Source organism: Pinus tabuliformis, chromosome 9 (assembly GCF_031772625.1).
Source record: "Pinus tabuliformis cultivar Carrire ecotype Pingquan chromosome 9, CPIR1, whole genome shotgun sequence".
Taxonomy (NCBI): Eukaryota; Viridiplantae; Streptophyta; class Pinopsida; order Pinales; family Pinaceae; genus Pinus; species Pinus tabuliformis.
The window spans coordinates 600,061,003-600,133,091 of NC_142307.1; positions in this window are offsets into that span (position 1 = coordinate 600,061,003).

Below are 72,089 nucleotides of genomic sequence, written 5' to 3' on the forward strand. Positions count from 1 at the left end.
GTGGCAGCCAATACTGTTAGTAGCACTTTTTCTGCACTCATCACACAAATAGACGATGTTGTTTGGTTGGATGAGAAACATTGGCTTCTGGAAGGGCAGCTAAATCATATGAAGACTCTCTTAATCTAATGTTAGCTATCAATTTCAAGATCGGTAAAAGACGCCCACTCAATCTCTGCAAAATTATATGCTAAGGATGCAAGACATAGTTCGAAGAGAAAGACAGTTGATCGATTCTCTCAAAGGCAGAAACAGTATATCAATTGCCTCCTTTGCAAGCCTGAAATCTCTACAAAAAGCCAAAAGTGGAACATAACTTTTGATGAAGGCAAATCTATTGCTTCAAGACGAACCGGACACTGGACTGGAAGGGTTGGCAATTAGACCTACTGAGATACGACTTGAGAGGTGGCTTATAGAGGCTCCCCATGATCAAATATTTGTTGTATATGGGATGGGTGGTGTTGGAAAAACAACATTGCTAAAAAAGGTCTACAACAACTACAAGGTAAGTGGTGTTTTTTATCATGTGATTTGGGTCACAGTTGCTCACTATTCCATTCTGGAGTTGCAGACACATAGGGCTTCCGCAATCAATTTAGACCTTAGTACCTATTCTTATGATGATGTTGATTCATGGAAGATGGAGTTGTCTACACATCTCAAGATAAATAATTTTTTCCTAATTTTAGATGATTTGTGGAGCACAGTCATCGAAAAAGAATTGGCTGTGGAATTTGGCGAGAAGAAAGGGGGAAAAGTTGTATTCTCTACTCAAAATAGAGGCCTGCTTCCATAAATGAATACAAACTAGTCCATGCAAATACAGCCATTGTCGAGAGAGGAAGCCTGGGAATTGTTTTGCAAAATAGATTTCAAAGGTGGGTATGTGCCTAAGGAGATAGAGCATATTTCCAAATTCGCCGCGGAGGAATGTAAAGGGTTTCCCTTGGCTATAAGTGTCATAGCCTCAACAATGGTTGGCAACAGGGCTGTAAATGAGTGGAACCTTTTTTTAAGGCAAATTCAGACATTGGATTCAAATTTTCCAATTACTCATCCTCGAATTGATCGAGATCTGTATCAATGATTGAGATTGAGCTACTATAGTTTACCCCATGCTCATTTGAAAACTTATTTTCCGGTGCACATTATATTGTGCATGTGGATCGCAGAAAGTATAGTATAGAGCAAATATGTGGACACCTTAATGGATACTGCACATAACTGCGTAAAGTTACTTGCAGATCATTCCTTATTCCAGTTGCAAGCAGTTGGTGGATCTAGCTATGGGGGCTTTACATTTGGATTTCATGATGATGTTGCATGTGACATGGAAATTTATGTGGCATGTGACATGGAAATTTATGTGGGAAAGACGGAGGAAAATTTTGTATCCATGTCAGCTGATCATTTCCCCAACATCGACGCCCTTTTCCCTGACATCGAGACTCGCAATAATTGTAGGAGGCTCTTCCTTTCTTGTTGCAATATTACATCTCTACCAAACAAGGAATTGAGATGTCCAAAATTGGTTAGCCTAGTTCTAACACACAATCTTGAATGGAATTGAGATGTCCAAAATTGGTTAGCCTAGTTCTAACCCAAAATCTTGAATTAAAAGAGATTGTGGAAGCTTGCTTAACCTCGTCTCTCTAAGGTGTTATTGTAGGAGATTCTAATTACAATCACTTTTTAGGTGTCAAAACTGTCTCTCCAAGTGTCCTAGTTCAATTTCACTTAGTCTAGTTTAAGTTGAGTTTAACTTCAGTCATTTATTACCGATGTTTCCTATTTAATTTTATTTCACTGATTCGCAATACTGATAAGACTAGTCCTTTGCTCCACATTTTGTTCTATTCAATTTTTATCATGGTATGAGAGATTAACCTACGTGAGACTCCTTGAGAGCAGTAGAGGAGAAGATATGCTAGTTTGCATAAGACTCCCTGTGAGAGCAGCATCGTGAGTGAAGTGAGAGTAGAAGAGGCGAGCTTGTATAACTCTTTGAGAGAGCAATATAAGTTTGAGGAAACCTGCAAAGAAGCAACAGGAGAATGAAGAAGTCGGCTATGGCTAAGCGAGTGAAGGCAAGGACAACACAGATTGAAGAAATTTAAGCTCAAGTTCATATATTTTTTAGAAATTTTGGGTAGTTGTATTAATGCACCCTACATTCTTGAAGGCCGTATTATCAATGCCCACAGAAGGCACCAGAATCACGTTAGTGTTACTAATGCTTAACGACATTGCAAGAGCACGCCTTAGTTTCATTCACTACACTGTTCTACCTCCAAAGCGGCCTCTGTTAATTACATAGAGCGTTAACAAAAGAGAAAATAATGGAATCCGATTGGGAGCATGAGCCACAAAAACTCATTCAGAGCAGGAGTCGTAAACAGAATCCGATTGGGAGCACGAGTCACAAAGAACACATGAAGTTTGGTTGGAACAATGGTCAAAGGCAAAAAAATATTAATTACGTTGAAAGCATGAGGAATTATTGGGTTTCCTCATTTATTAATACATGAATCTCGCCTTTTCAAAAGGGCTTATTAAAAATGACTTTAATTTCAAAAAATTTTAAAGACCCATGACTCATTCATTATATTAAAATAAAGTTGAGCTCCACTTTGGTGAAGTTTTTGAGAGGCGTTATGTGGTACACAACTAAATATGCTTCGTATAAATTTTAAAGAGATTTTTTACAAAACACATATAATTTAAAAAAAAAAAAAGAGAAGGTGAAGAATTTAAGTGAAAGTAAAAAAAAAAAAAATTGGTGAAATTGAAAATTTATTGCTCAAAGAAGGAATTTTTTAAGAAAAGAAAAAGGTTGAAGTGACAATAGATTAAAGAGAGTTGGATTTGGAGTGTTCACCTATTTGTGAAGACCGTAAAAAGATGCGAAAAACCAAGAGGCTTCTCTTGATTTCAGATACCAAGACAGCCAAGGAGGCTTGGGGTACCCTTGAGAGAAATTTTGGTGTAAGGTGGTGATCCGAACTGAAACAGGAATGCAACAAATTACAGGTATAACCATAAATAAAGAGATGCAGCAGAAATAACACTTCCTTTCATTAATATCAAATAATGAGATAGGTGTACAAATAGAATGGAGAACCAATGCTTAAAGCCTATTAATTATTGAGAAACAATGGAAAACCCTAAATATCCAAAAACCTAAAGCTAGGAGATGAAGTTCCAAAATCGTGGACCCTGTTTGAGTAAATTGGTACATCAATTTCCAATGGGTCATAAATTTTGCATACAATCTCCATTTGGCTATCATAATACCTCATTTCAAAGATTTCGAAGAGAAGGCTGAAAAAAGTGGCCATGCCAATTTGGGAGACTTTCAGTCTCTCCGTTTTCTTTAAAAACGTCATTTAGGGCCTCAAAACAGCTCCGAGAAGTTTGTGACCCGAAAAACTGCCAAAAATAGTAAACTGTGCTACAATTAAGGAAACTGAAAAACTGGAAGAGACAGTGTTGGGGGTCCAAGTGGAATGGGGAAACTTCTGCTGAACTTGGTCCCTAGTGAGCCACTTGCCTTTGTGAAGGAGTTGGCCATCTTTGACAACCCGATATAGTTTTATCTTCTGCTGGGGAGTGCTCTTGATCTGTGTGTCCAGGATCCGATTAGTGGTGGCATGTTCCATCTAGTCTGGGTTTTTCTCTTTTGGTGTGAGCTATTCTACAATGTCGGATGTGTCCAACAATGGTGGGAAGCGTGGTCAAGGGCGATCCACATTTAACACACAGTGCAAGCCAAGGAATGGAGGAATGCTAGGCTCTAAAGCATGGTTTCCCACAACCTGGGTAATGGTGTAAAGACCATATCGGTGTGTTTTAAGTTTCTGATGGGCTCTTGTAAAGCATTTTTTCTGCAAATGTAACCAGACTTTGTCGCCCACCTGAAACTTGTGTGGCACTTGATGTTGATCATGTCACGTCTTGTACTTGTCATTTTCCATAATGGAGTGGCAATATATTGACCCGTTGGGTAGAGGTGCTCCGAGAGTTATATCGAACAAATTCTTAATGTGACAGCGCAACGGTACCCTTGTGGGTGAGGAGAAGATGTCCTTGTATCCTTTCATGATTGTATCCACCTGATTCTACTGCGTGGAGGAACCCTTCCCAAGGGCCATGGATGTGGCTATGATCTTCCCCTTACTTTGAGAACGAACAAGAAAGAAAATAAATTTCCTAGTCTGGGAGATGATCTTATTGCATTTCTTGGCAGAGATCAAAGAGGTGGTGGTAGGAGGGGCTACCTCTTGTATCCTATATAATGTATCACCCAAAGAAATAATCACAGAGCGAGGTCTAGACTCATATATAGTGTGTCACTTCCACAAGTATGGTTGTTCTAATAATACATCACAAACATCGAGAGGTAAAACATCACACAATACCTCATCTATGAAGGGCTTGATGTTGTAGGGAAGGCAACACTGCTCGTTGACTCAGAGATCTCGTCGTTGGTGAAGCCACCCAATGTTGTATGGATGTAGGTGTGGTATTGTGAGTAGGTGCAACCACTTCATGACCTCTGCTAAAATGAGGTTATTTTGGCTGCAAGTGTTGATAATGAATTACAATGGTGAACCATTCACCCACATTTGTGAGTAGAAAAAACATTCCCTGTCCTCTAGATCGTTAGGCTCATTATTTTGGATCTTGGCAGTGGCAACAGTGGCACTGAGCTCCACATCAATAATTTGCTTCCCTTTGTCATTCCTCTTGTTGGGTTCTGACTCAGGGTCGAAACATGCATCTGATTCTGAAGCCTTCAACTCAGCCACCAATGACTACTTGGTCTGACACTCACTTGTATTGTGAGTGGGGATCTAATGGAACTCACACCACTTTCCTGTGTTCTTCTTTGACTTCGAGGTGGTGTTATTTTCTTGCAGCTTCGATGGGTTGTCTTCGGTAACCCCGCCTTGGCTTTGTTCTTTGTTCCTTGGATTCGTAGATCTAAAGTCTCGCTTCTTTCAATTAAACTTCTGCTCAATCTTAATATCTTATCAGTATGTCGTGCCAAGCGAGGAGAAGTCCAAGAACTCGATCTCATCTTGGATGTACTTGTGTAGGAAGCCGCAATATTTGAGTGCCAAATGCCTTTCTGAATCCTTTAAACTCAACTTTGTGCGAAGGGTATGAAAAATATTGGTAAACTCTGGCACGTCTTGGTCACTTCCATGTCGCAACGTGGTCAACTTTACATATTTATCCTCATAGCTTCCGACAGGGTAGTACTGATCCTTGATGGCATCCTCGAATGAATTCCAAGTGGTTGTGACTAAAAATAGTGAGGCCGTACTTTCATCCTTCTCCTAGCAGTAGGTTTCCCACTAGTCCTTGACGTTGGGCGTAGCTTTGAGAAGTGCAAAAGTGATCTTTTCCCGACTGGAAAACTCATGAACAAAAAAATATCCTTCTAGCAGATTTAACCATTTATCTATGACATCCACATCTATCTAACCCTCAAATATGGGAATGTCAAAATTAACTTATATCTTAAAGGGTATGGCGCTTCCAGAGGAGCTGTTGGAAGTAGATGTATCGCCCCTGGGTAGTGTTATGAAACTAGCTCAAGAAAAGATAGAAAAGATAGATCAATGCCTTAGAATTCAGCCTCTTCGAGGGGGCAACCTCCTTTAGAATACATAAATGAACAATTCTTCGATCATACAAATGAAAAGACCTCCTTTCTATATATAGGAGTCTAAGGGGTCATAACATAATCAGAGCCGACATAACAATAATAATGTAAGGGCACAGTAATAACAATAGTGGGCTTCTATGGGGCAGAATAGTAACAATATGGGCACTACATGGGTATATCAATATAATAATTGGGTTGTACTAATAAAAATAAGGGGTACGCTAGTAGTATAGGGGCCTAACATGCCCCTCTCCTTCAAAAAGCGTTGTCCTCAACGCTTGAGTAGTTCTTGATGCTTTTGTATAAAAAAAATTTCCTTGCATGTGGATTCTTCAGCCGTTAAGTTCTTCCACTTGATGAGATACTCTGAAATTGATCAATTTCGTAGCTGTCGAGTTCTTGTTTCTGTGACTGCTCCAGGTTCCAATATGATTTTTCCTTCCTCTTCAATTTCTGGCAATATTGTTTGAATTGGGATCTTTTGCAACTTTTGAATAAGTGGCCATACTTCTTCATCCTTCTTCCATTCATCCCTTGCTTCGTTTATCCAATTTGGTTGGATAATAGAAATAGAACAAAGCAGTGCTTCCACATCCTCATCCTTGAAGAGTCTTCCCAATCGGTAAGGTTGCCATTTTTTAAGTGCATGTAGTATTGCGAACATTTCCTTCTCATAAATAGCTTGCTTGAGATGTAGTAGTAAAAATACCCAATCACCTACATCAAAACATTTTTCACTATGATGTTGATCTACCTTTTGTTTCATTTGATTTTGCACCGAAGTGGCCTTATCCTTTAAAAGTTGGAGAACTCGTTGTTGATGCTCGATGTGATCTTTCACTTCTTGAACATTTTTCTTCTTGATATATCCTTCTATCTTGATAGTTTGAGGAGCGGTAATTTCGACCAATGACTTATAAGATATGGTTGGATTCATTTCTTCTTTCTTGATGTGATCTTTCACTTCTTGCACCTTTTTCTTCTTGATATGTCCTTCTATCTTGAGAATTTGAGGAGTGGTAATTCTTGCCAATGCTTTACAAGATATGGTTTGATTCATTTCTTCTTTCTCTGGCGCGGGGTCCTGGCGATCCTCTTCTTTTGATGTTTCTTGATCATTTTCTTCCTCCTCTTCATATTTTATGTAAAATAATTTCTTCTTAGCACACTTATGACCTTTAGTGCATTTGCTATCACAATTGTAACAAAGCCCTTTTTCTCTTTTTTCTTCCAATTGTTGTGGTGTAACCCTTGTAGGTTGTGGAGGGCTGGGAGAAACAACACTTCCATCGTTATAGTTGTGAGGGGTATGCTTCTTGGTTTCCATAATTTTGCTTTCCACTATGTCACAAAGCCATTTTACTCTTTCCAATTGTTGTGGTGTTGCTCTAAAGAGGGTGTTGCTCTTTGTATCCTCATAATGTGCTACCATTTCCTCCATGAAAATTGACCACGTAACAAGTTGTTTACGAGAACAAAGCCCTTCATACCATAAAAATTGATCTAGTTCTAAATATGAAGATGCAATACATACCTCTTGTAAGAGTCGTACACCATGTAGATCAAAATGTTGCTCCATCTGAAGTATCCAATTTACCGGATCCTTGCCATCAAACTTCCTCATCTTGCCTTTTCTTGATTTTAGGAGCTCGATCGTGAAACGACTGTAACTTTGTACTTTCATATCTTTAAGTTCTAAAATTGTGACCCGTAGCATCCCTTTGTGGCCTCCTTCCAATGCCACCTGTCTGATCCAAATTGGATTCTCCAAGAAAGAGTTATGCACAATCTTCTAAGATGTCTTGATTATAGACCAGTTAAGTAGAGCAAACTTGTACAACGTGCCACGAGTCATTGTTTCAACCTTTCAATCTAAAAAAGATAAAAAAGAAACTACAGTCCATCCTCTTTCTGTACCTTCTTACAAAATTTCAATCCGATGCTCAGAGAGAAAGTTATGAAGATTTTCCCTAGGTCACCTGTTTGGAATGTAATTCAGGAGTCTGCAAAAATACAAACTTCCTCAGATCATATCTCCGTAAATATAGCACGAAAAACTCTGAAATGTGGACCCAAGATTCAGTGTGATTTCTTCTCAAATGGGTTTTGTTTTTAGATTCTGAAACGTCGCAGAAAAAAAGTTATAGTGAAAATTCCATGATGACCTGTTTGGAGCAGCAAAACCCTAGAATCCAAAGCTTTGATACCAAATGTTATGAAACCAGCTCAAGAAAAGATAGAAAAGATAGATCAACGCCTTAGAATTCAGCCTCTTCGAGGGGGAAACCTCCTTTACATTAAATGAATGAACAATTCTTCGATGATACAAATGAAAAGGTCTCCTTTCTATATATAGGAGTCTAAGGGGTCATAACATAATCAGATCCGACATAACAATAATAATGTAAGGGCACAATAATAACAATAGTGGGCTTCTATGGGGCACAATAGTAACAATATGGGCACTACATGGGTACATCAATATAATAAGTGGGTTGTACTAATAACAATAAGGGGTTACACTAGTAGTATAGGGGCCTAACAGGTAGCCACTAAAGGATATGGGAAAAGTTGTCTATCATCGCATTCCATGTTGCTCAAGGGCTTCTTCGAGCAAGATTTTGATAGGATCTCCTGTCCCCTCATGTTTCTTTTCATCCGACGTGGGAGGCCATTGGGATTTGCAAGTTTGATCTTGAAAAGGTTCAACCAGATCAACCTCTAATTCCTTATATCCCGACCTCGTTGGGGACATGCAAAGAAAAGCAGAGAAAGAGAAAACCACTCTGATACCACTGATCCAAACTTAAACATGATTGTAATAAATTATAGATATAACCATAAATACAGAGATACAACAGAAATAATACTTCCTTTCATTAATATCAAATAATGAGATATGCTTACAAACAGAATGGAAATGAGACTAGCTCGGGTGATGGTAGCTTATCTATGAGAAGAGATGTGGAAACTACATGTCTCTAAATTGAGTTATGATAAGGCTCAAAGGCCTATTTATTATTGAGAAATAATGAAAAACCCTAAACATCCAAAAAATAACCCTAGGAGATGAAGCGCCAAAACTCTAGGCCCCGTTTGGGTAAATTGGTAGATCAAATTCCTGGGCTCGTAAATTTGGAATATGATCTCTGTTTGGTTATCATAATACCTTGTTTCGAAGATCTCAAAGAGATGGCCAAAAACAAATGGCCAAGATAATTTGGAATGATTTTGGTCTCTCTTGTTTCCCTAAAAACTTCATTTAGGGCCTCAAAACGACTCTGGAAGTTCGGGACTCAAAAAAATGCCAAAAATAATAAACTGTGCTATAATTAAGGAAACCGAAAAAGTAAAATGATAGTGTTGGGTGTCCAATTGGAATAGGTGGGTGGCCACCAATATCCACTTGGATCATTCGTCCCCCTTAGGAAGCAATGGTCCCCATTGCATTGAGTGCCTCCATGAGATGGGGAAACATTTGCTCAACTTGGTCCCTTGTCAGCCACTTTTCTTTGTGAAGGAGTTGGCCAGCTTTGACAACTCGATATAGTTGGATTTTCTGCTGGAAAGTGCTCTTGATCTGTGTTTCCATGATCCAATCAATAGTGTCATGTTCCATGCAGTCTAGGTTTATCTCTGTTTGTGTGAGGTGTTCTGCAATGTTTGATTTGTCTAGCAGTGGTGGAAAGCATGGTTGAGGGTAGTCCACATTGAACACTCGGTGAAAACCAAGGAATGGAGGAATGTTGTACTCCAAATCATTGTTTCCCACAACCTTGGTAATGGTGTCAGGACCATATTAGAGTGCTCTGAGTTTCTGATTGGCTCTTGGAAGGCATTTTTTCTACAAATGTAACTAGACTTTGTCACCCACCTGAAACTTGTGTGGCACCCGATGTTGATCATGTTGTAGCTTGTACTTGGAATTTTCCACAATGGATTGGCAATATATCGGCCTGTTGGGTAGAGGTGCTCCAAGAGTCAGATCGAACGAATGCTTGACCTAACATTGGAATGGTAACCCTATGGGTGAGGAGAAGATGTCCTCGTATCCTTTCATGACCATATCCACCTATTTCTTCTACGTGGAGGAACCCTTCCCGGGAGCCATAGATGTGGCTATCATCTTCCCCTTACTTTGAGAGTGAACTAGAAAGAAAATAAATTTTCTATTCTGGGATATGATTTTACTGCATTTCTTGGAAGAGATCAAATAGGTGGTGGTAGGTGGGGCTACCTCTGGTATCCTGTATAACGTATCACCTAAAGAAATAATCATAGAGTGATGTCTAGACTCATATACAACATGTTGCTTCCACAAGTATGGTTGTCCTAATAATACATCACAAACATCGAGAGGAGAAACATCACACAATACCTCATCTGTGAAGCGCTTGATGTTGTAGGGAAGGCGGCACTGTTGTTTGACTCGGAGGTCTCGTCCTTGGTGAAGCCACCCGATGTCGTACAACTGTGGGTGTGGTATAGTCAGTAGGCCCAACTGCTTCAAGACCTCTGCTGAAATGAGGTTCTTTTAGCTACCACTATCGACAATAAATTGCATCGGCGGACCCTTCACCCACATTTGTGAGTGGAAAAGACGCTCCCCCTCCTCTAGATCATTGGACTCATTCTTCTGGATCTTAGTGGTGGAAACATTGGCACTGGGCTTTGCATAAATAATTTGCTTCCCTTTGTCATTCCTCTTGTCAAATTTTGAGTCAAGGTCAGAACATGCATCTAATTCTAAAGACTTCAACTCGGCCATGAGCAACTGCTTGGTCTGACACTGACTTGTGTTGTGAGTGGGGCTCTTATGGAACCCACACCACTTTCCTGTGTCCTTCTTTGACTTTGTGGTGGTGTTTTTTTCTTGTAGCTTCGATGAGTTGTCTTCAGCCACCCCGCCTTGGCTTTGTCCTTTGTTCTTCAAATTCGCAAATCCAAAGTCTTGCTTCTTTTGTTTAAACTTTTTCTCGATCTTAATAGCGTATCGGTATGCTGTGACAAGCGAGCAGATGTCTAGGAACTCCATCTTGTCTTGGATGTACCTGTGCAGGCAATTGTGGTATTTGAGTGCGAAATTCCGCTCTGAATCCTTGATACTAAAATTTGTGTGAAGGGTATAAAAATTATTGGTAAACTTCAGCATGTCTTGGTCCCTTCCGTACCTCAGCGTGGTCCACTTTATGCATTTATCCTTATAGCTTCCAACAGGGTAGTACCACTCCTTGATGGCATCTCAGAATGAATTCCAAGTGGGTGCGGCTAAAAACAATGATGTTGTACTTTCATCCTTCTACTCACAGGAGGTTTGCCATCAGTCCCTGACATAGAGGGTAGTTTTGGGAAGTGCAAAAGTGATCTTTTCCCGGTTAGAAAAGTCATGAATAGAAAAATATATTTCTAGCAAATTTAACCATTTATCTACAACATCTGCATCTATTTGACCCTCAAATATGGGAATGTCAAAATTAACTTGTACCTTAAAGGGTGTCGCAGTTCCAGAGTAGCTGCTAGAAGTAGACGAGTCACCCTTGGGTAGTCGCTAAAGGATCTAGGCAAAGTTGTCCATCATCGCGTTCCTTTGTCGCTCGAGGGCTTCTTCGAGCAAGATTTTGATTGGACATCCTTCCATCTCGTATTTCTTTTCATCTACCATGGGAGGCCATCAAGATTTTTGAGGTTGATCATGCAAAGGTTCAACCAGATTGAGCCCTAACTCCTTATATCCTGACCTCATTGGGGACATGCAAAGAAAAACAAAGAAATAAGAGACCGCTCTCATACCACTGGTCCGAACTTAAACATGAACGCAACGAATTACAGATATAACCATAAATACAAATATGCAACAAAAATAACTCTTCGTTTCAATAATATCAAATAATGAGATATGCTTACAAACATAATGGAAATGAGACTATCTCAGGCGATGGTAGCTTATCTTTGAGAAGAGATGTGGCAGCTACATGCCTTTGAACTAAGTTACAATGAGGCTCAAAGGTCTATTTATTATTGAGAAACAATGGAAAACCCTAAACATCCAAAAACCTAACCTTAAGAGATGAAGCACCAAAGCTATGGGCCTCGTTTGGGTAAATTGGTACATCAATTTCCCAGGCTCGTAACTTTGGCATACGATCTCCATTTGGCTATCATAATACCTTGTTTCGAAGATCTCAAAGAGAAGAGAAAAACCAAACCTACAACATGGTTTGGGATGTTTCAGTCTCTCAGTTTTCCATAAAAAAACATTGTTTAGGGTCTCAAAACGACTCTGGAAGTTCATGTCCCAAAAAACTGCCAAAAATAGTAAATTGTGCTACAATTAAGGAAACAAAAAAAATGAAAGAGACAGTGTTGGGGGTACAAGTGGAATAGTTGGGTGGCCACCAATATCCACCTGGATCAGGGGGAGCACTAAAGTTGAAGATGAAAGTGGATCTATAACATAAGATCTACAGTGAGATGAAAAGTTTGTTGAATCCCACTGTGCTCATCCACAAGTGGATGATGTCCGTGAAGAAGTTGCAAAATCAAGAGAGAAAGAGGACATCGATGCTCGTGAACCCCACTGTTTACAACCACAAATCGATGAAATTTTGGTAAATCTAGCAACAAATCTTGTTGTTGAAGATTTGGTAAAACCAACAACAGAGCTTGCTGATGAAAGTTTGGTAATCCAAAAAGAGAGATTGTTGATGAAGATTTGGTAAAACCAGCAATAGAGCTTGTTGATTAAAGTTTGGTGAATCTAGAAACAGAGCTTGTTAATGAAAATGAAATTTCCATTGGAGCAGTCTATGCTATGGTGAATCGAGGAATTAATATTGTTGATGTAAATTTTGATGAAGAATTATTGGCTAAATATGAAAGGTTGCAGATGATGCAACAAAAAAATCATATTGACATGATGCTATTTGGTGAGAAAATCCCACTTAAATCTGAAAATCAAGTGGAAGAGACAGATATAGATGGAGACAAAGATAAATGTAGAGGTAAAGAAGGAATCCCACAAAGAGAAAACAGAGACAAAAGAAGAGGCAGAGAAGAAGGAACATAACCAATGTGGTTATGAAAATATTTTTAATTCTAATGTTGATTTTCAATGTGCAAGTACACATAAGAATTATGAAGAAGAGTTAAATTTCCTTGAAGCATGGCTTGCAAAACCATGTGTAGATGAGGTCTGCATAAAAGCTATAGAAATGAATGTTGAAGACAACATGCATGCTAAAGAAATTATTGAAATTTTCAGGTATTGGAGTCCTAAAGAGATGACATTTTATTATGGTCTTATGTTGCAACAAATTGATGGTGAAAAGCGCACTACAGAAGATAATATGTGGCAACAACGCACATACAAGTTTTGTTCCGAAGAAGTACAGGATATTCTTAGACAACTTGGAAGAATGGAAAACGAGACATCAACAAATGAAGAAACTGAGGTTTGAAGGATGTAATGAAGAGATAAATTTGAAACAATTTATAGGCTACAAGATCTAAAAGAAGAGAATAAGAAAAGTAAATGTACTTGAAGTCATTTTTTTTTAATTGTAAGTCTAGCTGAGACATAGACCGACATACATCTTAATTGAATTTTCATGTGGTTGTAATTAAGGGGGAGTGTTGGAAATTCTAATTCTAACCACCTATTAGGTGTCAAAACCATCCCTCCAAGTGTCCTAGTTCAGTTTCACTTAGTCCAGTTTAAATTCAAGTTTAGCTCCAATGACTGATTACTGATGTTTCCTATGTAATCTTATTTAACTAATTCATAATACTGAGAAGAGTAGTTGTTTGCCCCACGTTTTGTTCTATTCAATTTTTGTCAATTATGGTATTTTTGGAATCATTGGGGCAATTGAAACAACTTGAATTTCTTGGTTTGAACTATACTCAAATTGAATATGTGCATTCAAGCATTGGCAATCTTTCAACCCTTCAATTTCTACATCTCAGTGGATTTAAAAGGTTAAATAATTGCCATGTGAAATGAAAGAACTGAGGAATCTGAAATTTTTGGATCTCAGGGGATGTCTTCATTTAGAATCATTGCCATCTGAAATCGCACAACACAAAGCTTTCAAATATCTAGATCTTAAGGGTTGTAAGTTGCAAGTGATTCCTTTTCAGATCAAGATACTTTCAAATTATACAATAGAAAAAATCTAGTCATTTTTGTGTACGATGAAAATTTCAATATAGCGATCATTATTTTTTTCATAAAAATTTACTATGTGAAATAAATTTTCAAATTAATAAATTTTTTCACTCTAATATTTTAATAGTTTAATTTAATATAAATTATATTTATTTTTTATTGGTAATTTGGATGGTTTTATATTTATTTAATATATGACGATAGCCAAGAAAGGAGGAGAGAGTTGTAATGAAAAGCTTTTCCATTGAGGCTATGAAGATCCAAGAAGTAGCAAGGCTATTAGGTAAACTCTCACAAGAATGTTAGCATAACGTTTTATTGTGTGATACTTGATTCGTAAGTGATGCTATTGTATGTATTGGATCTGTAATTAACAACGGTAGTGAACTTTGCGAAATCATTGTGCAGTGTTTATCCATATCTAATTTCATATATATTCTTACATTTTTATTGGTTCACATCTAATCTTCCATACATAGAATTTTATACTATTATCTACAATATATATTATACCCTTTTACTAAAATTAAATTCATAACATAGCTCAAATCTAGGTCTTATAAGGTATTGTGTTATTATTTATAATTTGATTGTGATATTCATGTATTATCAATATTTTCAATTATAACATGTGATGAATGCTAAAATAAGTTAATTACTTCTATATGAGAAACTGGCTAAAATTAGAGAGTGAGTTTGTTGAGCCTTGAGTCAAGTCAAGTTATGTGATAGACGAACTTAGTGTGGTTGCATGTCAAGTTATTTTAAGTGAGTAAAAAGTTTCATTGTAATAATCAAGTTTTTGTGTGATAAATAGAAGAGTCACTTTTCATTTGTTTTGTGTGTAAAATTTGTATTTACACTCTGCATTTCTAGTGGTATCGGAGCCAAAGATAGATCACAAAATTTGTGGAGCCCGCAAAAACAATAAAAAAAATGAGCAAGTAAAAAAAAATCAATGATTTTTTTAATTTACAAAATTGTTAAATCATTAGTCAGTAACAAACTAATTACATAATTAAATTTTTTTAATCAACACCCTTCTCCCTCTTTAATCACTTGCGTTGAAGAACGGAAACTTAACAATGAGTTTTTGCAATGCAACGCTTCCGACAGGTGTAGTAGTTGGGTTATTTTGACAAGTCGAATAAGGAATATACTATTTATTAAAGTACTTGACTTCAAAAAAATACTCTTCAAGCTCCACAGATCAAAATCGTTGCAAAGCTTCATTGGGGGACATGTTCTTTTAGGGTCACATGGGGACCCGTTTAAAAGTCTTAGTTCCAAACCTTTTATGAAACCACGTGGACCACTGACGTGGGGTTACCCCTGCTTTACCCACAGTATACATGTAGACCTAGGAATAAATCATTTTCCCAGGAATAGATATGACCTACCAAGTCAAAACTTCACTGATAGTGATGGTTAAGGCCCCTTTCTTTAGAACTCATGCAGAAACCTATAGATAGACTAACCAAAGTCTAAACCTTCATTATTGGGAATCTAATCACCCCTTAATCTTCACGTATGACATTATTAAAGCCTTTCCTTCATCCCCTTCCTATTCGGACAAGTTAACCCTTATAAACCTTTATAAATCCTTGTGGCCGCACATATATATAAACCCCCTTTTTAACTTTGGGATATAATTGGAAACCCATTAAAACCCTCTGATCGTTCTCTAATCCATTACACCCCCTTTATAATAGATAACACACAAAAAAGGTAAACCATATTTTTTCCCCCATCCTCAGCATTTTCACAGTTACCAAGAATTGCCTTTATCGCAATCACTCATCACAGTTACCACCGTCTTACCACATATGTGGCTGTATCGCCCCTCCAACTCCGATATGCGACTATCGGAACAATTAAACCACCCTCTTATATTAAAAGACTCGGCACGATACTTTACCGAATATAAAGGATATACATTAAAATTCCACTGTGCATCATATAAGCCGAGCTTCAAAATTTATATAAGCGCAAACATAATATTCATCCGGTCCGTTAATACCAAGCCCTTCCACCTTGTTGCTCCGATCTTCGAAACACCCGATTTTGGATTAGCGATTATCACTATCGGCCATCACACCATCCTTCACCTCCTAACCTTGTGATATGCAATTACATCTCAACCATCCGTTGTATCCTTCGATCCAGCGGTTGGGATTACTTCCGATCAATGAAATTAATAGTTGATCCTCCACCATCCATTTACTCGTGCCAGATCTAATGACTCACAAAGATTTCGGCTGGACAACGTGCACGAGGATTAACCACCCGATCAGCGGTTTCCTCTCTTCTCCTCATTGCCATGTTTTGATCGCTTAATGAGATCAGGGGTTCCATGCTCAAAACCACTTACGGTTTTGAGGCTGCCCCAAATCTGCTTTCATCGTTTAAAAAAAATCATCAATGAAATATTCCTACGTCTCCTCTTTGATTATATCCTAACCATTGATCTTCAAGATCTGACGGTCACTGTTCATCATTTACTCACTTCTTGTTTGTCCCTTTACTTAGTTTTTACACTATTTCTTAGTTTTTTCTGCGGGTTTCAGTTTTCTTCTAGGATCTTCGACATTCCACTCCATTGTTGGAAATAATACTGAGAGGGGGGGTGAATCAGTATTATCAAATTCTTATCTATCTATCTTCCTTATTTATACTTTGAATAATTCTTCAAATATTGATCATTACTTTGTATGTCAGTATCATAAAATAATGAGCAGGAACAAGAAAAGCAAATAGTCACACAAAAGAACACCAGATATAAGGTGGAAACCCAATGTGGGTGAAAACCACCTGCTGCAATATGTCTCTATCTTCTTTCAATTAGAAACTCCTTTTACAATGATTTTGTACTGGTGCAGTCCTTTACCACTACGCAGGCTACAACCTGCAGAGAGCTACAACCCTCTCTCATTCTCCAGCTTCTCTTGGAAGGGAGCTACAACCCCCTTAGCTCTTGTACTAGCCAAGATACTAGTACGTAGGTGCTGGACCACTGAAGGCTACAACCTTCTCTTTCTTCCAGGGACCACGTTTCATAAATTTTCACACTGGATCCATGAACATCAATCAATCATCAAGTATATATGCATCAAACAATCTCCTTTTCCCAATTAGCACTGAATCAATTAAACACTTCTCTGACAGCTGTACCCAGAACACAGTAACAGTAACCACACACCAAATTCTGAACCCAGAATACTGCAGTAATAGACAGAGGCAGCTAGATCATAATTTAAAGATATATGCTACTTCAACAACCTGAAACCTGCGTGCAGATCTATAAAGGATAATTCCTTCTTTCAAATATTCAGACACTAATTAACCCAGATTGTCAGATTTATAGATCAAGCATGAGCCTCATATAACAGATCAAAATCATGCAAAGATACTATTATTCAAGCATAAATATTATGACCCATCAAAATAACTTATCCTTCTTTATGCTCTAAGGTTCCTCCTTCATTCAGATCCAGATCTACACCATAACCCAATCACAAATATTTCAGATCTAGCACTTATTAGATATTCAATTCATTCGATGATGCTTTGCCAAATGATCTCCTTCCTCTTTTATAGTCTTAGGCCTTCCACAATACCACGGTCCAAAACCATAGGATCAAAAAACTGTTGGACTAATACCATGAACCAACCATGAAAGTGCGTGAGATCAATACTTTTGGATGCAATACCACGAGCCAAAACCATAGGATCAAAAACTATAGGACTAATACCATGAACCAACCATGAAAGTGCATGAGATCAACACTTTCGGATGCAATACCATGGACAAAAACCATAGGATCAAAAACTGTCAGACTAATACCATGAGCCAACCATGAAAGTGCGTGAAATTTTCTCTTCATGAAAGGAACTTTTCTCTGCATGAAAGTGCGTAAACATTTTCTCTACATGAAATAAACTTTTCTCTGCATAAAAGTGCGTGAACTTTTCTCTACATGAAATAAAATTTTCTCTGCATAAAAGTGCGTGAACTTTTCTCTCCATGAAATAAACTTTTCTCTGCATAAAAGTGTGTGAACTTTTCTCTACATGAAATAAACTTTTCTCTGCATAAAAGTGCGTGAACTTTGCTGCACTATAATTTATCATCTGAGATGAGTGGGTTGCCATCAAGTACAACATATGTATCATAATGCCAACAATCTCCCCCTTTGGACTTGATGGCAACAACAACCAATCACTCTCCCCCTTTGACATCAAGGGAAAAGGGTTATGCTCCCCCTAAGAACATGCTCCCCCTGACTACAAACCAGATCTGCAAAGAAGAACCATAATCCATCAAACACCATAAATGACCATGAAAGAGATAGAGACATATTGCAGCAATATTCAGACCAGCATCCATGATCTCCTTCTGTACTTCCACCATAATGCCAACAATGCATGATATGCTCCCCCTGAACCTGTGCCATTCGATCTTTGACCAATCCGCAACCCAGCACATGTACGCATATACTTCAGATGAACCTTGCGTACAACCAACAATCATAAGAGATTCAACAACAAGATGATGCATCAACAACCCCCAGCTTTTTCCTGAGGTATTCAAAGGTCTCCCTAGGCAATGGTTTGGTGATTATATCAGCAACCTGTTCTTTAGAAGGAACATACTCCAACTTGACCTTTTGTTCAAGCACTTGTTCCCGTAGAAAGTGATACTTGATTGGTATGTGCTTGGTTTTTGAATGCATGACTGGGTTCTTTGAAATGCTGATTGCACTTGTATTATCACATAAGATGGAGATGGGTGGTGTACAAGTGATTTGAAAATCCTGCAAGGTCTGCATCATCCAAAGGAGTTGAGTGCAGCAAGATGCAGCAGCAACATATTCTGCTTCAGCTGTAGACAAGGAAATCAAACTCTGTTTCTTACTGAACCAAGATACTAATCTGGAACCCCTAAAGAATTAACCACCACTTGTGCTCTTCCTGTCATCCACACTTCCGGCCCAATCTGCATCAGTATAAGCATGAAGTGTGAGATCTGTATCTCTAGGATACCATAAGCCATAATTTTGAGTCCCTTGAAGATATTTGAAGATTCTCTTTACTGCCTGAAGATGAGTTTCCTTTGGATTTGCCTGAAATCTTCCAACTATTCCCACTGCATGCATGATGTCTGGTTGGGTACTTGTCAAATAAAGTAGACTTCCAATCATAGATCTATAGGTTGGTTGATGTACTACTGCTGATTCATCATTTGCACTGAGGCTACATCCTGTGACCATGGGTGTACATACTGGTTTTGCATCTTCCATGCCATATTTCTTCAAAATATGGTTGAGATACTTAGTTTGAGACAAGAAGATCCCTCCTTCCTTTTGTTGGATTTGCATGCCAAGAAAATATGTCAATTCTCCAAGCAAGGACATTTCAAATTCTTTTTGCATCACCAAGGTAAAGCTTTGACTCATAGATTCTTCATTGCTGCCAAAGATAATGTCATCTACATACACAACAAGTATCAACAATTTGTCATTTTCAATTTTTATATAAAGATTGCTATCTGCTGATCCTTTTGAAAAACCTTGTTGATGAAGATATTTGTCCAAACGATAGTACCAAGCCCTTGGAGCTTGTTTAACACCATAGAGAGCCTTTTTCAATCTGCATACAAGATTTGTATCATTTCCAAGAATGAAACCATCTGGCTTCTCAATGTATACTTCTTCTTCTAAGTCTCCATTCAGAAAGGCTGATTTCACGTCCATTTGAAATACTTTGAACTTTTGAAAGCTTGAGAGAGCAAGGAACATTCGAATGGCCTCAAGTCTTGCAACAGGAGCAGAAGTTTCTTCAAAATCTATTCCTTCTTGCTGCGCATACCCTTTACAAACAAGTCTGGCCTTGCTTCTAATTACTTCCCCATTTTCATTCAACTTATTTTTGAAGACCCATTTTGTCCCTATAACATTCTTATCCTTTGGTCTAGGAACCAACTCCCAAGTGTTGTTCTTTTCGATCTGCTCAAGTTCTTCATCCATTGCTTTGACCCAACATTCATCTTTGCATGCCTCTTTTACATTTTGTGGTTCAGTGGATGAGAGTAATGCCAAATAGCTTGAAGCTTCTGCAATTGTTCTTCTTGTTTGTACACCTGCTTCTTTTTGCCCCAAAATCTGAGATTCTGGATGATTCTTCTGAACGTACCTGGATGGAGTCTTCTCTTCTACCCTTATCTGTTCCTCTGGTGCTTCTTGAGGTTCTTCTTCTTCATCATTCTGTCTTTGAGGGTAGTCTTCATCTTCTTCGATATTTTCATGATTTACTTGCCTAGGAATGTATCCTTTTTCATCAGCCACTACATCAATGTTGTCAACAATTCTTCCAAGTCTTTTATTGTAGCACTTATATGCTTTGCTCTGTGGAGAATAACCAAGAAGAATGCCTTCATCTGCTCTAGGTTCAAGTTTGCCAAGTTGCTCATCAGTATTCTTAATATAGCATTTGCTCCCAAAGATTTTGAAGTGTTTTACCGAAGGAGTCTCACCATACTAGAGTTCATGAGGAGTTTGAGTGTTGTTCACTCGGACATTTGTTTTATTGAGAATAACAACCGCAGCATATGCAGCTTCACCCCAGAAAGTTGCGGGAGTTTCAGATTCATCAAGCATAGCACGGGCTATTTGTTGGACTGTTCTGTTCATCCTTTCCACCACTCCATTTTGCTGAGGAGTTCTAGTTGTAGAGAATTCCCTTCTTATCCCATGTTCTTCACAGAAATCGAAAAATTCATTTGAGGTAAAATCCCCACCTCTGTCGGACCTGAGGCACTTAATTTTGTAACCTGATTCATTTTCCACCAAGGATTTGGAGGATTTGAATTTTTCGAATGCTTCGTCTTTGTGCTTCAAAAGTCCTAACCAAACAAACCTGGAGAAATCATCAATGAATAATATCAAGTATTCTTCTCCTCGAGGTGACCTCGTCCTGAAAGGACCACATACATCTGTATGGACTAGTTCAAGAGGCCTGCTGGCTGATCCTTCCTTCTCCGGGAAGTTGGTTCTGGTTTGCTTACCAAACTGACATGATTTGCATATAGTGTTGTCTGGAATTTTGATATCTGGAAGACCACGAACTACCTGATATTTGCATGCCTTCCTTATTTGTGAAAAGCCTAGATGCCCCAACCTCCGGTGCCATAACCAATGTTCATCATCCTTGCTCAAATAGCATTGTTGTTGTCCTTCTTCAAATATGTATAGATTATTTGGAGTTCTTCTACCTTTGATCATTGTTTTCCCTGTATCAAGATCACGAACGCTACATCCATTTGATCAAAATATTACCTCGGTTCCTTGATCGCACATTTGACTGACACTCAGAAGGTTATGCTTCAAGCCATCGACATACAAAACATTTCCAGCTTTGACCTTTTCTTTTAACTGAGCTGTGCCTTTTCCTTTTATAGCTGCTGGAGTATCATTTCCAAAAGAAACTTTCTTTCCCTTTTCTAAAGCAAAATATGATTCAAGCTTTTCTTTATCACCTGTCATATGCTTCGAACATCCACTGTCGATGTACCATAGATTTTCCTGTCCCTTTGCATAAAAGGCTATCCCACATCTTTCTGTTTGTGGTTCCTTTATTCTCCATGTTCTAGTGCTTGAGGCTTGTTCCTTTGTCTGCTGAAACCTGCTCCTGCATTCAGAATCTTCATGACCAAAGTTATTGCAAATAGAACATTCAACTTCATTTGCAAGAGCCGAAAAGTTTTTATATGTCCTTTTTGTAATCCCGATCATACTTCTTTGTTTTTGAGCTTCTCTAGTCATGATTGTTTTATATGCAACACATTTAGCTGCTTTGTGACCAAAGTTATGGCAAGAGAAACATTTCCCATTGAAGAAACTTCTACAATTATCAAATCTACCGGCCAAATGATTGTAATTTCTATTGTCATCCATTCTTGAAGCAAATTGAGAAGATTTTACCTGTGGCTGGTTGTAGCTTTTGTTCATCCTTAAGACAGATTGCCCCTGGTTTACCTGATAGTCTTTGTTCGTTCTTGATGTAATTCGTCCCTGCTTTACCTGGTGATCTCCATTGTGCTTTTGCTCATTCCTTCTTGCTGCATCAAGATAACTCTTTGAGGTGGATGCTTGAGATGTTTCTCCATTATACCCCAGACCTGTCTTGTTTAGCGGAGAACACTGTACATTGATGATCTCATCCAGAGTTTCAGATCCTTTGACAAACTTAAGATTAATAGCCTTTGTTTTCTCAATTTCTTTTCTAAGGCCAACAATTTCACCTTCTAACTTTTCAAGATATTTTTCTTTTTCATCAATTTGAAATTGTAGAGTATCAATGATCATATTCTTTTCTTCTATACATGTCTTAAGTCTAGAAATATCTTCATAAAAACTATCCACATCTATAGCATCCATGTAATCATCATCTTCAAATGCCATTAAAAGTTTATAGTCATTACCTCGTTCATCTTCATCACTATTTGATAGACCATCACTGTCTTCATGAGTGTAGTAGCTTTTCTTATTTGCATTTTGATTCTTGTTCCATCTGGCTGGTTCCTTTCCTTTGTCAATCTTATCCTTATGAGGACATTTGGCAGCATAATGACCTACTCTTCCACAAGCAAAACATTTAAAAGGTAGCTTACCTCTGAACCTTCCAGTACCCCGTTGAAGATTTCTGACAAAATTTGATTCTTCTTCTTCTTCTGGCACGTGACTTGATTCATAGTAGTCTCCTTTTCCTGAAGCCTTAAAAGCAGCTTCTCTCCTATCTGATGGAACTCCTTTTCTCATTTCATAAGAAGTTAGAATTCCGAGTAGCTGAGACACAGTAAGAGTTCGTAGATTTTCCTTTTCTTCTATTGCAGACACTTTAGATTCAAACTTGGGGGACAATGATCTTAGGACTTTTTCAACCACAACAGCCTCTTTAATTTCTTCACCCAAGTTTTTCATACAATTAACAATCTCGTCTACCCAAAGGAAATAGTTAGGCACACTTTCATCATTATACATTCTGAGATTCTCATACTGAATCCTGAGGGTTTGAAGTTTTGCACATTTTACCTGTTCATCTCCTTCGTAGCTCCAAACAATCTTGTCCCATATTTCTTTTGCGGATTTATATTGCATAACCTTCACAAATTTAGATTGAGATAGACATCCTAGAAGAGTATTAACCACCTTTGCATTTGTTTCATATTTCTTCTTCTCAGCTGAATCTGTAGGAGTAGCTGATGGAAAAGTATACCCTGTTTCTATAATGTCCCATACTTCTGTACCCAAAGATTGAAGATAGGTAGTAACTCTTACCTTCCAATATACAAAGTTTGTTCCATCAAAAATCGGTGGCCTGATTGATGCTTTCCTCTCGTAGTTGCTCATGATGTTAGATCTTCCTTCAAGCGATCAAGCTTCTTCAGAAGGACCTGCTCTGATACCAATTGTTGGAAATAATACTGAGAGGGGCGGGGGGTGAATCAGTATTATCAAATTCTTATCAATCTATCTTCCTTATTTATACTTTGAATAATTCTTCAAATATTGATCATTACTTTGTATGTCAGTATCATAAAATAATGAGCAGGAACAAGAAAAGCAAATAGTCACACAAAAGATCACCAGATATAAGGTGGAAACCCAATGTGGGTGAAAAACACCTGCTGCAATATGTCTCTATCTTCTTTCAATTAGAAACTCCTTTACAATGATTTTGTACTGGTGCAGTCCTTTACCAGTACGCAGGCTACAACCTGCAGAGAGCTACAACCCTCTCTCGTTCTCCAGCTTCTCCTGGAAGGGAGCTACAACCCCCTTAGCTCTTGTACTAGACAAGATACTAGTACGTAGGTGCTGGCCTACTGAAGGCTACAACCTTCTCTTTCTTCCAGGGACCATGTTTCATAAATTTTCAGACTGGATCCATGAACATCAATCAATCATCAAGTATATCTGCATCAAACAATCTCCTTTTCCCAATTAGCACTGAATCAAGTAAACACTTCTTTGACAGCTGTACCCAGAACACAATAACAATAATCACACACCAAATTCTGAACCCAGAATACTGCAGCAATAGACAGAGGCAGCTAGATCATAATTTAAATATATACGCTACTTCAACAACCTGAAACCTGTGTGCAGATCTATAAAGGATAATTCCTTCTTCCAAATATTCAGACACTAATTAACCCAGATTGTCAGATTTATAGATCAAGCATGTGCCTCATATAACAGATCAAAATCATGCAAAGATACTATTATTCAAGCATAAATATTATGACCCATCAAAATAACTTATCCTTCTTTATGCGCTAAGGTTACTCCTTCATTCAGATCCAGATCTGCACCATAACCCAATCACAAATATTTCAGATCTAGCACTTATTAGATATTCAATTCATTCGATGATGCTTTGCCAAATGATCTCCTTCCTCTTTTATAGTCTTAGACCTTCCACAATACCACGGTCCAAAACCATAGGATCAAAAAACTGTTGGACTAATACCATGAACCAACCATGAAAGTGCGTGAGATCGATACTTTTGGATGCAATACCACGAGCCAAAACCATAGGATCAAAAACTATAGGACTAATACCATGAACCAACCATGAAAGTGCGTGAGATCAACACTTTTGGATGCAATACCACGGACCAAAACCATAGGATCAAAAAATGTCAGACTAATACCATGAGCCAACCATGAAAGTGCGTGAAATTTTCTCTTCATGAAAGGAACTTTTCTCTGCATGAAAGTGTGTGAACTTTTTCTCTACATGAAATAAACTTTTCTCTGCATAAAAGTGCGTGAACTTTTCTCTCCATGAAATAAACTTTTCTCTGCATAAAAGTGCGTGAACTTTTCTCTACATGAAATAAACTTTTCTCTGCATAAAAGTGCGTGAACTTTGCTGCACTATAATTTATCATCTGAGATGAGTGGGTTGCCATCAAGTACAACATATGTATCATAATGCCAACATCCATGACTCCTCCTGAACTAAGCTCTGCAAGTTTCTTTAGTTCCTGTTCCTTCAAAACATTAATTGGCTCTTCAAATGGATTCAATGATCCATTCCCTTGCACTGTACTTTTTCTCCTCTGTATGTTCGCTTCGACCCCGCTTGCATACATATATTATGTATAATCTTTGATAGACACATAATTTATCAATCAAAACTCAAATCACGCATCTACGCACTCAGAATCGAATTCTCTGTGTATAAATACCTAAACAAATTATTACATATTGAGACTATATCTCTCCTCCGCCTGATCTTCTAATTAATTGCCTCTGTTCATCATCAGCCCATAGGCTTATAAACACAACTAAATATCTCACACTCTCTCTCTCTGTCTCTGTCTCTAACCCGTGATCATGCCTTTTAGGCTTACATCTATACAAAGGATTTCTAAAACAAATTTCTAGTTTTAGATCCATAAACTCAACAAAATCCTAAAATCTCTTTCTCATCCCTAAGGATTCTCTCAATCCAAAAATCATGAACGAATTCCCAATCCAAGGGTTGCAATCAATTATCAAATCCCTCAATTTTATCAACTATCCTAAATCGCTCATATTCTTCTACATTCGAGAATATGTACAATTATGCCTCACCATATTCAATTAAATCATATTCTAGTTTCTCTCATTAAAATCACTCAAAACCCTTAATAATTACATTAGTTCAATACTTAGGAAACCAATTTCCTTGAAACATAAGACCCCCTATGTCTACTAAAATACAATGATAATGTTGATTTGAATGCTCTTGCATCAGACTCCCCAAGTAAGAAAATTTATGACCACCTGGTCAAAGTCTGGATAATGGTTTCCTCCTGGATCCCAGACTTCATTTTTTAACCTTTCTTTGCTTTTCAATTGTTCTATTGCTGCTGTTGTCTACTGCTATTCTCCTGGTCTCCATACCTTATGCTACAATGCTCCACTTGCCCTGCTTTCATAATCTGCTGCTGTCTTCCTTTCGCTGTTACTCCTCTCTTTTCTTGCTACTGTCTTTCTCCGAAACACCTTCATCATTAACCTTCTTATTAGTTCAATTTCTTTGTCTAGTATATTCTCAGTCTACTGACTATTTTCATCACTTGATTTCTAAACTCTCATTATTTCTTATTCTTCACTTATTTTGATCGCCTCCTTTTCGCCTTTACCCTCTTCTTTACTATTATTTTGTACCTTTCCTACTGCTACTATATTGTCTTTTAGAACAATTTCCCGCTTCTGTTTCTTGCACCTGCTAACTTCTTATTGATTATTATTTATGACAACTTATTTGTCATCCTTCATCAACAATCTATCCTCAACATTTATCCTCTGCTCTTCTAACTTTCTTTTTTGAATGTCTAATTCTCTATATAACTTAATGATTTTACTTGGACTGAACTTTGGAAACTTTACACAATCTCCCACGTCTTCATTTGCTATTGATCCATCATCACATGGACCTTATTCCTCTAATAAACCTTTCTTAACATCCTTTAGTAGATGTTCTTCGTCTTCTTCTTCCATTTGGCTGTCCACCTCTTCTTCCATTGGCAACACCATAGTATGCTGCTCTAGTCTCTCCTCTTCTCTTAGCAAATCAGTATGCCGATTCAAACTCAAAGAACTCTTGAGACGATCAGCTAGTCTCTCCTTCTCATCATCTATTTCAATGATGTCTTTTAACACTTGTCCATTGTAGTAAACTGTTTCTTTTTCAGTCTCCTTGTCATATTCTGCTTCAAAACATTTATCTTCTGGAAGGTATTCTTTCATGTTTTTGACAACTTTAAAAGACTGCCTATCTTCTTTCAAACTTGCAATCATACACAACTCATTAGTTTTAAAATCACAAGACCTTATTATCTCATTTGATGCTTCAGTCATCATGTCTTCCAGCTGTTTTGAATCATTCATATGATCCAACTCCTCAGGCTCTCCATCACTTTCAAAAAGTAATGGTCCACGTTCTGGTTCACATATCGAAACTTTAACATCTTCTTCAGCATCTCCCTTTTTCTGTAGGTCCACTCTTTTGATTTTCTTTGTCTCCAATTTAACATCTAAAATATGTACAAGTTCCCTGAGCTCCTTTATTAACTGCATATTCACTTGTTTTTTCCTTTGCTCTTGTAGCCTCTGCCACTTTACTTTCTTTCTCATGACATAACCATATTTCTGGTCCATCTAATTTTTCTACAATATTTCAATTAATACTTCAAGCTGAACTGCTATCTTAGCCTTCTCCCTCTCATATTCTTCTTTACTTAACTACCTATGTATACCATTTTCCTTGGCATCTCTCTTCTTTTGTCCTTGGCTGTGGTTTCCTTCAGAACCTCCGTTATGACTGTCACTAGTAATCATCCCCTTGATCTCTATGAGTTCCTCACTCACTCACTATGAGCTACACTAAAGCCTCTACAACAGAAAGTGTTATGAAACCAGCTCAAGAAAAGATAGAAAAGATAGATCAACGCCTTAGAATTCAGCCTCTTCGAGGGGGAAACCTCCTTTACATTACATAAATGAAAAATTCTTGGATGATTCAAATGACAAAACCTCCTTTCTATATATAGGAGTCTAAGGAGTCACAATATAATCCAGCCAACCTAACAATAATAATATAAGGCCACAAAAATAACAATATGGGGGCAACGGGGGCACAACAACATAAATAAGGGGTATAACTACAATAGTAATGGGGTAATCACTAGTATTATAGGGACCCAACATGCCCCTCTCCTTCAAAAAAGTGTTGTCCTCAACGCTTGAGTAGTTCTGGATATTTCTGCATAAAATTCTCATCCTCCCATGTGGAATCTTCAGCGGATAAGTTCTTCCACTTGATAAGATACTCTGAAATTGATCGATTTCGTAGCTGTCGAGTTCTTGTTTCTATAACTGCTTCCGGTTCCAATATAATTTTTCCTTCCTCGTCAAGTTTTGGCAATATTGTTTGAACTGGGAGCTTGTCGCCTATAACCTTCTTTAAACATGAAACATGGAAAACTGGGTGCAATCGAGAAGCTGCAGGAAGCTCCAATTTGTATGCCATAGTACCAATCTTTTGCAACACCTTGTACGGACCATAATACTTTGGTGATAATTTATTATCCTTCTTAGCTTGCTTGAGGGACATTTTCTTATATGGTTGTAGCCGTAGGAATACCCAATCACCTACATCAAAACTTCTTTCACTGCAATGTTGATCTGCCTGTTGTTTCATTCTATTTTGTGCCAACACGAGGTTATCCTTTAAGAGTTGGAGGACTTGTTGTTGATGTTCGATGTGATGTTCCACTGCCTGAACCTTAGAATTTTCTCTTAAATATGATGTGATGGATGGTGGTTGATACCCATAAAGTGCCATAAATGGGGTCATTTTTGTTGTTGTATGAAAGGAAGTGTTATACCACCATTCAGCCAGAGGCAACCATTTGACCCATTGTGTCTGTTTATCAGATACAAAGCAACGAAGATATCCTTCCAAACATTTGTTTACTATCTCAGTTTGCCCATCAGATTGAGGATGATAAGATGAGCTATGAGCTAACTGAGTACCAAGACAAGAAAATAATTATGTCCAAAAATTTCCAGTGAAAATGGGATCTCTGTCACTTACAATAATCTTTGGGTTTCCATGTAGCTTTTGAATTGTTTCCATAAATGCAGTAGAAACTGTACTGGCTTTAAATGGATGTGATAATGCACAAAAGTGTGCATACTTGGTAAGTCTATCAACTACCACCATGATGACACTCTTTCCCTCAGACTTGGGTAAACCTGTGATAAAATCCATTGAAACCTCCTCCCAACGTTGGCTTGGAATGGATAAAGGTTGTAATAGACCCAGTGTCTTAATTGTTTCAACTTTATTTTGTTGGCAAACCAAACATTCTGCCACAAACTTTTGAATATCTGATTTAAGGCCATCCCAAAAAAATTCCTTCTTAACCCTGTGGTAAGTTTTTAAAAATCCTGAGTGCCCTCCTAAGGGAGAAGTGTGCAATTCCATAAGAATCTTTTGTTTTAGCTGGGAATTCTTACAGAGGTATAAGCGATCTTTGTACCATAACGAATCATTTTTTCAGCTAAATGTATCAGACGTACTGGAATCTTGTTGTAGCTTTCGAATAAGTGCCCACACTTCTTCGTCATTCTTCCATTCCTCCCTTGCTTCATTTATCCAATCTGGTTGGATGATAGAAATAGCGCACAACAATGCTTCCACATCCTCATCCTTTCTTGAGAGTGCATCTGCCACCACATTTTGCTCCCCTTTTTTGTAGATGATTTCAAAGTCATAACCCAACATCTTTGTGACCCACTTTTGTTGCTCTTCAGAGGATAATCTTTGTTCTAAAAAGTATTTAAGGCTATCATGATCCGTTTTTACCTTGAAGTGTCTTCCCATTAGGTAGGGTCGCCATTTCTTAAGTGCATGGAGTATTGCCAACATTTCCTTCTCATAAATAGCTTTTCTTAAAAACTTTCCCTTGATTGGACGACTTTCAAAAGCAATGGGTCTTTCATCTTGCATTAGAACAGCACCAATTCCATTTCCTGAAGCATCACATTCCACAATAAAGGTTTTTGTGAAGTCAGGTGTAGCTAAGACTGATGCTTGGCACATTGCCTCTTTAAGATGTTCAAAGGCCTTTGTTGCTTCCGGAGTCCATGAAAATGCATCTTTCTTCAATAATGTTGTTAGAGGTGCTGCTATTCTCCCATAATTCTTAACAAACTTGCGATAATACCCTGTCAACCCAAGAAATCTGCGCAAATGCTTTATGGATGTGGGGATTTTCCATTCCTTAATGGCTTTAATTTTTCTAGGGTCTACCTTAACTCCTTCATGAGATACAATATGACCCAAATATTCCACCTCTTGGACTCCAAAAAACATTTGGATCTTTTGGCATATAATTTTTTCTCCTCCAATAGTTGTAGCACCCTGTCAACATGTTCAACATGATCCTTCCAAGACTTGCTGTAGATTAGTATATCATCAAAAAATACTAACACAAATTTTCTAAGGAATGGTTTGAAAATTGAATTCATCAAACCTTGAAATGTTGAAGGTGCATTGGTAAGGCCAAAAGGCATGACCAAAAATTCATAATGACCCTCATGAGTTCTAAATGTCGTTTTCGGAATGTCTTCAATCTTCATTCTGATTTGATGATATCCTGAACGAAGATCCAACTTGGTGAAGTAAATTGATCCATGCAATTCATCCAGTAATTCATCAATGACAGGAATGGGGAACTTATCTTTAATAGTGAGCTTGTTGAGCTCCCTATAATCTAGACACATGCGCCATGATCCATCCTTCTTGTGCACCAATACTACTGGAGCAGAGAAAGAACTTTGACTCGGTTGAATTATACCAGCCTCTAGCATTTCTGCAACCATACGTTCAATTTCACTTTTTTGGACATAGGGATATCTGTACGGCCTGATGTTTGGAGGAACACTTCCTGGAATCAGATGAATAGCATGATCATGATCACGCATAGGTGGGAGACCTTTGGGAGTCTCAAATACCTTGGAATGATTGTCCAGGACTTTTTGGAGATCTGGAGAAATAGATGATTCTAATGTGGAAACATCTAGCGAACATAATTGTGCAATTACACCCTTTGCTCCTTTTTTAGAAGCTTTGTCATACCATTAGAGCTGATTATCTTTCCTGGTTTCCCTGCAATACCCCTTAATTCAACTTCCTTTCCTTCCGTAGAAAATTTGATGAAAATTTCTTGAAAATTAAAAGCTATTGTACCCAAGGATTGTAGCCATTGGACTCCTAGTACAACATCAGCACCTCCCATTGGAATGGAAAGCATTGGGCTAGTCAATACATATTCTCCCATGGATAGCTTGATATTATGGCACTTTCCAGAGAAATTTATTGTTCCTCCATTTGCAATCATCACTTGACACTCTGGTGCTGGATATAGGAAGCAATTCAATTCTTTTGCTACCCTACAATGAATAAAATTGTGGGTGCTTCCTGAATCAATCAACACTATTACCTTTTTCTTCTTGATTTGTCCTTCTATCTTGATGGTTTGAGGAGTGGTAATTCCCGCCAATGCATTACAAGATATGGTCGGATTTATTTGTTCTTCATCTAGGCTTTGTTCCTGGAGCATATCCTGTTCTTTTGACCTTTCTTGCTCCTTTTCTTCTTCCTCTTCACAATCTATGTAGAATAATTTCTTCTCAGCACACTTATGACCTTTAGTGTATTTGCTATCACAACTATAACAAAGCCCTTTTTCTCTTTTTTCTTCCAATTTTTGTGGTGTCAACCTTATAGGTTGTGGAAGACTAGGGGCAAATGCACTTTCGTCTTTATTTTTGTGAGTGGTATGCTTCCTGGTTGCCATAATTTTGCTTTCCATTTTTCTTGCTAACCTGAATGCCTTCTCTAATGAATCAGGTTCCCAAAGTCGAACATCATGTTGGATATTATCCTTTAAATACCCTATGAACACATCAATCCTATGCTCCTCTGGAATATCTTTTACCCTTATGTTCAATTTTTGGAACTCCTCAATGTGCTCCATTATTGAACCCTTTTGTTTGAGACTTATCAATTGGCTAAAAAAAGTGTTGCTTTTTGTATCCTCATAATGTGCTATCAATTCTTCCATTAAAATTGCCCAAGTGATAATTTTTTTACGAGATCAAAGCCATTGATACCATACAAACTGATTTGGTTCCAAATATAAAGTTGCCATACGTACCTTTTGTGTGTTTTGCACATTATTGAGATCGAAGAACTACTCCATCTGTAATATCCATGTGGTGGGATCCTTGCCATCAAACTTCCTCATATCGATTTTTGGAATATGGTGGGTCTTCGATCCAACATTAGAGTCTATGGAATAATGATTAACATTTCTTTTGTTCACATCATGAGTTTCCTTTACAACCTTTTCACCATTAGTAAGTATTTCTTGTAGAAAATTTGTCAAATCTGTCTTCAAATCTGTCATGTCTGTCTTCAAATTTGTCCTCAAATATGCCTTCAGATCATCCATCTTAGCTTCCATGCCCTTTATCTTATATTCCACGCCATTTATCTTAGCATCTGTTAGCTTTTGTGAGCGTTACATTTGTTGCACTTGTTCTTGTAATTTTGATATATCATGTAGCATTTCTTCCTCTTCTTCATGAGTCATGCTATAGCTTTCAGGTTCCTTACTAGGTGTTCGCATTTTTTTTCCTCAGGGCATCATTTACCGATAATAATGCTTTACTATGCCCTTTGAATTCCTTCAAACCAAGCTTATGCAAAAAAAAAAAAAAAAAAAAAAAAACTACACACCTTTTTTTTTCTTTGTAGAAGCCTGATATTGAATCTGATGTATCTCTGTAATTTCGAATCATCCAATTTTGTGATTGTGACCTGTAGTAGCCTTCTATGTCCTCTTTCCAATGCCACTAGTCTGATCCAAATTGGATTCTCCAAGAAAGATTTATGCACAATCTCCCGCAGTGACCTGATTATAGACTAGTTCAGTAGAGCGAACTTGTATGAAGTGCCACGTGTCACTGTTTCAACCTTTGACTCTGAAAAATATATAAAAGAAAACTACAGTCCGTCCTCTTTCTGTACCTTCTTATGAAATTTCAATCCGATGCTCAGAAAGAAAGTTATGACAATTTTCCCCAGGTCACCTGTTTTGAGTGTAATTTAGGAGTTTGCAAAAAGACCAACTTCCTCAGATCCTATCTCCGAAAATATCACGCGAAAAGCTCTGAAATTCAGTCCCAAGGTTCAGCGTGATTTCGTCTCAAATGGGTTTTTTCTGCGACTTTTGAAACGTCACAGAAAAAAAGTTATAGCGAACATTCTATGATGACTTGTTTGGAGCATCGAAACCCTAGAATCCAAAGCTCTGATACCAAATGTTATGAAACCAACTCAAGAAAAGATAGAAAAGATAGATCAACGCCTTAGAATTCAGCCTCTTCGAGGGGGAAACCTCCTTTACATTACATAAATGAACAATTCTTGGATGATTCAAATGACAAAACCTCCTTTCTATATATAGGAGTCTAAGGAGTCACAATATAATCCAGCCGACCTAACAATAATAATATAAAGCCACAAAAATAACAATAGAGGGATTCTATGGGCACATTAATAACAATATGGGGGAAATGGAGGCACAACAATATAAATAAGGGGTATAACTACAATAGTAATGGGGTAATCACTAGTATTATAGGGACCCAACAGGAAGTCTAACCTGCTGCCACTTACCTCACCAAGCTCTCCTCACTCAGTCTTTTGGTAAGCAATTGGTTCTCTATCTCTGGAACCTCCTTTGAGCAATTCTTTTTGCTCCTTCTAGGCTTCAACTCATCTACATTTTCAAATAACACAACTGTCCCCTTTATCCAATCTCTGTTGGAATTCCTCAAGGTTCTACCACATTGTGCTTTCACTTAGAAACTCTGACCAACTTCATTTATCTCTTAGCAATTTTACCCATATCGTCTGTGGAATTAACTTTTGTGAGTTACAACATACTTTTACAAGATACTTTCTCATCAATGCAAATACTACAACTTTTCAATATTCAAATCCAACTAAAATAAAACCATATCATCTTACCTTCAAGATCTCTGTTTGATCTTGTCTCCCCATTCACGTGCACCTTTGAATGGACTGTCCTTTTTACTAGCTTTCAGTTGTATCTTCAAACTCTATTACTTCAAGAACTTACAAAGTCCCTCTTACAGTTTAATTACTATAATCCTGCTCTAAATATAATTCATTCAATATCTGCTAACCATTAGACAAATTTGCATGCCTTCACCTACCTCCAAGATCTCACCATTCCTACAAATCTGTTTCAGTGGAACTTTATGCTTCCACTGCACAAGTTCTCAACATTCACCTACTTTCAATCAGATTTAGAATCTGATTCTTTTTTTCAGTCTTCCCGCTTTATCTTGGCAAGCGTAACTATTGGCAACAATTTCTCCTTTGCTGAGTTTTCTTCCACTCAGAAATCCTTACCAGTTTCTTCATTACTTCTTCTTAAGACTTGATCTCCTTTTGCTGATATACTTCATTAGCTGCACTACCAATCTTCAAAACATCTCTATAGATTCTTTAGGTTTCTTCATCTCTTCTTAATTCTTAATCACCCGCCTCTAAGAACTTAATTGTTCTTCTCCAATCCCAATTTCAAACATTTCACAATTCGAATTATACAGATTCATTGGCCATGAATCACTTGCTCTACATTCTTAAAATCTAAACATTCTATCAAAACGCAAGAATATCAATATTAGTATTCCTCTTATCAATCTCCCAGCTTTACTCTGGTTGCTTCACTGTCAGATTAGAATCTAATCTCCCTTGTCTGCATACACAACTTTCCACATATCTATGTTTTGAATTCCTTCAAAAAACTTTCACACATAATTTCTTTGTTTAGCTCTGATACCAAAATAACACAGGGTTACCCCTGCTTTACCCACAGTATGCATGTAGACCTAGGCATAAATCGTTTTCCCAGGAATAGATATGACCTACTAGGTCAAAACTTTACTAATAGTGATGGTCAGGGCTCCTTTCTTTAGAACTCATGCGGAAACATATAAATAGACTAACCAAAGTCATCTAATCACCCGTTAATCTTCATGTATGAATTTATAAATGCCTTTCCTTCATCCCCTTCCTATCGGGACTGGTTAACCCTTATAAACCTTTATAAATCCTTGTGGCCACACATTTATACAAACCCCCTTTTTAACTTTGGGATATAATTGGAAACCCATTAAAAAACTTTTATCGTGCTTTAATCCATTATACCCCTTTATAATAGATAACACACACACAATGTAAACCATACCTTTTCCCCGATCCTCGACATTTGCACAGTTATCAAGAATTTCCTTTATCGCAATCGCTCATCGCAGTTACCATGGTCTTACCACATATGTGGTCGTATCGCCCCTCCAACTCCGATATGCGACTATCAGAACAATTAAATCACCCCCTTATATTAAAAGACTTAGCACAATACTTTATCGAATACAAAGGATATACATTAAAACTCCACTGTGCACCATATAAGCCGGACTTCAAAATTTATATAACCGCAACCATAATATTCGTTGGGTCCGTTAATACCAAGCCCTTCTGCCCTGTTGATCCGTTCTCTGAAACACCCGACTTTCGATTAGCGATTATTGCTATCAGCCATTGCACCACCCTTCACCTCCTAACCTTGCGACAAGAGATTACATCTCAACCGTCCGTTGTATCCTCCGATCCAATGTTTAGGATTACTTTCGATCAATGAAATTAATTGCTAATCCTTGCCGTCCATTTACTTACGCCAAATCTAACGGCTCACAAAGATTTTGGTCGGGCAACATGCATGAGGGTTAATCGCCTGATAAGAGGTTTCCTCTCTCCTCCTCGCTACCATGTGTCGATTGCTTAATGGGATCGGGGGTTCCATGCTCAATACCACTTACGGTTTTGAGGCTACCCAAAATTTGCTTTCACTGTTTATAAAGAACCATTGATGCAATATTCCTTTGTCTCCTCGATGATTGGATCTCGACCATTGATTTTCAAGATCCAACGGTCGCTGTTCATCATTTCTTCACTTCTCATTTCTCCCTTTACTTAGCTTTTACACTATTTCTTAGTGTTTAATGTGGGTTTTGGTGTTCTTCTGGAATCTTCGACATTCCACTTCGTGACTCCTCCTGAACTTAGCTCTGCGAGTTTCTTTAGTTCATGTTCCTCCAAAACATTAATTGGCTTTTCGAATGGATTCAATGATCCATTCCCTTCCACTATACTTTTTCTCCTCTGTACATTTCCTTCGACCCCGCTTGCATACATATATTATGCAGAATCTTTGATAAACACATAATTTATCAATCAACACTTGAATCACACATCTACACACTCAGAATCGAATTCTTTGTGTATAAATACCTAAAAAAATTATTACATATTGAGAATTTGTCTCTCCTTGGCCTAATCTTCTAAGTAATAGCCTCTATTCATCATCTTCCTGTAGGCCTACAAACACAACTAAATATCTCTCTCTCTATCTCTCTCTCTCTCTCTCTCTCTCTCTCTCTCTCTCTCTCTAACCTCTGATCATGCCTTTTAGGCTTACATTTATACAAAGGATTTCTAAAACCAATTTTTGGTTTTAGATCCATAAAATCCTCAACAAAATCCTAAAATCTCTTTCTCATCCCTAAGGATTCTCTCAATCCACAAAATCATGAACTAATTCTTAATCTGAGGCTTACAATAAATTCTCAAATCCCTCACTTTTCTCAACTATCCTAAATCACTCATATTCTCCTACATTCGAGAATATTTAGAATTATGCCTCACCATATTCAATTAAATCATATTCTAGTTTCTCTCATTAAAATCACTCAAAACTTTTAATAATTCCATTAATTCAATATTTAGGAAATTGATTTCCTTGAAACACAAGACCCCTTATGTCTACTAAAATACAATGATAATGTTGAGCTGAATGCTCCTACATCAACCACCTTTTCCTTTTAAGTTATATCAAAACACTCTCATATCCTCACGTCGATTTTTCAAAGGATTGGTATAAATAGATTTCTTGAAAAAATGGATATATAATATAAAAAGTATTTTTAAAAGGGCTTATATGAAGTTTTCTTATATATAATTTTTTTAATAAAAAAATAATTATATTAAAAAAATAAATTAAGGGTTTTAGTTTGGTGTGGCTTTTTATAAAGAAACTTTTATAAGGGTTTTTATAAAATTAGAGTTTTTTCAAGTTTTTAAAAGGATATTTTTGAAGAAAGATGGCTTTCTCAAATTTCGAGCCCTAGTTCCCATTATTTACAGGGAAGGATTATGATGTGTGGGCCACTAAGATGGCGACCACATTGTACGCTCATGATGTTTGGGATTATGTCTAGTTTTGGTTTTGAGAACCTATGGATGAATAAAAGAAACAAGTTGTCACTAATGCAGTGGGATCTATGGAAGAAAGACAAGAAGAAGAATGCACAAGCATTGTAGTTTATTTAGTAAGGAGTGGACTGAGCAGTATTCGAGAAGATTATGATCACATCTTCAGAAAATGAAGCATGGGATACCTTGGCCACAAGCTATAAAGTTATGGCCAAAGTCAATATTGTTAAGTTGCATAATACTAGGAGAGATTTTGAAAGTCTCTAGATGAAGGAGACAGAGGACATCGATTCTTTCATGAATCAGGTCATGACTTTCGTAAGCTAGTTAAAACTTTATGGTGAGGAAATTAAAGATTAAACAGTGCTTGACAAGGTCCTCAGATCTTTGTCTACCAAATTTGTTGTTGTGGAAGCAACAACATAAGAAGCCAAGGATTTGACATCACTGATAGTTGATGAGTTGATGGGATCAATTCTATCACATGAGGCAATGACAGACAGAAATAAGAATTCCACTTTAGAGACCACTTTCAAAAGTTAGGTTTCTATTTCAAGAGATAGAGGTTGAGGAAGAAGTAGTTTGAGAGGCAGAAGATGAGGCGAAAGACATGATGGTCAAAAAGATGGTCAAGAAAAGCATGAACATGAAAGTGGAAGCAACTGGAAAAGCTTCAACAATAATGAAATAGTTGACAAATCAAAGGTGAAATGCTATTATTGCAATAAATTTAGTCACTATTCTCGTGATTGCAGGAAGAGGTTAGTTGATCAAGGGAGTCAGAGAGCTAATGCCACTATAGAGAGTACTAACTCCATGTTCCTATCTTGCCATACCATGCATGAACCTTCTGATAATGTGTGGCTATTAGATAGTGGTTGGAGTAACCACATGATAAACAACAAGAATTTGGTTGCAAATTTGGATCAATCTGTGAAGAAAGAGGTAAAGTTGGGGATTGACAAAGTTGTGGATGTAGATGGCAAAGGAGTGGTCAACATTTTGACCAAGCAGGGGGAGCTGAAAACAATCTCAAAGGTATATTATGTCTCTGGTCTCAAACGTAATTTGATAAGTGTTGGGCAATTAACACACAGGGGATACCGAGTTATCTTTCAAGGACAAGAATGTGTTATATATGACAAGCCTGAAAGTAAGCATTGGATAACAAAGTTGCATATGACGAGACACAAACTCTTTCCTCTAGTTATGAATTACAATGATCAAGTTAGTTCTTTTACGATCGCAAGTTCTAGTAAGTATTGATTATGGCACTTTTGATTTGGATACTTGCACTTTTCTGGTTTAAGATTGTTGCAAAATAAATAGATGGTCAGAGGATTACCTCTCATCAAAGAACCTGCTAGTACTTGTGAGTGTTGCAACTTGGGAAATAAAACACAGTGAAAGTTTTCAAAAGGGAGTTGCATACAGAGAAAATAAACCTCTTAAGCTAGTGCATACAGACTTGTGTGGACCAATGATGACACAATCGATTGGTGGAAGTTGTTACTTCCCCACTTTCATTGATGATTATAGAAGAAAGACTTGGGTTTACTTCTTGAAGCAGAACTCTAAAACTTTTGCAAAGTTCAAATAATTCAAAGCCTTAGCAAAGAACCAAAGTGAACAATTGATTAAGGTATTGAGTTCAGATCGTGGTGGACAATATGATTCAAAGGAATTCCATGATTACTGCAAACAACATGGAATCAGAAAATAATTTACAACTAGATACATACCACAACATAATGGTGTAGTAGAGAGAAAGAAAAAAACCATTATGAATATGCAAGGAGCATGTTGAAAGGAATAAACTTGTCTAGTGATTATTAAGTAGAAGCAGTTTCATGTGTTGTTTATATGATAAACATAATACCAGGAGATGCATGATCATGTATGTCTTGTAGAATATCTTATCTCATAGTGTTTGGATATGTAGCTTATGCACATGTGCCTAAGGAACAAAGAACCAAATTAGATGATAAAAGTGAAAAAATAATATTTACAGGTTATAGTGAGCAATCAAAATCTTACAGATTGTATAACCTTGTCACGAAGAATACCATAATTAGTAGAGGTATTCTGTTCAAAGAACAAGAGTCATGGAATGGTAGTATAGACAAAACAATTGATGCACAAGTTCCACTGATGGAAGTAGACAATGAAGCAAAAAAGTAGTAACAAGAATCACAGGTGAAGGCACGAAACATAGACAAACCAATAAGGACTCCAAGATTTTCTGAGCGGCATGGATATTCAAGTATATCAACAGATCGAGATTCTCCAAACAATTAATCAGGTGATGAGTCAAGGAATGGTAAGAGAAAGATGATAAGTTTGAAAGATATTTATGATGATTTGGATGTTAGTTTAAATTTTTCATTGTTGTCATTCCAACCATATTCGATTGAAGAAGCAATCAGAGATGAAAATAGGGTGCAAGCCACAGATGAGGAAATTGAAGCTATTGAAGAGAATGATACATGGGATTTGGTTGCTCTACCAAAGGAAAAAAATCTCATTAGTGTGAAATGGGTGTACAAGAAAACGTTGAAAGAGAAAGGTGAAATTTATAGATTTAAAACAATTATAAGAGCAATTATGGCCACAATAGCTCAAAACAGGTGGAAAGCATATCAAATGGATGTGAAATCAGCCTTCTTGAATGGAATTCTAGAAGAAGAAATTTATGTGTAGCAGCCCCCAGGATATGAAGTTGAAGGTAAAGAAGATAAAGTTTACAGGTTGAAGAAAGCACTCTATGGACTGAAGCAAGCGCTTAGAGCTTGGTATAGAAAATTGATATCTACATGAGTAAGAGTGGATTTTGCATACGAAACATTGAGCCTACCTTGTACACAAAGGTAAATTAGTATGGAAATATTTTTATTGTTTGCTTATATGTTGATGACATGATTTATAGAAGTGACTTTTAATTCGATGAATTTAAAGTAGCCATGATGAAATAATTTGAGATGACAGATCTTGGTCTCATGAAATATTTTATTGGAATAGAAGTTTAGCAATCTAAAAATGGAATTTTTATTTGTCAAAATAAATATGCCAAAGATTTGTTGAAAAGGTTTAGGATAGATAATTGCAAAATTGTCCCTACACCAAGTGCAACATGGGGAAAGTTAAGCAAGGATGATGAAGGATTAGATGTCAATCCAACTATATTGAAAATATTGCTCGGCAAACTCATGTATCTCACATCTACAAGACCAAATATTATGCAAGGAGTGAGTTTGATTTCTAGATTTATGGAGACTCCAAAAGACACACATTGGAGAGAAGGAAAAATAATTATGTGATACATAACAGGAACTAGAGATTGTGGCATAATGTATCCAAGTACAGAGAGGAAGGATTTTATTAGATACACAAATAGTGATTTCACAGGTAGTTTGGATGATAGAAAGAGCACTTCTGGTTATGTGTTCCATCTTGGTTTAGGCGTGATAGCATGGGGGACTAAGAAGGAGCCTATTGTGACACTTTCGTCAGCATAAGTTGAATATGTAGCATCAACATCAACAACATATTGAGCAGTATGGTTAAGAAGAGTATTTGATGGATTCAAGTAGAAACAACAAGGATCAACAACAATATATTGTGAAAACACCTTAGTGATTGCATTATCCAAGAATAGTGTGTTTCATCAGAAGAGTAAGAATATTGATACTAGATATCACTCTATTAGATAACTTGTGATCAATGGAGAAGTTCGCTCGAAACCTTGTAAATCTAGTGATAAACTGGATGATATATTTAATAAGTCATTAGCAAAGAATGTGTTTGAGTTTCATAGAATAAACTTGGGCGTTGTAACCCTAGCTAAGACATAGACCAATAGGCGTTTTTGAGTTGTCATGATTCATGTTAGTTTAGTAGTCATAATTGAGGGGGAGCATTAAAATAAGCTAATTATTTCCGCATGAGGAGTTGGATAAAATTAGAGATTCAGTTAACTAAGTGTTGAGTAAAGTTAATTTAAGTGATATACAAAATTAGTGTGTGGTTGCATGTCAAGTTATTTTAGGCGAGTTTCTAGTCGAAAAGGATTAAATACCCTTCATCAGGTTCATTGTAATAATCAAGTTTTTGGTTAATCAATAGAATAGCCGCAACTTTTGTGTTTTGTGTGTGATTTTTGTGTTTAATCTCCTCTGCCTTTCCAAAATTGCATTTAAGCTCTTCAATTTGATGTTGAAGGATGATGATTTGGGTTTTAGTCATTGAGATCAAATCCATCATGCACGGTATAAATGCTACTAGAGTGAATATAGACCTTCTTTTCATAGTCTTCATTATGGTCCTCTACTATACATATTATCTCTACCTTGAATCCTTGCATGCTAGTGACCGATTCAAGTCTAACACATTTTACTTATTGGTGGAAAGAGTTGCAAAACATAATAAAATGTTTGGAAAGAATAAGACAACATCACAACACACTAGAAAACATGTGTGAATTTCTCAAAAAGATAAGAATCAATCACATGATCCTCCTAAAGAAAATGGAAATAAAAGATGGTGGGGAAAAAGAATTCTAGAGATAGGGGTAAAACAAAATCAAGGAGAAAAGCGTGATCTTCATTGTATTTGTTGCAACATAAATGGACATGATACAAAAGACATGTGGAATCCTTTAGGGGAAAATTAAAGGGAAACAAAAAAGAAACAAGGAAAAGGTAAAACACTAATCAAACAAAATGTAAAGCACCTAGATTTACTTATGACATACTTTTTCATTGCAATGTCGAAATAATTGAAGATTTGTATCATACTTCATTTGATTCTTGGATAGATGAGTGGCTTCTTGACATAGGTGTAACACGTCACAACCTTCCAAAGACACTTTTTTTCATAATTTAGTGACAATATAGATGGTGTTGTGTATTTTGTGAAGTCTTAAACCTTTAGGATTAACACCATCATGCTTAACTTTCATAGGTTCTTATATTTTATTCTACATGATGTGCTTTATCTTCCAAAGTTGCGAAGGAACTTGTTGTCCCTTATAAAAATTTAACAACAAAGCCACTCAATTCATATATTTGATGGAAATTTTCAAATAAAAAAGGTTTTTGACAACATGGAGTGGAGGATGAAACATTGTTGAAGTTGAAAGTGACATCTACTCATGCACAAAGTTCTGCATATCACTCTCATCAAAATGAATGTACATTGTCATATAATCTTCTATGGCATGATATATTTGAATATATTACATATGACAAACTTTGTTTCTTGAAAAATAATAGTGTTTATATTTTAACTACTATTCTTAGGAAACCAAAGTAATGTAATGTTTCTATCCTTGGAAAGCATACCAAACAACCCTTCAATGAGTCCACTTCTAAAGCACATAGAAAAATTGAACTAATACATTCTAATTTATGTGGCCCCATCCCTATTCCATTTTTTAATGGAAATAAATAGTATCATGTATTTTGTTGATGATTATACCAAGATGTCTTGAGTGTACTTATTGAAATATAAATCTCAATATTTTTGAAACTTTTAAAAATTTCCATGTATTGATTCAAAATGAAGGACAATCACATATTTTATCTCATCACTCTAATAATTAAGGAGAATATACATATAATGAATTTGAAAACTATGTTTCGCAACATGGGAATCAAAATCAAACCATAATATCATACAATTCTCAACACAATGGTGTAGCTAAAATAATGAACAAGACTCTCTTAAATATAGTTTTTTCCATGATGTTTTTCAAAAAAGAAAAGTTGATGTTTTTGTATGATGTCGTTCTATGTAAAATACTTATGAAAAAAGTTTTCCATCTCAAGCTCTTAGAAATAATACTCCATGAGGAATGTGGTATGGCCACATTCCTTCAGTGAGACATCTCAGTGTCATTGATTTCACTTATTATGCGTTGATTTTTGAGGAGAAAAGATGTAGGATTTAACCCCATAAAATTAATCATTGCAAAAATAATCTTAAAACGATAAACATATACAATGAAAAACACAAGCATTTTACCCTAGAAATCGAAACTAGGAAGAATATAAATATTTTTTAGTATATTCATCTTTATAGTATTACAATACTATATATATATATATATATATATATAGACACACACACACACACACACACACATATCGTGGAATCCATAAACAGGCAATCAGTTTACCATGGGTTATATGATAGCCATAGTTAATTAAAAAAACTACAAAGTCATGGGCTAAACCTCCATGCACCACAAAATTGTTTAATGTAAAAATTGTGTGCCAAAAACTAAAAAAAATAGAAGCAAAAAACCACCTAAAACAATCAGGCACATTGCCTCTAAACACCCGCACAAGGTGACTTTTCCACTATTTCCCTTGGAACAACATACAAAACATGCAAGTAGTCATGTAAGGAACATAACACATACCCAACATTCTCTCACTTATTGTTTTCTTTGCACATATGGGGCCACGAGAGTACATGATCAATAATCCATGTCAATAATTACCATTGTTTCTCTACAGAAAGAGAACTTCTCTATGATCACATATTTTGTTAATGAACATGCAACATTCTTCAAAGTGTCCATATTTTCCAGTAGCACCTTCTTGTCTTCAATCATATCTTCCATAAAGTGATATTTAATATCAATATTTTTTGTCTTCGTTGATAATTTGGCCTCTTCAACAGGGAAAATACATTATGAATATCACAATCTATCCTTTCTACCCTCTTTATTGATGTCTAATGCTCCTTCCCTACCTTTGATATATACCTACTTAATACTCCCATTGCATGTGCAATATCTAATCTAGTATAGACCATAACATATATCAAACTTCCAATTGCACTAACATATGAAACACAAGACATGTTCTCTTCCTTGTAGTATGTCTTGGGACAGTAATTTGCAAGTAACTTTAAACCTACATAAATAGATACCTTTATCAGCTTACATTCCTTTGTATTAAACCTTTGCAATATTGTCTCAACATACTTTGATTTAAGAAAGGTTTCTTGTTGGATCAACCTCTTTTAATTTCCATTCCTAAAATTAAATTTGCAGCACCAAGATCCTTCATCTCAAATTTAGAGGAAAACTGAGTAAATTCACTTCCTTGATGGATTCTTTGTCATTCCCATTCAACAACATATCATCCACATACAAGACCAAATCAATAAAATGAACACCAACTAATTTTAAATATATGCAATGATATGCTTTGCTCCTTGTGAAGCCAAGTCCCAATATATAAGTGTCAAATTTGTGATATCGCATTGTTAGCGATTCCTTTAACCTATAAAGGGAATTTTTCATCCTGCATATGAACTCTTTCTTTTTCTTCACCACAAGGCGTTCTTACTACTTCATGTATATTTTTTATTATATATCCCCATGAAGGAATGTTGTCTTCACATCCATATTTTCTACTTCAAAATCAAAAGCAACAACAACAAATAAAATCAATATAATGGAATTTAACATGGAAATAGGAGAAAAAATGTCATTCAAGTCAATTCCCTTTACTTTGGATTAACCATTTTCCATTTACCAAGATTTTTATTTCTCCACCTTTCATTCCTCATTAAAATTCTTCTTAAATGCCCATTTGCTAGCAATTGGCTTTCTTCTAACTGGAAACTCCACTAGATCTCAAACCTCATTTTGCCTAATGTTGTCATTTCTTCAACCATGACATTTTTCTGGACTTTTCCATCCTCCAAATACACCACCTTCCTAATATTTCTAGGATCATCATTAGTAATAATAAAAATAAATTTTGACCAAAAACAAGGTGGAGTATACCTTTCTATATTCCTTATTTCCTAAATTTATCTCCTCAATAGTGGAGTATGCGGTTCTTATTCTTTCGATTCTTGTTCTTTTGTAGAGTTTGATTCATCATCCTTAAATTCAAACTCGCTCTTCTTTGATTATTTCTCCCTTGGTAAGTCTTATTATTTGAAAATATATTTTATTTTTCTAAATGCCACATCTCTATTATACATAACCATCATATATTTTGGATTCCCAAGATTATAACCTTTCAAACCATCTTTATATCCAATAAAGATATGGTTTTGAGCTTCTTATCTAGCTTTCTCTTATTCTCGTTTAGAATGTGTACATAAGCATCATATAGAAATACCCTAATATGTTTAAGAGAGGGTTTTTTACTAGTCCATACCTCATATGGAGTCTTGTCATCCAATTCTCATGAGGGTGATCTATTTACTAGGTAACACACAATGTATTTTGCCTCTTTCCCAAAATTCCTAACCTGAATCGCTACCACTAAACATGCTCCTTGCTTTCTCCATCAATGGTATATTCAACTTTTCTACGACTCCATTCCACTAAGGTGTGTATGGATTAGTATTCTACCTTTCTATACCACACTTCTTACAAAATTATTCGAATTCATTCCCACATAATTGACCACCATTATGTATCCTCTAAACCTTTATTTTCTTCTTTTTTTGATTTTCCACAAGAGCCTTAAATTCTTTGAATTTGACAAAAACTACAAATTTATTCTAGAGAATATACATCCATGTACTCCTCAAGAAGTCATCTATAAATGAGACATAGTACACAAATTTACCTAGTGATGGAACCAACATGAGTCCAAACACATAACTATTCACCCACTATAATATTCCTAACACTATAGGAAAATATTTCCTAATTCTACTTCCCATATAAACAATGTTTGTAGAAATCAAAATCTAGAGACCAATTATACATACCTTCTACCATACCATTAGTATGTAGTATTCAAACACCCTTTTATTTGATATTAACCAATATTTGATGCCATTGCATAGTCTTTTCTATGGACACCGTTGGATTTTCTCCTTATTTTGGTCCAATTTTAGGAACATCAAGTTGTTGCACCCATCACTAATGGTTATTCCTAGTAGCTTATATAGAGTCCCAATCGAAACTCCTCTTAGCAATACTATAGCTCTTGAACCATCTTATAGGTATCATTTTCAAACATTGTCTTCACAACTAGATTGATCAAATTTATTATAGAAATCAATTTTTTGTCCAATATTGGGATGTGAAAAACATTAGGGTGTGTTCTAGTCCTTCCACCCATGAGCTTCAACTTGAATTTTCCATGTCCTATGATTTTGTCTATCGAGTCATCCCCTAGGAAATTATTACCAACAATATATCTTTCATACTAAAAAAACCACTTCTTGGGAAGAATCGTATGAAAGGGTGCCCCTAAATTGATTAATCATGCCTCATGATCTACATGTGCACTTAAATAATCCAAGTACACATCCCTCCTTCATATAAGGAGGCTTTCTACTTATGTAGAAGGAGTATCATTAAATCCCTTTCCTTTCTTCATGATTTTAGATTTACAATATTTCTTGTAACTCCATTCTTTTCCACATCTCCAACGTACCTTTACAATTTTTTATCGATATTTAGATATCCCATTTTAGGAATTATTTTTATTTCTATTATGGGAACATCGTCTTATAAACAAGGAATTTTTGTTTTCTTATTTTCCATATTTTTCTATACCATCTCATTTAATAAGAAGGATGATATTGTGATTCCAAAACTTAAAGTAGTTACATGTTTATGTTTGTATATAAAATAGCTCCTTCTACATAGGCCTAAGTACCTATCATGTAGAAATCACCCAAAATATCCTTACGACACTTGCAAAAGTACTGAGCAAGTTTCTATTATAACTTAGCTTAAGTCTAACTTAAATAAAACACATAATTAATTATATTGGTTATTGAACAAAATAAAATTAGAAGAATTAAAGTATTTTCTTTAGTGATCATATTTTAATCTCAATCATTAATCTCAAAAAAAGTGAGATCTATTGTTGGCTATCCATACCCTGGGAGATTAGGTTAAGGGATTTAACTAAATGAAAAGCTAAAAAAGCAAGATTAAGGAGAGGAGGACACATCCTATAGTGGAATAATCCATTAAGAAACATTTTTTGTCAAGTGAGGAGTGAGATACTTTAGTTTCCCAATTCTGAGGAAGGTGCATGAGTACAATATTGAAAATCTAGATCAACCACGTAGATCAAGGATAGATCTAGGACCCAATCATCTATATCATATCCATGGTATGTTTTATTTGTATATTCCTTAATTGGTCCATTATCTTAAAACACAAACCTAAGTAGGTTCATATTATTCATTTAATGAAGAACTATGTGTCACATGTGATTGAGATTAGTTGAAAATTGTGCTTCCTCTGAATAATCGTGTTAAGAACATAATTGTGTTTTTGTTTAATTGATCTATAATAATTTTCTAGGAAGAAATTATTATGTTTTAGGTTTAGAAATTAACATGGTATCAGAGCTAAAGCTCTAAGAAGTTGATCTCAGGGTGCCAAGTTTGTACAATCATAGTGGGATTCAAGTTTGGATCATACAAGGTGCATATTTAAAAAAAAATTAGGCCATATGAAGGTCTCATCGTTTATGGTGGCCAAGGAAAATTATTTTGCAAGAAAAAGATCATGTTGTAAAATGGTTAAGAAAAAAAATGAAATGAAATTTTAAAAATTGAGATAGTTGAGTGGGCCATGAATAGGCCCATCCAAGGTTTTTCAATGGCCTGAGGTTGCCACTAGGGCTAATTGGCTTACACAGTTTGTCTGTGAATGGTGGTCCAAGGTTATGTAGTAGGAAAAATTGAGGAAAATAATGCACAAGTAATTTGTGTATCATGGGATCACACAAATAATGATAAGTATATAATAAAAGGACTATGAGGATAGACAAAGAATGAAGGGATTCAGGACTAGATGGTGAGAGCATGCATAACGGGAGGTGTTAGCAATAATTGCGGGGTGTAGGAGACATGTCTGATCGACATCCTGTGGGGCTAAGGATAGATATTAGCTACAAATAATATATTGAGTATGTTGTCAAGAGAAGATAATAGGTCATTTTGTCTTACATTATAGGAAAATACCATTGAAATGTTTTCAACATGAAAAGGGAGCATTGGGGTCTAGTGTAGGTGATGTTGCAGACTAGAGATTGCTATAGAGCTAGTGAAGCCATGTGGGGAGTTGAGCATTAGGGCACATGACAGATGCAACCTCAATTTCTCTACCTTGGAAGGCTAGCGTTACCATGGTTCTCAAGGAAAATTATCTCTAAGAGATTATTGAGAATGTGATCTTGGGATTGGAAGATGAAAAGGAGAAAGTTTTCCTATCTAAGAGGGAGATATGGGCACAGAAAGGTACTACAGGATACAATGAAGGACCATTTGATGCCTCACTTCTCTAAGAATAAGTCATCCAAGGAGATATTCAATGCTTTGGTGGTTGTATAGTAGTGAAAGATTGTTAATGAGAAAATGATGTTGAGGGACAAGCTCTGGTCTATGTAAATGAGTAGATATGACATAGTGAAAAGTTACTTGATGAAAATCAGAAATATTTATGATCAGATTGCAAGAATGGAGGAACAGGTGAATGATGTAGAGTTAGTGAATGTGGCAGTGAATGGTTTCCCAGTGATGTTGATCCATTCATCTAAGGAATTTGTGATATAGAGAACTAACACTCATTTTTTAGGATATGGGATGACTTAATCTAGGAGGAAATGAGAGAGGAGCCAAAGGCCAAGGCCAACAACTAGTATTACATGTCATTTTTTGACATCCAATCAAATGGCCTTGAAACCAGATCAATCAACATCCATTGACACTTTGTATTCATCCCCTGTAAATTCAAGAGCATCCTCTCTCCAAAAGTTAAAAGAATTCTAGATTAAAAAACTCAAAACCAAAAATTCTAGCCCCATCACACATAACCTTCATGCAAACTGCATTGTTGAAACTTGAACATAGAGAAATTGCACTAAACAATGCATGTTTCTGTCACTACAAGTGCGATGGCCCCTAGAATTTTGTAAAATAAAAAATAATTTTGAATCTTCTCTTTATGGAAGCTTCCCAAGCGGTTTTAACCATTTACTGTTGGATTAGATCTCGAACTCCTACTGTTGAGGTCTTATCTCTTATCCATATAAATATCCTCCCTCTAATGTGGATCTAAGTCCTAAAATGGTAAATCCCAAACCACTTCTTTTACCCTATAAATCCATTGCTTCCCATAGAGTATGGGTTGGACTTTAGAGATTCTTTGTTATTCCATCATGTTGTTGCTTTGTTCCTAGGGATCCATTATCCATACATGCACTTTAGTTGTGATTAAAGGATTGATTTGTGGCAAAGCGAGGACAATATAGTTGGGAGACATCTAGAAGGTCAAGATCTGAAAGGTTTGTATCTTCTCCTACATTCATTAATACAAAAGATTATTTTTTTCCTATACTTATGTCTCATTTAATGCGTATGTATAAAAATGCCTTCTTGACTCAATGTTTAGAGATGTTATTATATGTTATTTTTATATTTTGTTCTCTTGCTTGTTTTAGTTGTTTCGCAGGTTCCACCTTTAGCATTTGGAGTTGGAGTTGGAGTTTACAAGCAAGGAGAAGAGGAGAGATTGTGTTGGATTCCTGGTAAGTCTTTCTTCCATACTCTAAAATTCTGAGGAAATCATATTCCTTTTTTCTATATTTTTTCCACTAGATATAGGGATTTTTCTTCTATCTGTGGAGGGATCCATAAAAAACTTGGTGAATCCATTGGGGTACGTGATGTTTCGTTAGTGGTTTCCTTTTCCTAGTATTTTAGGACCCTTGAAAATGAATCAATTTGACTTGTCCAGATAGTCATTAGTCTTAGGAAAGTATAATTATGAGCTTAGTAAGGTTTATTTTTTATTTTTTGAGAAAATTCAACCCCAACACACTTTCTATTTTGAGGTAGAGTGACTCAACACACTAGTATCTCTCTGTAAGTGTGATGAATCACACTAGTTGTCATATATAGCCATGGGGGCTTCACTCAATGAACCTAAGACCTATCACGCGTGTTCATGGCATATTAAAAAATACCCTTAATTTGACTACATATTGGAAAATACCACTAAAAATCACATTTTTTAACCACCTACCAATACAAACCCAATACACCTTCCCAAATTAAAAAACTCCTACTTCCACTAGATATTATAGGTATCCACTATTTCATTAAATTTTTTTATACCCCTTTATATTTTTTCATTAACTTTAAGGTCCATTTTTTATACCTACCAATATAAAAATCCTTTAACCCCTATATATCCCCTAATATATCATGCCATATTTTGCTCAATATATATCCCCCAATATGAACCCACGTGGTATGGTATTGCTCCCCGAATGACACCCCCATGTATGTAGCCTTCATTAGTTCTTGTAGAATGAAATTTTTTTCATTTTCATGCCTTGCTCTAAATTATGTTTTGATTTCAATGAATTTTCTTGAGTCTTTGAATTGGTCAATGTATTTGTAAAGCCAACAATATGTTTAAATTTGAGTGTGAGTGCCTTTTGATGAGAGTTTTCTTGTTTTTGTTTCTTCTTGTCAATTAGGGTTTTTGATCACTTGGCTTGATTTTTGATTTGATAAAATAATTTCATATTAAAGTTTTATTTTGTGTGAATGATTTTGATTTAATAATCTAGTCAAATTTTATTTTTCATTGCATTTGAAAATTGAAAAGGAAAAGAAAGGAAAATTTTTCATTTTATTCATACTTTAGGGCTTTGAATTAAATTGGAGTAGTACATTTGAAGATCTTAATTAGGAATTTCATGTTTGTTGCATCATTGTTTATTGCATCATTGATTGAAAATCCTTCCTTCCCTTAGATGTATCTTCATTGAATAGAAAGAGTTATTTTAATCATGTTAGTTGCATCATAGGAGTTTAGGGGAATTTGTTTTGTGAGCCTTGAAATTGAATCTTAAATCAAGATCAACTTTAAAATTTGTTCAATTAACTTAAGCAGAATTTGGAACATTAATTATACACATAGTGGTCTAGGCTAGAAGACATGTTTCGACTTGTTAAACTAGTAGCTACCATTACTTGTTAGCATTACATCACGGTGATGGTTGGTTTTCCACATACATTGAAGTATATAGGGACATTCTTCCACGTAGATTCGGGTGTATATGATTATTCTCCACATATATTTGAGTATATTGGAACGCCCCCATCATACGACTATGCATTAGACAACAGTAATACAGACTGTGCTTCCACATACCTCCAAGTATATTTTCGAAGTCCCCACTAGGTTACAATCTTGCCATAGGTAACCGAGTCAATCACCTTGTTAATTTTGAGACAACAAACACAATATTCTGGGAGATTGCCTGCACGTACCAGAAACAATATATTGTAGTTAACAGTGACTTGGTAAACCCTTTTTCCTAATTACCCATTTTTATTTTATTTCTGTTTTCAATTTTTAAAATTTACTAATCCATTGTGGAAGAACACCTTGAACACCCCCTTCGTTTACGTAGAATGCAGATATTTCCTCCTATACCTCCATAAGCAACACTTGGTCATTGTAAGAACAATAAAACATAACCTATTGAACCTGGTACATCAGAAGTTAGCACTTGTGGAACCACATTTGAATTTAATCAACCAAAATAATCACTTCCCATTAGTACTGAACTTGAAGTTATCTCTTTGGAAACAGGTGGGTTCGAAGCAGCTGAAACTAGAACTATTGAAACATTAGAACCTGAAGTCATAGAACTTGAATTTGTAGATTCAGACACTTTACAACCTAAGGAACGACATAATAATTGAATCGAATGCTACAAGAACTTATTATTCCTTTTCTCTACCTTTATCTCAACCACAATCTGTGTTTTTGTGTCCTAACGGAGAACAAGTTCCACTTGGTATTTTGAACATAGAAGACATTACTGAAGAGGGTTATCCTAGCCCTCAAACTCCTATTTCAATACTATTATAATAGGATTTTTCTCCTTTGTACCAATTTGCCTCTAATACTCAAATACAAGCTCCTTTACATCAAACTCCTCGTTTTAATTGACCTTTGAACTTTCCTCGACAAATTCCTTTGAGAACTATAACCATGCCTGAGTTAGCAATGATCTCCCAACCTGCGTATGCTATCATGAGTGTATTGACTGAAGTTACAACATCCTCTATGTTTACAACATCACTAGAAACTCACTTGTATGGTGGTCCATTAGTTCCATTTAGCTACAATTCATTATCCGAAACTTTTTCTATGCTTAGACTACTCCTTGCACTTTTCATTTACAATATTAATTTGGAACAACATCTGGCCCCTCCTTAACAAGTACCTCACAAATTTTTCAACCTATTTTCCCCAACCTCCTTTGGAGCAGCAATATGGTGCATTTCTAAGTGGATTAGGGAACCTACAAAAACCTACTCCATCATATTTTGGGTACCCTCCTCCTGGGGTGAATTTTCCTCCATTCACTCCTTATCCTTTAGTAGGGGAAAACTCGTTGCTAGAATTTTCCCATATATTGATCAAATTCTACAAGTTGGTGCTCTGCTTTATTAGAGTCCTCCTCCTATGGGTGTTCCATTTTCAAGAATGGTTGCTACTCCTCCGAATCCTACCTTACCTGTTCAATCTAGTTTGGAATTAACTAAAATATTGACCTCTCAGCCTGCTCTAACTATGCCTTAGGTTCCTACTTTTCATTCTGTTCAATCCATACATCAACCTACCCATGTTAAACTTCAAATGAATCAACTTGTTCAACTTGTATCCCAACTAAAAACTAGTGAAAAGGTACAGAGGATTTCTCAAATCCTATCTATCTAGCCTATTCAAGGTGTATTACAAACTCCATTTAACCCACTTGGCCAAAATATTCCATAGATGCATGTTTACCAACTTGTTCAAAGCATGCCACAGGTGACAACTAATCAGCCTAGTATTGGAATGACGCAACTTCCATCTGAGCAACCATTCCAAGGTATCCAACAAATTCTCGTTGCCTAAACAACTGTACCACAAATACCTTATCAAAGAAAACATATCTAAAGTCAGTTTTCCCCATTTTACCAAGGTTTCATGGAACTTGGAAACCTGATCTCTATCATCCTGTTTATAAAACTCCTCCTTATCTGGGTGGAATGCAAGTTCTCATAGCTCAACCAATTCCATCGTATCCAGGATACCCTCCACTTCCAGTTAACCTTTATCTATAAGGTCAACCTCATCCATCAGACTTTAATAGGAAATTATCATTCATTGAAATTCTAGAGTTTCCAGATCTCTCCCAACGAATGACTGATCTGATTTTCCATTCTCCTTAGTGGAAGTCTATTCCATCCAAATTGTTGAGTGACGTTATAAATTTTAATGGAAATTTTGGAGAAGATTCGTCAAATTATGTCATGAACTATCATTTGTGGTGTTCGTTGAACTCCTTAAATGATGACTCCATTCATTTATGACTTTTCGAGCGAACTCTCATTGACTTGGTAGCTAAGTAGTATGTTAAATTACCCATAGCTTCATTTAACAACTTTAGTGCATTGGAAACCATGTTGCTAACCCATTTCCAATTATCCATCCATTATGAAACTAGTATTGAGCTTTCGACCTCTTTAAATAAAGTTGACTTGACTCATATATTTAATTATAGATATGAGTGGAGGCGTCAATGTTGTCTGGTCAAAAATTATATTTCTGATTAGTTGTTAGCATAATGGTTCATTAAATCCCTATTGTTTACTATAACTAAGGACGTTGCCAAAGGCGGAGTTGTTATTGAAGAGCAAGTCATTTCTCATGCTCAATGTTTGGATTTGATTTATACCCAATCTAGCACACTCTATGACAAGTTACTTTATTCTCAGTGAACTTCACATAATATTCCATCTGATCCCTCAAAGGAATCACATGCTACTAATGGTGTGATTGGTTCTTTTGGTCAACAATCAATGCTCAAATCTCTAATCAAACTAATTCGAAATCTGCTCCAATTGTGATAAATCAAAGCCCTTTTAATCCTTCTCTTGTGAGTTCTTCTGAGGTTAACATCATTTAATATATGAAAGGAAAATATTAGCAACCTGGAAGTAAGAAAAATGGTAAAGGTAAGAACAAACAGGAAAACCCTCCATAGGTTAAGAATAAGAATTAGTGTCCTGACGAGAACTATAATCCTTGTTACCCTTGTCTTATTAGTAATGATAATCATTTTAATAATTATTGTCCACATTGAGGATAAATCAATTGATTTTTGAAAGTTACATCCACTACACTTGCCATGTTGACAAACCCCTTCCCAAACCAGGAGGTAAAAATGGTTGCACAAAATCCATCTTCCTCTTCTCAAAACACTATTTTTATATGTTAGAAAGATGTCTTAATGGCCACTAGAAACAAATATTATGGTAATCTGAATCCTTCAACTGGAAAGGCTATTGATCAACCTTGCAATTCTACTCCACCCACATCTAGTCCTCTCCAACTTGAGAAACCTTCTCTTGATATTACCATTAGACCTCCCAAAGGAGTGATTCGTAAATAATCATTTAACTCCCATGTGAGGGATGCAAAAAATTATAATATAGTTGAATATTTAGCTCAAGATCCTTCAGTTACATCTACTCTCAAAGTATTGTAGAATTGTCTCTCTTAGAAGAAGTTTCTATTAGAAGTCATTGGAGGCATATATTCCTGAGGTTCGGGTCTCGTTATGTTCAATCATGAGAATTATATAACTAAACTTTGAATCAAACTTGCATTTATGATTAAGGTTGTTGTTAGAGGCAAAAACATCTTCCACACCATTGTGGGTGAAGGTGCCTCTACTTGCATCATGTCAATGTGATGTTGGAAAGATTTAGGTTCCCCTTCTCTTCCTCAGTCACTGACGACACTCAAAGCCTTTGATGGAAGAAGATTTAAGCCTTATGAAATTATCAATTCCTTTCCAATAGAATTAGCTAGTAAACCAATCTCGATAGAATTTGAGGTAATCGATGAAAAATTATATTACAACCTCTTAATGGGGCATACCTAGATTTATGCTATGGCAATTGTAGTCTCATCGTATTTTCAGATTATTTCCTTCCCCCATCAGGGGGGCATCATGGCCATTGATAAACTTGCTTTTTTTGTTGTTGATTCTTAGACTACTAGAAACAACCTCTTTTGGGAAAGATCCCACTACCTTCTAAAAATGTTGGAGTAGGTTTATTAAAAGACTCATCCTTAATGGGAACTTTCACAATTCCTCCTCTCGAAATTCCCTCTATGGTTGCTTCGATCAACATGATTTCATCCAGTAATATTCCATATGATCCCTAGATAGTACCTAAGGGTTCCAACATTAAATATTTTGGAAACCATATTCTACTCAGCCTCGTTGAGTCATATTATGAGGCTATTCACCTAGCCTGTTCGGAAAATTTTGAAAGAGATAACTTAGGAAACTAGGTTGATTATTCCTCTTAAGATTCAAGATTAGTTTTTCAATCTAATCCTTTCGATGACACCTTTCCCACTAATAAAAGTGCCATGGATATCATGATGTCAGATTAGAAACCTTTCCCTCGAGATGAGATTAAGATTTACAAGAACCTTTTTCAAGAATTTTGTGACGTGTTTTCTTGGAAATATAAAGATATGGCAAACATTGATCCAAATATTGTGGTGCATGAAATTAAAACATATCTGGATTCCAAGCCAGTTAGACAACATTTTCGTTTGGTTCACCCTAAGAAATTTATTGCGGTTAAGGCAGAAGTTGAAAAGATCTTATGGGTTGGTTTCATTTATCCTATTGCTTTAACTGATTAGGTCTCGAACATTGTTCCTGTGTTAAATAGATAGGATATGATCTGAGTATGTGTTGATTATTGAGATATTAATAGAGCTTGTCACAAGGACAAATACTCAACCCCTTTCATCGACCAAATTGTTGATGATTGCAGCGGGAGAGAAATTTTCCCATTTATGGATGGCTTCTCTAGCTACAATCAAATCAAAATAATCCCATTTGGCCAGCATAAGACTGCATTCAATTTTCCATGGGGTATGTTTTCTTATCGCAAAATTCCTTTCGGCCAGAATAATTAAGGAGCAACTTTCGAACAAGCAATGAATTATTCTTTTCATGATATTAAGAATATCATGCAACAATGCCTAAATGATTTTACTGCCCACTCTAAGAGTTGTCAAGACCATCCATTGCATCTTAGAGAAATGTTCTTACGATGTCGACACCATAATATATGATTAAGCCCACATTAATGTGTCTTTTGTGTTCAATCTGGTCGACTTCTAGGGTTCATTGTGTCCAAATAAGGAATCCAAATTGATCCCTTGAAAGTCCAGGCAATCCTCGATTTTCCAGCTCCTATTTCTCTTGTTTAGTTACAATGCCTACAAGGGAAGTCTAACTTTCTATGAAGTTTCATTCATAATTATGTAGAACTTTCGAAATGATTTACTCATTTATTAAAAAGAGGGGGTTCCCTTTCATTGGGGTGATACACTCAAAAGGATTTTGATGCCTTGGAAGGTGTATTATCCCAAGCATCATTACTATATCCCCCTAATTATTATTCATGTATCTTGTTACGATTGTTACCACTATTGCTATGGTATTGGTACAAGAAGATGATTCAGGATATGAAGACCCTATCTACTTCTTACACGTCATTTTGTCACATTAGGAAAATGACCATCAGTTTAGATCTTTCACTATCCATCAAAGTGTTCCAAAGCATCCCCCAAGACAAGAACCAAAAATATCCCAAAGAGAATGAAATTCCTAGATCCAAAGGCTCAAAAACCTATTTTTGGTTTCCTGGGTAGTTCCCTAGTTCACTTTTGTGTGTACGCAAAAAATTCCATTTGAAACTAGGCATAAGTACGCTCTATCTGAGACTATGGCCTGTGCACATGAATCAACACAAGTAAAAATAAAGAGTAGAGTCTATAATAATTGTTACCCAAATATTTCCAAACTAACAAGCTTCAAATGGATACCTATTCAACCTTGATCCCTCTCATCATGGAGCTACTTTTCTCTCTTTGTGGAACCCCTATCCCACCATTTGTGGAACTCATCCTTTAGGAATTTTATCCCAAACCTCCTCCTCTTGTCCTATAAAGAAAACACAAGCCAAAGGATTGAAAAATACTATTGAAGGTAGGATTTTTATATAGAAATAAGGCTAGGAGGATATTCATACAAGGAGAGGGTTGGAGATTGTGAGAAGATCCTTGTAGCATAAAGGATTTGGGGTTGTAAGTTTGTTCTCCATTTTATTAAGATAAAAAGAATTGTTATTTACTAATTATGTCTTCTCTGATATCATTTGTGGGATTCCTTGATCACTCACATAGGTTATGATTGGTTATCTATTCAGTTTATGATATGCGTTGAGTTAAATAGTTCATTTATCTCTTGTGCTATATACAGATGCTTTGATCCTTTTTGTGTTTTTGTCTATGTAGATATCCTTCAAAACATCATGGAGAAGCTATGGAAAGTGTTGTAATGGTCTCTAAAGAATCAAGGAGAATCTAATTGTCAAAGGCACTAAAATGGATTTCGAAAGGCATTTCAATAAACGGTGAGTGATCTCTCTCATATTGTTTGTTTTACTCAATCCTAAGTTAAGGAAAGGTAGTGGTTATTTCTTGTTTGTTACTAGATTTATTTGAGGTCTAGGTATACCTGTCTTGTCTGTAACAGGTATTAGTCCACCTAACACTACTACTTAAGCTGTAATTTGACTGATATTGAAGCTAAGTATTCCCATGTTGAAAAGTTAGCTTTGGCAGTTCTCTAAGCTGTTAAGAGGTTTAGCCACTATATTATGCTTCACAAGACTATTGTATTTTCTAATTGCAACCCTATGGCCAATATCCTATTAGTTAATTGCTAGGGGGGAAATACTCAAATTGGATTGTTATCCTCCAAGAGTTTGATTTGGAATTCTTCAAATCAAAGTCTAAGAAATCTCTAGACTTTTCCAAACTAATTTGCAACCTTCCCTAATATCTTGTATTAGAATCAACAACTGGAGATTTTATCCCCGATGAAACATTGTTTCTTATTGACTCTTTTGATCCTTGGTATGTATATATCATCATTTATCTCCAAATCAAAAATTTCCAACCTGAAACCGCTCATTCTGATCAGCGTTGCATTAAATACAAAGCTCGTGATTATATCATAATTGGAGACACCCTTTATTAGCATGGTATTGATATGATATTCTAATGGTTCCTCACTCAAGGGGAGGCTAAGAAAGATTTGAATGATTGTCATGCTCGAGCATGCAACAAACATATGTATGGTATGCTACTGCGCAATGTTTTTTACTTGCTAGTTAATTTTGGTTGACTATTTTCAAAGATTGCATTCTAACATTTCCAAAACTGTCATGCATACTAGATCCATACTCAAGAATCCCATGCTCCACCTACTCTTTTGCACCTATTCATCATTGTTGTACCCTTCGATAAATGGGGTATGGCCTTTATGACTCGTAACCCTCGTTTGGCTGGGGGGAATGGTTACATAATTTTTGCAGTAGATTATCCTACTAAATGGGATGAAGTGATGCCTACATATGAAAATAGTGGAAAAATTGCTTCATTGTTCCTCTTTAATCACATTATCACAAGATTTGGTGTGCCACACGCTATTGCTACAAACCATGGTAAACATTTTCATAGTTACATGATGTCTGAACTGACTGCCAAGTTGGGTTTACGACATGATAGATCAACACCCTACTACCCATAGGCCAACGGTCAAGTAGAAGCCATTAATAAGGCTTTGAAAAAAATGATTCAATGCATGGTAGGGATTCATAAAATGAATTGGATTGCTATTCCTTTTTTAGCTTTGTGGGCATACCACACCTCCTTCTGAATTGCGACTGGATTAAAATCATTTTATCTAGTGTATGGTTTGGGATCTATTCTTCCAATTGAATGTGAAATTTCATTGTTAAAACTTGTCTTCAAAATTATTGTCGCTACCTCTGTCGAAGAAGAAATTTGTTTGCACCTATCTTGTCTAGATGAGACTCGACATGATTCCACAATGGCCAATGAAGATTACAAAAAATGTATCAAAGCATAATATGACCAAAATGTTAAACCTCATGCCTTCTTGGAGGGTGATATGGTCCTTTTGTATGATTAGGAGGTAGTTAAATTAGGAGCTGGGAAGCTCAAACCAATGTGGTTGGATCTTGTTGAAGGAGCAAAGTGTCTACCTTAACATTGGGGAAAACCACCCAGACAAGACCTTAGAGAAAATCCTTTTTTGTTTAGGTTGGTGGGTCAGACTAGAGCTTATGGGACCAGTTTCCCTTAAAATAAATTATAAAAATGGATGGAGTATATAAGTATGATGCTATGATATAGTTAAAACTGAAAAAAAAAAAAAAAAAAAGAGCACTTAAATTAAATATCTATCCCGGGAAAGCTTATCTGTATATGCGATTAAAAAAATATCTCTTAAGAAATATTGCAATATAGATTGTTTTGTTATTATGAGGTTAAAGCAGATATTGATAACTAATTTAACTAAATATTTAATTAAATTAGTTGATAAATTCATCACACATATAAGATTTTGTTGTTTATACATATAATATATGATTTCAATCACACATATCAGCAGTGAAGAATGTATGATAGCTTACAACACATATGATAAACGTATAGTCCGAACAAAAGCCTCCTTTCCGAAATTCAAAACGCCTTCTCCTTACAAATGGAGGGGATTTACAGTCTCAAAATGAAATAAAATTATAGCAAAGTAGAGTAAAAGCATGAGGCAATTTTAATAAACAATGCTTAAAATGAATGAATGAGGCATTTTTAGAATTCATTATAACAACTTGAATAGGCCTGTGAAGAGGACTGTCCTCCCATTTGTTGTTGAAGTTCTTAAAAATCCGTCATGGGATTCAATTCAAGTGGAGTCTTCGGTTGAATCCACATATGACTAATAAATATGGCATCCCTTAACGCTGGAAACATGTGGGTTGTGGTGTTGGATAGGCATTTGAGCATTAACCACTAGCTATGAGGCTTGACTAAGAACTGCCAATGAAATTCTAAGTCAATTTTAGATATTTGATCTATTATTTCATCCCAATTTTTGGATGATTACAACTATGTTTTACTGAGAAGTTTCATATCTAGAAGAGCTCCCTCAGGGTAGTTTGAAATGAGATTCGCCTTAAACAAGTTATCATTAATGGTGTCAAAGAGGTTATTAGATATATCCTTTACATTGAACATTGTTGCGTCTACATGCTTAAGGCGAATCTCCCATCCTATGAAAAATATTTCCTTGTGTGGCTCTTCTATCCAAGGGAGATCAACTAATCTCCCATCAAAACTATCTTGCCATGTTATGAAACCTGCAATATTTTCTTCAATATAATAAAAACACGTTTTGAGGTGTGATAATTGGTCCACAAGGTAACTGGTTGTGTGACACTAATAATAAATAATTACCAAATTTTGACAAAATACAATTTTTTGTTGAGCAAGGAGAGTATTTAACTCTTGCTTCTTTTTTTAACTTTCTTAATTCAGGAGTAAATTTAAGTTGTTCAATCTTGTTCTATAATTCATAAATATGAGTTTATCGAGCCTGCAAATTAGAGTCATGTTGGAATTTAAGGGAATTAAAACTATTATTGAGCTCAATAAGTTGTCCCTGCCATTGATCAGTGATATTTTGTTTCTTGATCTCGAGACTTTGTTCTAACTGCACAATTATGTCTTCCTTTTCCTTAAATAAATGTAATACTTCCATGGCTTTGTCCATCGTTGTGGAAGCATAATCTGTCATGAATTGATTGAGTCTTCCTAGTTCCTCTAGCAGAGTGGACAAAGAACCCTACCATACTACTTAGAAAGAAGTGTTTCCAGGAACTAAATCCCGAGACTGCTCAATTTTCCTTTTCTTCCTTTACCTTTTAACAATGGCCTTATGTTTAGGATTGTACAATATATCAAGGGGAGGAATATCTTCGACCGTTAATACAACCTCAGAGGCTGGGAAGATTGGTATAACCTCATTTTCTTCAGTTTCCAAAGGCTTATCAAAGGCCTTTATTGTAATTAGAGTTTGTTCTAAAATTTCAGAAGTATTTGGGACCTTCTGTTGTGAGTGAGTCTTCAAAAATTGGGATTCCTTTTCCTTCATAACCTTCCTATCCTGTTCCCATATCTTCTAAATCTTGGAACTTGTAAAAATACCTTCAGTCTGAGAAGAAGAAGAAGAAGTCGTTTTCTCTTTTGGTTGAGACGTATCAGTAACCTGTGTGGAGTGAACAACTATAACCTCATCTTGACCCGTGCTTTCTTGAGGAAGCTTTAAATAACCTATAGGTAAATGGGATGCTCGTGTTGCCTGGTATTGAGTGAATTGAGTAAATTCCTATGGACTCAACTAACCATTGAATAGGTGGAAGATTTTTCAAATAAGTCATCAAACTTGTCTGGTTCATGAAAGAACTACCTGATGCTTTACTGTGCAGTAACCTTCTTAATAGTTTGATGGGGGTTATACTATCTATCAGCGATAGTAGGAAAGTTGAACTTTAAGATAGAATTAATCTAAATGGCTGCATGTTTGAAATTCTCAAAAGTATACATACTGCAGTGAAGAGGAAAAACATGTAACAATTTCTTATTGTACTCTTTTAAGACTCTTGAAATGCCATTGCCTATGATCTTGTATGTTATCTCTCGAGCCAGGAGTTTGTATGGGACATATAGAGGTAAGAAATGGGGATTAGAAAGACTTCCAAAGACCAAAATGTAAGTAAATAACTCCTCACCAATGTAGTTTCCAACTGGGAGCAAGTCGGTTTTAGCTTTTGGGGAAATCATAAGAGTTTCCTTGTTAAAGATAATTTGATAAATAGGACGCATAACTCTATGCAAGGTTTTATAAAAGTGAGGATGATACTTGGAGTCCCAAAGGATATCATGATATATATGGATAGGGGTTGGGTCCTCTAAGGTCCATTTCCATCCCATACAGATGAAATCCATAATGAAGCATAGGGAATCCATTACATAGGAACTCATGTAGAAAGGGGAAATTATGTTTTCTGAAACTCTACGCTTACTTCTAAAATTTAGAATATGAGTGGCTAGGTTATCAGATAATATATTTTCCCAATCCAATACATATCCTTCTGAGGCAACATTAATCAGTGGTGTCCATTGATTGAAGAAATTTTGTGTGTCGGACTAAGAAAAGAGTCTACATATCATGGCGTCTATTTGACAATAAGGATCAGTGAGAGAGTTAACTGAATACATACTCTTTTCCTCATGCTCATTCTTGTTGGGATATCTTCTCCATTCCCTAATGTCTTCTGATACATGATCAATGTTTCTTATGAATTTATCCACAAATAGTTTGTTATATTTGCACTGAGGCAGTGGAAAATGGTACAATGCACTAAAATCACTTTCGTTGAATGAGATGATAAATGTGTTCTTCTATGCCATGAAATTCCTTTCTGAAATTATTATGTTTTCAATGACCCATCGAACCATGTCTGTATAAGTATTTTGGGTCAGGCTGCAAATCTATGCAAGAATGAATTCACCACATCACTGTAAGTGGTATTAGAGACTGGTGTTGAATCCTTGGCTGTGATGGTTCCTTCATTCTCAAATATTTTATAGATATATTCCCAAGAGGAAATTCCAACGTCTAGAGAACAGACTGTGTTAGAAAACAATCCTAGCATATTGGTGTTTCTAGTTGGGCGATCGGTCAATTGTTGTTGAGCAAAAAGATTCTTCTTTCCTCTGGCTGCTTTAGACATTTCTTCAGATTCGTGCTTGTCAAGACTAGCCTATAATGAAAAACACAAAACTAAGAGATAACTTCTTCACCTGAAAGACTTAGCGCAAATAAAAACTTTCACATAACAATTTTTGTCTTAAAGGGAGACTTATGATAGAATAAAACTATAATGAATGAGACTGATTATAATCTCAAAAGCCGTAAGTTCACCACTTTCATATATTAAATGTCAAAACGCGAATTCACGTGGGTTTTCAAACATCGGCGTATTGGAAGAAATATATCAGAGAAATCAATTGGCTGCACATTATAAAATTATGATATAGGAAACTCCTGATAAATCATATTTAAAGAAATAACATATTTAAGAAGAGGTGGGAAGTGATATCAAAAATTCTATATTGGTGATAGTATATCGGGGATTTAAAGAGAAAGTACTGGATATGAAATTCATGATATGGGTTGTAGACGGGAATATCAGAGGTTTCATGATATCAGAGGGGACTAGTATCAGATATATGAGATATCAGGGCTGGGAAGTATCAGAAATATTGAGTATTGTGGATAGTGGATATTAGAGGAGACATGTATCAGAGGTTTTGATATATTGGGAGTTTTGAGCATGGCACACTTTAAAAGTTATGATATTTGGGAAGGGACGATATGCCAAGTGGCAGTTATGGGGCTAGCGTCTCTTAAAGTATTTAATTAAAAAAGAAGCACACAACTTATCTTTGCCTTTTAGAAAAAGCCTCTTTAATAAATAAATTAACTGTCGGGAAATTCTTTATCGAAGAATGTCTTTATTGTAACTTCCTAAAAAGAAAGTTACAATATTATAAGAATTCGATATAAATCTTCTAATAATACATCAATTTTATAATAAAAGGGCCTATCGGGATTTTCATTTATCATAACATTATTAAGGTTCGGCCTCCAATACTTGGGTTCCGATAAGACAAATGTTAAATTCCTTAGATATTTTATAACAAATTAAAGAATGCCCTATCTTTATTGAACACTAAAGAGTTTGATTAATATGAAATAAGGGTCCCCATTAATTATTATATAACTAAAATAAAAAAGAATGTGGGGTGCGGGGCGGCGGGTTGTTGAGTACTACAATAGGTCCATATATAGTTAGATGTGTACTTGAAAAAGGTTCCTATGAGCTTGTATACTTTGAAAAAATTCCCTTGGCCCAAGCTTGCAATGGGTTGTACCTCAAAAGATACTATGCTTAGAGTTTTTCTACATAGTCATTGTGTACATACTGTATAGGTTTGTTGTTGTGTTTGTAGTGTGTTTTCTTCAGATTTTTATACTGCCTCTACTTATCTTGGATTAATTTTGATTTACATATATCAATGTTCCCTCAAGCATGTGTTAGTTATGTTGATGGTGCTAGTCATAGTACCGAGAAACTTTCTTCCGTAGCGTGGTAAATCTATGCCCCTAATGACGAGTTAGTTAGTTTGAAAGGAATTTTCATTAGTTGCTTGACTACTTATATCTTGAGTATAACACAATGATCAAAATTTTGTTTGATGCCTTTTCATCTAGTATTTTTCATTTTGTCATCAAAATTGATTCACAACTCATGGTGTTACATATAAGTAATGTTTATTCAGTAAGAAGTCCAACTATGTTACACATGCTTTTGAGAGTTCGCCATTTAGAGAGACATTTGGGCTACATTTCATATCAACATGTCCCTAGAAGTATAAATACATTAATAGATGCATTAGATAATCATGTTTTAGACAAACATTTGCAACACTTGTAAATATACAATCATCATCACATATTGTACAAAATAGTAGAATAAAGTAGAAAACATCCATAGATTAGAAAATTGCATATAGTGTTTGAGTTTTACAAAAATTGTGTGTGAGAAATATATAGTTCATGGCCTACAATATCCAAATACATGTAAAATACAAAATGTGGCTCTAAATCCCTAGGTGAATAATCCTAGTGGTGATCACAGTAACACACAACTACACGGGAAACCTTGTGGAATAGTTGGTTGATCCAAGTTAGCACTCGTATAGTGCATCTCTATAAATAGATTGGGATATAATCAGCCATAGTATATGGAACAAGGAGGGTCAAGCTCTCCACATGATGCTTAAACTCAGCTAATGTATCTTCCAAGTTTGGATCTCCTAACTCCTCCATCTCTACCACATCGACTCTAGCATGTCCCAGCTATGGCTACGCTCATCGATGGAGTTGCGACATTCCCACAAGTCTCATTTTTCCAATATCCGCATGTAAAATAGACAATTAGTCTCAGATACATTAAAATAAAAATAAAAAAATTGTAAAACTTAAAACCCATAAATATCCAAAATGACATTGCTTTTACCTGCATTTCTCCATTGCTCGTCTTTAGGTAAAATGAACTTTGTGTCTCCACGAAAATCAACTCCAACATAAGAGTAGTCCTCAATCATAATCAACTGCTCTCACGTCGATCTAAAGAAATTAGGAGTGAATGTCATCATAGGCCCTCTTCTGTGTTGAGCCATCAATTCTACCCACTACCTCATGCAAGGCTCTTTAGGCTTAGGTGACTCATAGGATATCCATGAAGATCATAGTAATGGTACCCTCCGTAAATAAAATGACACTATGATAGAACCATAGCCAAAGTTATTCAATCATTTGGTATTTTATCTATTGAGTTGTTCCTTCAGATTGACCAAGACCCCTTCACACGAGTTGAATACTGTAGGTGCCAAAAATTATAAGGCATACTACATTTGGGTCTCAATAGCTAAATGTAGTTCAACACTACTAACCAACCGAGTAATGGTAAATAATATTGTGTTGAGCAGAAGTTTAATAACATAATTTATCTCAATTTTCCCATCCTTAATTTCTTCAGACCAAGGTTGACAATGAATGGATATGTAATCCCTCATTGTCTCTCCACCTCTCCTGTATCCGAATAATGAAACCAGACTGCCTCTATGTGCTAGCTCTATCAAAAAGTAGAGGTCTTCAACATCTATAGTGACAACGTGCTCTCCAATAATGAAGTATTATCCCTATACATCCCAGGCCCTTACCAAATACTCCAAAAAATCTAATTGGGCCCTCATGCTTAGAATCACAAAGAACTTTAGTAGAGACCCACAATTATTAACACTTCCATTGTTTCTAGATCATTTGCAGCAATCATATCTTGAGCCTCATGCTCCCATTCCCGCCATCTTAAAACCATTTTCACTTTGGTAGATATCTGCAAAATTACAATGAAAAAACACATGGAATTAGAAATGAGGAAAAATTTGGTAGAAAAATAACTCAAAACTAATTTTTTGGAAGCCTTACTACGTCCATCACATTGTTCATTCCTTAATAGAGTGACTCAGTGCACTTAGCCTCCCTTGTAAGTGCACTGTTTCACACTCATTAGTACTTAGTTGACCATTTTACCTCTCAATATAAGAAGAGGGAAATGGGCATAGGGAAAATTCTAAATTCCAAAACTTCAAAACTATTACGAAAACATGAGTCAAACAAAAAGCCAAAACTATGAAAATGAAGAGAATGGATAGACCTCTTATCTAGGACTCGTGATATTGGAAATTGTTCATTGGATTGGCTGCAATGACCTACTGAGGATTAAAGGTAAAAGACACTCAAAACTCTCTCAAATTGATAAAATGACAATGGTAAGAAATACAATTACTTTTTTCACTTTTTGGTCAAAATAAGTCATTATTTTAATAGTTTTTATTGTTTTTGACCTAATTTTACCATATATTATGTATTTTTGACGTTTTTGTGGTGCTATGAGTAGGTTGAATGTTAAATGAACGAGGTAATTTAGGTTACATTAAAAATGCAGGTAATTTTTCTGAATGAGTATACTTTTATCACTTTTATGATCTCGTTAAACTTACGAAAAGGAACCCCCTGGAGTAATATTTAAGTTCTTTGCAAACTCCCAAAACATGAAAATATTGTCGAGCACTTGTCTTTTCAAACTCATTAAAGTAAATGAAATGATGTATACAAAATATAAGTTTATCCCTTTTCCAGACTGGATCGTCTATTTATAAAAATGAATACTTTAGTCGAACATGGCTAAAAGGTTCTCCTTGATATTATTTTACGCCTTTTCAGGCCCAAGGGACAAATTTATGAGAAGGAACATATTGAAGTTTTATTTTTTGTCTCTTTTTGAAAATATTTAAAAATGGAAAAGAAGTTGAGTTATGCCTTTGCTAGGCTCATGAACTATTAAACAACATTGGAATCATTAAGTATGACAAGATTTAACCAATCCTTCTCAAGGTTCATTAAAAATACTCAGAAGGATTCATTTGAAGGATGAACTTATAGATAAAGCATATGTTATCTTCATAAAGCTTATAAAAGAGGTACTGACTAGAAATGGTTAGGAATTTGGGAAAACATGGCATCAAACCTATTAATGGTAGCAAGTTTCTCTTGAACATGACACTCTTGCAATTCATCTTTGTGACTTCTTTGAGTTGGGGAATCCACTTGCCTCTCTATCAATCACACCTTATTGAAAGTCTTTATGATTGGTCTTTGAGTCAATGCTGCCAACTCCATAAAGTGTTGCCAATATGTTCAAGTGAATTTCAACCCTTAGTTGACATCTGCTATAATACCCTTAAGCCTTACTTCATGTTTTCCATTCCTAAAACAACTTTGCATCATCACATTTTATCTCAAATATTGATGCTTGTTTCGTGTCATGGATGGGGGATACATTAAGGCCCTCTTGCGATGGGTCGCTTCTTGTCGACATCAAAAGATTATCCAGGAAGTTGAATTAGAAACTCCCTTTAGTGCCTTGGACCTTTCATACCTCGATGGAAAGTTTCCTTTCTTTTGGTGATAGGTTCTCATAATTGACCTTCAAACGAAATATTCCATGTGGTGTTCTACTTCATCTCATTTATTCAAACCACATAGATTGTACTATAGTACCTTGAGGTTCATTTTCATTATTGGTGTTTCCTCTCACATGTATTAATAGCTTACATTATTTGTTGGTAATCAGATTATGTATACCATATTTGAATTCAACACATTTATTGACATGATTAGACTCATACTATCAAGTAACAAGGTAGAATACCCTGAATCTAGTTTCATCCATCTAGGCTGTGATTTCAGGATTCATACAAGATTACAAAGTATGATGTCTATGATCATTCATAAATCTATCTAAGAATATGTCCACAATCTTTCATCGATGGATGTAATTATGATTATTGTACATGTAAATGTAAATTGGCTTATATGATGAGTATGGGTATGTTTACCTTAACCATGATATCACGATGATTATGTATTGTAACAAGAAATTGATGATCTCGACCAATCTATTGTTGATCTTGACTTGTCACATGGTAAATCACTTGAGTCCTCAGCCACTACTTCTAATTTTGTACTTTAGGAGGCAATATATTACAAGTTGTTTTGTCACATCCAATTAAAATGCCTTGAAACTGGATCAATCAAATTCCATTAACACTTTGCATTCATCCCCTGTAAAAAAAATAACGTCCTCTCTCCAAAAGTTCCAAGAATTCTAGGTTAAACAACTCAAAACCATAATTTTTAGCCCCATCACACTTAGGCTTCATGAAAATTTCATTGTTGTAAGTTGTACACAGAGAACCTGCACTAAACATTGGATGTTTCTTTCGGTAAAAAATAAATAAACAAATTGAATGTTCTCTTTCTAGAAGCTTCCAGAGAGGTTTTAACCATTTACTGTTGGATTATATCTATAAATCCTACACTTGAGGTCTTATATCTTATCCATAAAACTTATCCCCCCTCTAACATTGATTTAAGTCATAGAATGACAAATCCCAAATGCCCTCTTTTACCTTATAAATTCACTAACTCCCATAGAGTCTCGGTTGGATTTTGGAGACTCTTAGTTATATCCTTGTGTTTTTGCTTTGTGCTTAGGGGTCCATTATCCATCTATGGACTTGAGTTGTGATTGAAGGCTTTCTTTGTGGAAAAGGAACGACAAGATAGCTGGGAGACATCTACAAAGTTAAGATATGAAATGGTTGTATCTTCTCCTACATTCGTTAATAGAAAAGGTGCTTTGCTTTCCTACACTTATTTCTCATTTAATGTGTATGTAGGAAAATTCCCTATTCACTCATTTTTTAGATATGTTAGTATATTCTATTTGTATATTTTGGTTCTCTTTCTTGTTTTAGTTATTTTTCAAGTTCCACTTTTAGCATTTGGAGTTGAAGCTGGAGTTTACAAATAAGGAGAAGAGGAGATCTTGCATTAGATTCTAGGTAAATATTTCTTTCATACTCTAAAACTCTCTAAGGAAATCATATTCCTTTTGTCTCTATTGTTTCTAGATAAGGCCACTAGATTTAGTGAGATTTCTTCTATCCATAAAAGGAAATTATGTTGAGGGACAAACTATAGTCTATGCAAATGACTAGATATCACATAGTGATAAGTTAATTGATAAAAATCACTTAGATATGTGATCAAATTGCAGTAATGGAGGAAGGGGTGAAGGATGTTGAGTTATTGAATGTGGCATTGAATGGTTTCCCAGTGATGTGGATCCATTCATCTAATGAATTTGTGTTAGAGAGAACTATCACTCATTTGTTAGGATATGGGATGCCTAAATCTAGGAGGAGATGAGGGAGCAACCAAAGGCTAAGCCCAACAACTAGGAAGAATGAATGTTATTTGACAACATGGAAAAGTGGGACTTGATATTGCATGTGGTGTTTGAAGCCAATACCAAACATGTAACAAAGGGATTTGGGATAATTTCATTCCAACTTGAGTAAGGAGGTGTGCTAAAAGTGAAGGACAAACTATGGATGCTAAAACTTAGGAGAATTATTCTCTTATTCTTACGATAGAGAAGAAGAGGTTTGATGTGTAGCATTCTAGGATGGAAAAACATTTATTAGGCTAAAGGTATCTAACTTAGATGATCACCATGTCATTAGGATTAGAGAGGGAAACATGTATAGGATAAAGGCATAACCTATTTGAGTAATGGAAATAAGTAAATAGTGGCGGAGAAAAAGGAGTGGGAAGCTCCAAATATTGAGCAATTTAGAGGGTGTTATCCATTAGGCTCAAGTGGGGAGGAGTGGTCAACATATCTTTCCAAGTATATCAAGAAGGTCTCTTGGTATGATATGACCTTACATGATGTTCAATGGTAATAGGCTTCTAGGAACAATTCCAAAGGCGGCCAATATTTAAGAATGATTCCAAACTGGATGCAAATGAAGGCTTATTGTTTGGAGGGAGTAGCCATCGAATCCTCCCTCGCCAAGAAGAAGTGTTGATATTTGTAGATTCGGTAGGTATTTATACACAATCCTAAGTATTAGAGGATGTAGAAGTCACCCAAATTCTCCTTAAGAAACGTTCTGAAGTATTGAGTACGTTTTCTTTGTAACATAGCATAATTCTAACTAAGGAAAAGAACATAATTGATTATGGAGTCTTTTTAGCTAAGGAACCGTAGGAAAACTAAACTATTTAACTTAGTGATCATGTTTTCACTTCAACTATTGAATTTAAGTGTAGAAGGATCTAATATCATCCATCCGTCACTTTGGGGATTAGAGTTATGGATTTATCTCAATGAAAAGTTATAAATTCAAGTCTAAGGAGATGAGAAAAACACACCATATAGTTACACAATCCATTTTGAAAGAAATTTTCTCAAGTGAGGAGTGAGATACTCGACTATGTTGGGTTTGAGGAAGGTGTATGTGTACAACATTAGAGATCCAAATAATCCAAGTAGATTAAAAACAAATATAGGTCATGTTTTAATGGATAAGATAATCTATTTTGTATTTGTAAATTTATATGTTAGGCCATTATCTCAATTTGGAAGCCGAAGTAGGTATGGATTATTAATTTATGAATAATTGTTGGTTGGGAAGAATTTGTATGAGTCACATGTGATTGACATTGGTTGTGTAAATGTGTTTCCACTTAATAATTGTGTTAAGAACCTAGTTGTATTCTATTAAGTAGATAAATAATAATATGGTAAGAACTAATCTTTGGTTGCTAGGTTCATAATTTAACATCTCATTACAACATATGGTAACAACTAAACTATACCATAAGTCTAGTAAAGAATATGAGAAATTGATACACTAATTTTCATTTGAAATATTAATATCAATAGACAATAGCTAACTTACAAGATTGTTGAATATGTTTAGATGCTCTATCATTGAGTCTTTTTCCTTTATTCTCAAGTTATACAACTTTTTCCATAAGAAAATTTTGCTCATCAGGGACTTAGAGGGGTATAAAGTCCCTAACTTTTTCCATAATACCTTCTATGTATCTTATCCTAATATATTTATAATAATAAATCTAAGAAACAAAAATGAATTATGCTCTTTTATTTCTATCTAATATATTCTAGTCTTTTGTCGGCATCCTCATCGATGCAATATCTATATCCAAAATTATTCAATGATCTTTGTCCAACATCATATCTTCCAATTTGAACTTCAACACTCAAAACTCTACCCGTTGAATTTATTGATCCATATCTTTGAAATACTCAGAGTTTCCTTCCACCACAATAATTGATTTCATATAAGTCCCATTATAACAGTGCCTACAATAGGTCTTTCTTGGAATTTTAGTATTGGCATTGATTTCAACAAGATCTTGGTGTTGTTGTTCATATGCATGTGTAATGAGTTCTTCGTGTTGGATGTTTCGTAATGGTCTTGTTAGTTGGAATTGATTTCAAAATACCTATGACTAGACCAAGTGGCGATGATGTTGTGGTTGCTGAGGAGATGCTAGTATTGCGGGAGGTTGGAGAGGTTCTCTTGGTGCCGCATATGTCTCTACATGTCTTGGATACATTTCATTTGTTCCTACATGTGTGATATGTCATTTCTTGTGTTGGAGGTTCTTCTACAAGTGATGGAGGAATTTGTACGCCTTGATGTTTCTACTGCAAGAGTTGGTGATGCTACTACATGTATTGGAAATGTTTCTATAGGTATTATATATGTTACGTTTGCTTCTTGAGGACTTGGAGCTGTTGGTATTGGTGTTTAGATTTGAATAATAGGTCTTGCATGTCCCTAAATTGTTCTTGGCCTATTTCATCAATTGTAGACCTGTTGCAAAGGCTTGGACGAGTGTTCACGTGCTAGAGAAGATGATATAAAATATGGAAGAGGTTTACAGCTAAGAGTTTGATGATTTTACTAAGATTTAGCCCTAGTCGCATGCACATAGTTCTATCAGAGCGGCTGGAATGCTCCAGTCGCATGGAGGCCAGCTCAAGGGAGCGTTTATTGCCCCAATCAACTTCAGACTATGTCAAGGGTGTGGATGGAGGATTTCTTGATATTTAATCTGCATTTCTTGTGTTGTTGAGATAAGTTTTGGTTTATGGAGAGATACTTGATTGGAACTTTGCAATTTA